The sequence below is a fragment of the Dasypus novemcinctus genome, chromosome 3 (assembly GCF_030445035.2).
Source record: "Dasypus novemcinctus isolate mDasNov1 chromosome 3, mDasNov1.1.hap2, whole genome shotgun sequence".
Lineage (NCBI taxonomy): Eukaryota > Metazoa > Chordata > Mammalia > Cingulata > Dasypodidae > Dasypus > Dasypus novemcinctus.
The window spans coordinates 117,060,831-117,132,919 of NC_080675.1; the positions used below are offsets into that span (position 1 = coordinate 117,060,831).

General features: G+C 40.3%; 1 protein-coding gene across 4 annotated transcripts; it reads right to left on the reverse strand.

The window, feature by feature from the left end:
• Window positions 1–3,124: 3,124 nt before the first annotated feature.
• On the reverse strand, window positions 3,125–47,055 carry SLC30A4 (solute carrier family 30 member 4). 4 transcript variants are annotated; one of them, XM_058294111.2, is made up of 8 exons: window positions 46,793–47,055; window positions 45,781–46,255; window positions 27,544–27,690; window positions 11,897–12,050; window positions 10,615–10,816; window positions 9,380–9,485; window positions 8,430–8,564; window positions 3,125–7,838 (listed from the first exon to the last, which is right to left on the reverse strand). In XM_058294111.2, exons 2-8 carry the CDS (start codon window positions 46,169–46,171, stop codon window positions 7,684–7,686), a joined length of 1,290 nt encoding a protein of 429 aa, XP_058150094.1. In that variant the 5' UTR covers window positions 46,172–46,255; window positions 46,793–47,055; the 3' UTR covers window positions 3,125–7,683. The 4 variants fall into 4 exon arrangements, with proteins under 4 accessions (XP_058150094.1, XP_004480250.1, XP_071070269.1 ...); XM_004480193.4 differs by lacking the exon at window positions 46,793–47,055 and adding an exon at window positions 46,431–46,580; XM_071214168.1 differs by lacking the exon at window positions 11,897–12,050 and having other exon boundaries at window positions 10,615–10,739; window positions 46,793–46,919.
• Window positions 47,056–72,089: the final 25,034 nt, after the last annotated feature.

The following is a 72,089-nucleotide window of genomic DNA, read 5'->3' on the forward strand; positions in this document are numbered from 1 at the left end:
TTATTGGTCTTAGCCATTGCATTCAGAGGATTGTTGCTGTTCCATTAGGGAATGCAACAGAGCTCCCCCGGCCAGGAACTCAGCACTTCCCCAGCCATCATTCCCAACTGTAGCCACTGTGAAAATATCCAAACATTTTTATGCACCTGCACATATGCCCTGGAGAACTCCCTCCCAACCATGTGCCCCCCACCAATAACACAGCACACCAGTATTCCTCCCCCACCACCATTGAGCCCCTCTGTGGTCCAAAACCTCCCTGAAAATGAAGCCCAATATATTACCAGGTTCCATTAATGGTAAAATGGGATATAGTGATGGGTTTAGAGGTTAGATATATAATACGTACAAATTTAGAAAAATTAAAGTAAAAATAAATTGGGGTATCAAAAAATTAAAAAATGAAAAAGCTTCGTTTTTGATGTTTTGCCTTCCATCATTGCAATAAGTGTTGCCCTGTATGCACATTGGCAAGGCAACTTCTTCCATCTCTTCCTCAGGGTTTACATCCTTTCTTTTCTTTTCTTTTCTTTTTTCCTAATTATTAAGATTGTCTTGACAAAAGTTTTAGACCACAGTAATTCATATATACAATATACAGTACTCCCACATATTCAACATCAGACACTTTGTCCCTTGCCCAGCAATAATCTTTTTACATGTTCATACTATATTTACTGCAACTGATGTACAGATATTGAGACAATAGTTTTCAAACAAGGTTATCATTAGGTTTCTGTCCCCTTCCTCCATAGGTCCTTTTCTGTCCTGCCTCAATAAGGCTTCATACTTCCTATTTATACTTAGCCTATTTCACAGCTTATAGCTAATATAATAGCCCAAAGTTGGAATCGGAATATAACCAAAATAATAATATTCTACTACGATAAATAAAGCTGAGTTTAGCAAAAACAGCAGCTCGTAAGGCTACGACCCCAAAGTGAAATTTATCTTACCATTTTGTTGTAGAATTTAAGAGAAGTTCAATTATTTGAGTATAGAGAGGCCAGGACTCAGGAATGATTTTGAGAAGGAAAAATGGTTTATTGACGGCCAGCCGGACTCGGGAGCTTTCTGTTTGAATCCCGAGCCCTGAACAAGATTTTCAAACGTCTTTTATACAGAGAGGAAAGGCCAAATGGTCCCTTTGTTTCAGTTCTCAATAGGCTTCAATTAGCATATATATCTTCCACATCTTAGGTAAGCTTTTAGCATGGACTCCAGATATTCTAGATAAGCTTTTAGCATATTTGGTTTTTGCATTTCCCCTAAATACTTAAAGTTTATAGCCCTTGCATTGTTAAACTGTTTCCTGGGACTGGAGCCATTGCCATTGTCCCTAAGGGCAGGACTGCAGCCTCTTACCGTTCCACACCCACAAGTCAAACAGCTTGGGTTATCTCTGAAGAGACAAAGAGCCCTCCACCCATAGCCCACATCAATTTGACATGGACCAAAGACAGGCTGAGTCAAAATAGAAATACACCTAGGTATATTGTGAATAAACATGTAACATTTCAGTATTTATTTGTATAACTTACCTACAACCATATTTTTTCTCCCTGTGAGTTTCCAAATGGCACAAACTACATAAGGTACTCAACATATAAACATTTTTATTTCTGATACTTCTGGTCATAACTTAAACAAACAAACAAAAAACCTAAAAAAATCAAGTGAGTGATGCAAGTTTTTATGTGGGATAAATGAACCTGGTGATCATGGTGTTGTAAATGCAGAACATCTTTGCTTGTGGCTGTTAGATAGAGCACATCATACATGGATAATATTTGAGAAGTTTCTGCTCTTTTCCTAAGTTTCTGCCCCACACCCAAACAGGAAGAGAAAATGGCAAATGATCAAGGAAGGGGAGAGTCTTGGTGACTCATACAGCCCTCAGATTTAGCAGTCACAGAAATGCCCCAGTGGGCACTGGAAGTTTGCTACACCTATATATGCTGATGTCAGCTTAAAATGGCACACTTGTCTACACTGGGTTGGTAAACTTTTCCTGTAAAGGGTGAGATAGTAGACATTTATAATTGTTGCAACTATTTAACTGCCACTATCACAAAAGCAGCCATAGACAATATGTAAACAATTAGTGTGGCTGGGTTCCAAGATACATGTTATTTGTGGATACTGAAATTTGAATTTTGTATAATTTTTCACGTCATAAATCATTCTTTTTAAATTTTGTTGACCATTTAAAAATGTAAAAACCATTCTTGGCTGTGGGCAATGCAAAACAGGCCCCTGAGGTATAGTTTCTTGGCCCCTGGGCTAGCCTGTTAGTTAATAGATCATCATTCTAATCGTCATTCATCTCAGAATTACAACAGCCCTCACCAAGCTCTTGCCTTTGTAGGGGTTTCTTTCCTTCCTTTCTGCCATTGGTGCTGGGAACATATGGATGTTAGAAGTGACTGTTATAAAAATGTAAAGACTCTTTTAAGTTTTGTTTTTATCCTATATGGAAGTTTTTGTTTTTTTTTTACTTTTATTTCTTAAACATCTGAAAGGACACTAAAACTAGAGATTATGAAACTGGATAGGTTGTATATTCATTTTCTATTGATTATCTTTCAAGAATGTTTTAAGGCTCTGGGTTCTGGGTTTCAGGTTCTTGGCTTATGTCACATAAAAGAATTTAATGACATGCCATAGGGGAGGCAAGGGAGTAAAAAGTTTATTAAGAAGCAAGAAAAGGAAAACAGTACACAATCTGAGACATAGATTGCTGGCGTGCTGCAGGGGGAGACATGCCCGTGGGGCCCCAGGTTAGGCCTTTTAAAACCTTTTCTCCTCCCCCTTCATCACGTTGGGGCCAGGCGCCAGCGGTTTGCTGTTCTGATTGGTTACCCCATGTGTTGGTTCTCAGGGGGCCACTGGGGAGGACTTTTGATGGTATTTGGGGCTTCTCCTTGATCCTGAATGGGGGGACCTTTCCAGAAGCCTTTCCCTCAGAAGGTTTCCAGGCAGGGTCTCACAGCTATGTGGTCTGTGGGCCTTTTTGTCTGCTGGGTCTCAAGCCACCTTCCCCCTTTCACTACACTAACCTGCCTCACTAATACTATTTAGTTGATGAAAAGTTCAGGGATTTAAAGGACCGCACATTTTCACGTTTTAATAAACCACATGACAAAACACTTTATTTAATAAATGTATAGGAAATCACAAATTGAAAATTGCAAATACAGTACATATACATATACTATACTTAGATCCTAAATTACATATTCATACCCCAGCTTCAAAATCTTTCTAAAATCAATCATACACAAAATACTTGGTTTCTAAAGGGGCATATGGAAAAGTATATACAATTTCTTAAATGTGATATGGCTTATTTAATAGCATATATTTATTTAGAGAAGTGTAAGCTTTACAAATATACATTATCTCTCAGGTGCAAAACTGATACACTGGCACATTTCAATTTTGTGTTGCAGTTATTTAATAATATATTTAATTGCACTGTTTAAATTGACACTGTCATAGATTTAACTGGGAAAGTGTTCATAAATGTTTTCCAATCTTACCAAAAATCAGAGAATGCTTATGGGTCCTTATAATACAATTGGAAGAGCAGGTTCAACCCTCTGCAGCAAAAATTCATTGACTGGCTGGCCTGAGTGCACACATACAATTAAATACTGAGGAACTTCCACAACAATTTCTTCTCTCTGATTTGTGTGCTCCTACCAACATTCCAAACAATATCCCTGATTTGCAACCTGAAACAAATCTGAAGCCCTGGCTGGTGGAATTTTCATAAAAGATCTGGAGTTAGGGTTTTCAAGTGCTGTTTTGGTTAGAGAAATATTAAGCTTAATACAATTAGTTAGAGATCGACTTGCATTCCCTCAAAGGAGCATATAGTGAGGTGTCACTATTCAGCTGTGACTAATACCCAAGTGGCTCAAGAGTTAAGCCTGGTTAAAAGACAGCCTTAACCAGGGAGTGCCTGTAGTTCAAGCTGTTCAGCGCCTGTTCCCCACGTGGGAGGTCTTGGGTTCGGTCCCCGGTGCCTCCTAGAAAAAAAACCAAGCAAACAAACGAGAAAAACCAACTTAGGGGAGTCTTTGTGGCTCAGTGGTTGAGCACTGGCTTTCCACATACAAGGTTCTGGTTTCAATTCCTGGCCTCGTAACTCAGGAAAAACAAAACAAAACACAACAACCTTAACTAAATGAACTAATCTTTCCTGTAACTTTAAATTTACTAAACACAAGATAGAGTTAATCTAATCTAATTCCAAAGGGGCTGAAATTCTGTAAAGAACACCTTGTTCATTATGGTGAACCAATGGAAACAAAGAAAATAAATGTATCTAATCCTGCTTGTTTCAGAACCAGATGATTATCTCTTCTAAAGTTGTGAGAGTGGTTGTAGTCAAGTGTAGAAACTCAACCCAGAGTTGTTTTAGCAAAGCAATACTCTATTTGTGGTTGCAGTGTAGGGTCTATTTCCACATTTACTCCATAAAATTCAGTGTGCACAGAAATTTGGATCAGGAATAATCAGTTAAATAAGGTTCTTCCCTACCTGGAAACACATTTCTAAGTGATGCCTTGTCTCTGAAAGATGATTTTTCCTCACATTAAAATGAAAACAAAACAAAAGAAACCACGACAGGGAACCTCATATATCTGCTCTAGCTGGTGTCTATTCTGGGAAAATTCTACTAAAGACAAACACTTTTGGCTGGGATACCTGGGTTCAAGAAATAGAACAGTGATAAGTATAAAAGCAGGAAGCATACTGTTATTAAACAGAACTCCCAGAGTTAGAAAGAGAACAGAAAACTAAGAAACCCAGTGATATGGCAGATAACAATGATGGCAGCTGTGAGTTGTCATCTGTGCTCATATTATAAGGCCCTAAGTAATGAAAAATATATGTAGGAATTATAAGAGCTTCAAGTTCCACATTTCAAAGCCCCATGAAATAGTCCTTATTCAATTACATCCTCCACATTACATTTCTAAGGAAGCATAATGAAACAATAGTTTTTACTTAAAAAGGCAAAATACTGCATCTGGCCAGGGTTGTGTAACACAGGTTTAAGCACACAAATAATTTTGATTCTATTTGCAAATGTTAAAATAATCATAATGAAGAACTGCCATGTTTTTAACATTATGCTCTGTTGTCCCATTGTGATCTGTTTGCCCAGTGCAAAATTGACAATGCTATGAGTTTTTCCAAATCAGCTACACTGCTTTTCATAGGGCAATAGAGAGTTCTTTCTTTGAGCCTTCAGTTCAGAAGTATAAAATGTAGTTGTAGCTTAACAGGTGAAAGATGAGCCAAACACTGTCAGAAGCTTTGTAAGGGTCTTGTCATGTTATAAAAAGTTTAATATATCAACTCTCAAGTCTCACAGACTCAGTAAAGTACAAGTTCAAGTATAAAATTTGTAGTTCTTGCTGGAAAAACAAAGCACAGGAAATTTCACATGTATCTTTTAAGCAGAAACATGCTAATTTGAATTTAAAACAATTTTCAGTGTTTGTGCATTTTACAAAAAGGATCCTTTTTAATCCTCAAATGGATTTGTAGATTGTTTCATCACTTAACTATTTAAGGAACAGGGCTATATGAAAAGCGAGATCTACCTAGATAAGATACAGGAAACCAGCTCAGTAGATAAGGGAAACAATTGCAAGTTTGTTTCCAAATAGAAACTGCAAATAGATATGGAAAAATCCATTAGTATACAATGCATATTCTTTTCTCTTGCTAGATACCCAAAGTCCATAAATGCGCAGATATTCACTGAAATGCCTCATTTATTCTTACTTGGTTTCTATATTTGAGTATTTTGAATTAAAGTTTGTATGCTCCTGAAATTTTTAAAAAATTCAGTCATTATTTTAGATGGATTCACAATAAGAATCCCATAAAGTAAATTTTCAATTAAACTTAAAAATAAGTTTCTGGGTTTTATTAGGTGCCATTAACCCCCATCAATTCTTTTATTAGATACTATTAACCCATGACAATCTTTTATGTAAATTTAGAATTTCTTATCTTAGGTTTACTTATGATGAGGTACTTGGTAGAAAGATGAAATCTGTTTCCTATTCTTCATAATATTATAAGTCATCTGCATGCCTAGCTAAGATTTGAACTCATGACCTGCCTGGTATGTGGTTACTCTGGTATGTGGTTCTTTGAGGAACCCAAGAACTATACCCATTTTTTGGTATAAAAACTGCCCCTCTCAAAAATGGAATCAATGTGCATCAAGGCAATCTCAAAACCATTGTTACAAAATGAAGTAAGAATATTCAAAACCGCCTCTTTAACACAACAGTTACCAATTTAGAACATTTATGCTTAGTGTTCCCATAATACTTTAATGTCCATCCCTATAGCAGTTCTTTAAACACACACACACACACACACACACACGCACACACAAGGTCAAAAAACTTTGAAACCTTTGTTTTCTCAAAGTAATATCTTCTCAGTCATTTCTGCTATGGTGTTATTGAAAAATCTCAAACTTCTACTTTAGGCTTTCTGGAGTCCATGGAGTATCTCTAACTTACACAACATGAAGCAGAAATTCTCTCTGGAGAAATGTGATTAATCTACATGTGAGAAGCAGGTAATTACAAACTGAACCTTAGCCCTCTAGAATTTTATCCTGAAAGGGCAGGCACTGATTAACTGGTATGGAGGCAGGGACCAAGGTACTAAGCAAATGTGAGGTGCAAAATGTAAGGCAGTTCTGTTTGCGTTTTGTAGGCTCCTGCTGTTCTTAAGTAAAGATAATTCTATGCACAATAAAAGCAGTTTCAGGAAGACATAGATCTGAAGCTCCATTCTCCATCCTCATTATTATTTTGTTTTTAATTATAGTAATTTAAGACTAATTTCTGTTCAGAATAATATTAAAAATATTTTCTAAATAATTTAATGACAGTGACCACAATATGTAAGGATTTGGTTCTGAAAAGAATTACCAATAATCAAAAACATTAACATTGAGATTCAAAATCCTGTAACATCTGGAAAAAGTTGTTTAGAAAGTATAACTAAAACAATAACATTAAGACTTACTTGTGAAAGAGAAAGTAACTTTAACATACTTGGGAATACATGCTTATTCCTCTCTAGATACTTACTAGTACTTTCTGAAATATTTGAGAAATAATTTCTGTAAAAAGAAAGCAGCAAATTCCAGAAGCTGGGTGTTAAGATTACATAATAAAAAAGGAAAAAAAAAAAAAAAGAAAAAGAAAGAGGGAGGGAGGGAGGGAGGGAGGAATAAACTAACTCAGTTCTCCAGCACTGGCGTGATATAAAATGGCCTCTAAAAAGTATTTTTAAATGCAAATACTGAATTCTTGATGCTTCCTTGAAGACAGCTACTCTGTCATAATCAACGAAGTATGTTCTTAGATTTGTCTTCTATGAGGTATCTGTAGAATCACATCTCATTCTGTAAACAGTGTTTTGGAAACATCTTCATCTGAAAGTCATGGTGAAGTCTCATTTTACCATTAAAAAGAGACTAGCACTGTCAGGCTGGAGTGACTGTTTTTAGAGTCTGGTGCTTGATATAGTTACAGCTGTCAGGGACTCCATTTCCTCATTTAGGTTGGCAATTATTGCTCTCAAGTCTGTGACTGCAGGGTATATAAGGCAGTGGTCCCCCAACATATGAAATCAGGCAGTGGAACTCTGACAGTTTTCACAAGTTCTCTGCACTTCTTGTCTGTAACTCTGCAGCTGAATAGTACATTTATAAATGCCAAATGTGTTCAATAATAAATGCTTTGCTTTGGACTGTACTTCCTCCCATTTAGATGAACTTCCAGGAACTGCAATATCAAGAAGATATCATTACTATTCATGATACACAGTTAAACATTATACGGGAAGAACACAACCTTAATATACTGTGAACATATTTTTATTAATCCAGTTTTTACCCTCTTTAAAGAATCTGTTAGAAAACTATCAGTTCACAAAGCCAGAATGGCTTACTCTTAGGTAGAGAGAGAATACTAGACATCAATTACAAGTCTTCTCATTAAAATATCTTCTGCACTTCTAAAAACCACATACATGTATTATTTTGAAATAAAAAAATAAAATAGAAAGCATCAGCTTGTGAACTGATTTAAAGAAATAAAAAACATGATCTTGTTTTTTGGGGGAAAAATACATGGTAAATATACTTGATGTCTTTAATCTGAAGATAAACTGTCTTAATGTCTCATATCAAAGAGATAAAAAATTATTGTTCTGTTATCAACAGTGACCTGCAACCTACCTTTAGAAGAGCCTCAACCCTCCCTTAAAACAAATCTTTTCAGTAGAAAAATCTTCCTACTTAATTAGCACAGACGTATAGTTCCGAAAATAGAAGTCCACCAATACCAGCCCCACATTTACTGTCAGCAACATACTTAGCTGTATGTGAACTATGGCAGTAGATTTTCCTGAAGTGAGAGACCAGATATTTAAATCGTCCACTGCATAAACATCTTCTATTTTCATCAATGCTTCTTTGATATAGTCTATATTCAAATGGCTTGGTACACCTATTAGTTCAGAATATATAATTTATAAGTAAAGTTTATTTTGGAAAAAAAAGAAGTTATGCAAAATAGAAGATAGTACTATTTTTAAAGAAATCAGTTGGTTTCGTCAAATTTTAAGTACTTTAAAATGTTAATACTTTAAGATAAATCATACACATATGTATTTTTCACCAAAAATTGAGGGTGTATATATATATATGAGGTTAATAAACAGTTAAAATATTCATTTCAACAAAAAGGAATGCCAATCAAATCAGAATACTTTTTTTAAACATGTTAGATAGGTTAGAAAAAAATTAAAAAAAAAAAAGGAACATCCAAGTGATGATAAACCCACTGAGGAGAACTTATATTTATATACTTAGACTTAATATCAGTTAAGCAAGGATGGAGTAAATATAACAAAATTGCAAGTTAAATGGGAATTAGGTAATTAATAAATAAGTCACTAACCATAATTACATTGGGAATCAAAGAGTTACATTCTTGTCCTAGCTCCACAGTTTATTAGCAGTATGACCTTGACCCGGTTATGTTACCCCCCCGTACCCCCACTTTCTTGCTTATAAATGGTGATAATAATGTCTGCTTTTACTTGCTTAGCTATTATAAAGATCAAATGGTATAATAGATAAGTAAATGCTTGTATTCTTTTATGTTATATAAATATAAGATGGTATTACTACAGTCTAGAAAGTATTAGTAATATAAAAAGAAAGGACATGGCTCCTTCCCTAGAGCCCTCCCCCTCCTACCCCCCAAATCTGGTTTAGGGAAGCAATAAACCCATGCTGGGGGTATCAGTGAGATCTTACCTTCCAGTATTATAACTACCGTATCCCATATGATTCGAAATGTTGTAAAAGCCACCAGTAGAGAAAATACATATGTACAGATGGGATCAGCAATCTTGTATTCTGGCTGAAAGGTAATAGATCAAAATTGTGTGATTAAAAAAAGACACATAAAATAGACTGTAATGCAAAGTAAGGCATGCTCTGTCCTTTGTTCTTTGGGTTTCTTTTTTTTTTAAAGATTTATTTTTTATTTATTTCTCCCCGCCCCCTCCCCAGTTGTCTGCTCTCTGTGTCCACTCGCTGTGTGTTCTTCTGTGACTGCTTCTATCCTTATCAGCGGCACCAGGAATCTGTGTTTCTTTTTGTTGTGTCATCTTGTTGTGTCAGCTCTCCCTGTGTGTGGTGCTGTTCTTGGGCTGGCTGCACTTTCTTTCGCGCTGGGCAGCTCTCCTTACGGGGCGCACTCCTTGCGGGGCGCACTCCTTGTGCATGGGGCTCGGACACCCCTGCGTGGCAGGGCACTCCTTGTGTGCATCAGCACTGTGCATGGGCCAGCTCCACACGGGTCAAGGAGGCCTGAAGTTTGAACCGTGGACCTCCCATGTGGTAGGCGGATGCCCTATCCATTGGGCCAAGTCTGCTTCCCATCTTTGGGTTTCTTTAGCAAGATTAGAGAACACCTTTAAAACTTGGATACAGTAACTGAGAAATAACTTCATTGTTTCCTAGATTGTTTAAATGCCTTTCCTTGTGAGACCAGTTTCCAGAAGCATAATTATTCTAGTGTTTTCTTCCATGCCTTCTCTAAATCTTCCACCCAGAATCAGAGAATACCAAACCTGGAAGGAGTTTTAGCCATAGTCTGGTCTAAGCCCCCCTCAGAGAGGAGGGAACTCAAGTTTAGAGTTGAGGGACTCTATTCTAAAAAAGCATGGCAGAGCTGAGACAAGAACCCAGGTCTTTGGATTTCCAGCTCGGTGCTTGTTCACTACCTAGCAGTTTAGTGACAAGGCTTAGTCACTGAGTTCTCCAGTGAAGGCACTGAAAGCAAACTGTAGAGAATTTTACCCTGTGAGGTAATACTACTGTGTCTACTGCTAACAAAGACCTTTACTGATGACTTAACTGAGCTTGCACCAATGCAAGATGAACAGGGATGGCATTAGTGTCCAGCATACTGATAAAAGACAACCACTTTAGATTTGATGTTGAAATTAAATATATTTTAAAACAAAAATTAGCAATCTGATTACCTTGAATCTTATGATATATGCAGCTATTAGCACACCAACACTCTGTACCAGATCCCCCAACGCATGGACGAATGCAGCCCTCACTGCCAGGCTGCCCTGCCCATGGCTGTGTCCACGTCCAGAACCTGTGGTAGGAGAGTTTGAAGTCGGGGAGCGGGAATGGGAGTGATGGTGCTCAGACTGGCTCAACAGAAACCCCATTCTGTTAAAAATAAAAGAAAACATTATTATTTTTCCTAATGTTATTCATACAAATATTTGTTACTAGTTTAGACACTAATGAGGCAACATGTAACTCATTTATTCATTTGTTAAATATCTGAGCACTTCTTCTGTAACAAGTACTGTTCTAGGTGCTGAGGTCAGGACAGTGAGTAAGACAGATATATTCTTACCACTATGGAGCTTATGGTCTAGTAGGAAAAGCAGAAAAGTAAGTAAATTAATATATAATACATAATGTAATGCTTGGAAGAAAAGTAAAGAATTGCAAAGGGATGGAGAGTGATGGGGATGTGGTCAGAGAAGGTCTCTCTCAGGTTTTATTAGATCTCAGCAGAGACCCAAATGAAGGAAGGGAGCAAGCTGTGGTGGAAGAGTGTTCTAAGCAGAGGGAAGAGCAGAGCAAAGGCTCTGAGACGCAAATGTGCTCACTGTGTTTGAAAAAAGCAAACCCGCTACAGTGACTAGAGTAACGTGAGTGGGGATACTAAAAAGGCTATGGTAAGGACTTTTGATTTTATTTTAAGTGTGAATGGAATTCATTAAGGCAGGGATCTGAAAACTATAGCTTATAGGCCAAATAAGCCCCCCTGTTTTTGTAAATAGAGTTTTATTGGAACACAGACACTTTAATTTGTTTGTATATAGTCTGTGGTTGCTTGCATGCTCTAATTGCTGAATTGAGTAGTTATGACAGAGACTATGTGGCTTTCAAAACCTAAAACACTATTTGGTTCTTTACAGAAAAAGTTTGCTGATCCCTGGCCTAATTAATTAAATAGGTAACTTAAAAAAATTTGATGGTCTTTAGAAAAAAAATCTAGTTAGCATAAAAGTGTTATAAAATAACACTAAAGAAATAAAAAACCTTTTCTGGCCTAAATAAATTCCTAATTATTTGCAGATCAATCTCCATACACCTGAGTAAACTAATGAGGAACTTAAAATAAGTGATTTATTTGAAAAAAAATGTACCATGTAGTTTAAAAATTTATAAAAATACCACTCCAATACATGAATGCATGTACAAAATATTTAATGTGAAAAAAATAGAGCTTACATCACGTTCACGGCAACTCCAACAGCTGCAGTAATGAGCATTATATCTCCATTTATTTCATAGTCCATATGGACAGTTCTTTGCACAGCTTCATGTAAGAGGAATCCCATAAGTATATACACCAATAGCACACTAATCATAGCTGACAAAACCTCTGTGGGAAAGTGTGTAAAACAAATACATTTGTAGCATGGTTATTTTATTCACCCAAATTGAAAGTTGTACAATCTTTTTTTGTTTTTAAATATTTAACAGCTTCATTGGAGTATAATTTGCATATCATTCAATTCACCCATATAAAGTGCACAATTCAGTGGTTTTTAGTATAGTCACAGATATGTGCAACTATCACCAGTCAACTGTAGAACATTTTCATCACCCCGAAAAGAAACTCTATACCCTTTAGCCACCATTCCCTACCCCACTAGCACCTTCCAGCTCTAAGCAATCACTAATCTACTTTGTGTCCTTATAATTCCTGTTAGTGCAATTTTAAAAATTGTGGTAACATATATATAATATAAACCATTTTAACCATCTTAAATGTACAGTTCAGTGGCATTGCTGTAGCTCAAAAGTGAGTCCTTGTCTGATGTGCACCAGGGTCAATTATGACACCAGGATTTTCAGAAAAGAAATAGTTTATTTAGCAAAAGCTAGCATCATGGAGAAAGAAGAGGGTAGTCCTCAAATTTGTCTCCTTGAGTTGGAAGTGCTTAGGGATTTTATGGGATTGAACAATAGGGAGGTGGGGTTGTGGGGAATTTGGGTCAGCATAATTTTGATTAGCTGTTTATGAATCATTTGAGGGGAAGATTACAGTGTGACAGTGGGGAATATGGCAGATGGGCATTATGCAGCTTCATATGCTGCATCAAGGGGGCCATGTGTAAGGGCATCTGACTTCAAGGTTGTAAAACAAGATAAGGGGTGCCCTGGTTTGAGTCTTTTTTAGATCCCAGAAAATTATGTTCTTAAGTTAACCCATTCCTGGGCATGTGAGCCTATCATATGTAGAACCTTTTGGTTAGATTCAGTTAATGGACCTTTTGATTAGATCACTTTGGGTTAGGGCACTTCAGTTAAGGCACTTCATTAGATTGTGGGACCCAGGGTGGGTCCAAACCCTTTCACTGAAGTCTTATATAACTGGAACACAGAGGAAAAGAACTGTAAATGTTTACCCCGCCATGTGAGTGAGGACTCCAGGATCACCTACAGCCACAGAAAGACAGAAAAATAGAAAAACCCTGAGACGCTGAGAGAGAGGCCAAAGCTGAAGAGATGAGGCCTGGAAGAGACAAGCCATATACCTGATCATCTGCAGCCCAGAGACTGAGTGAGAGAGAAGATCCTAAAGGCTGAGAAATGAGCAGGCCGCCACTGTGCCCTGCCATGTACTTGATCACCCACAGCTGAGCTCTGAGAGAAAGCATCTTTATTTTTTATTTATTTATTTTTAAAAATATTTGTTGTTTTTTTAAATTTCTCCCCCCCCCCCCAGTTGTCTGTTCTCTGTGTCTGTTTTGCTGCGTGTTCTTCTTTGTCCACTGCTGTTGTTGTCAGCGGCACGGGAATCTGTGTTTCTTTTTGTTGCGTCATCTTGCTGTGTCAGCTCTCCATGTGTGGCGCCATTCCTGGGCAAGCTGCACTTTCTTTCATGCTGGGCGGCTCTCTTTACGGGGCGCACTCCTTGCGCGTGGGGCTCCCCTATGTGGGGGACACTCTTGCATGGCAGGGCACTCCTTGCGTGCATCAGCACTGTGCATGGGCCAGCTCCACACGGGTCAAGGAGGCCTGGGGTTTGAACCGCGGACCTCCCATGTGGTGGACGGATGCCCTAACCACTGGGCCAAGTCCGCTTCCCAAGAAAGCATCTTTAGATAACACCCCATGTGCCTGATTGCCCACAGCTGCAACTTGGTGAGAGAGCATCTCTTGATGATACCTTGATATGGACATTTGCATAGCCTCAGAACTGTCAATAAATTCCCATTCTAAAAGCCAGCCCATTTCTGGTGTTTATGCATTGGCAGTCTTTAGCAAACTAAAACAAGGGATACAAGTGGGGCCAGTTACCATTTGTCTTGTTACTGACCAGTTACAGGGTAAATATTATGCACTTGCAAAACATAACATCAGCATCAAAGAAACAAGACATCTGGGTGACCCTTCAGTGAATTACAATAGTCACGGATAATTGCTTCTGACTACATCACAATATATCAGAAAATTAGAAAGCATTTAGATAATGATTCAGTAACTATTTTGTTAGCTCTCAGTTACAATATTAATCACTTTTACAATACTGTTTCTAACAGCACTACCTTCTATTACTAAAACTTTTTCATCACCCAAAACAGAAATTCTTACCGATTAAGCAGTAACTCCCCATTCCTTCCTTCCCCTAGCACCTGGTAACTTCTAATTTACTTGCTTTCCCTATTAATTTGCTTATTTTGGATATTTCATAAAATTGGAATCATATAATATTTGTCCTTTTGTGTTTGGCTTATTTCACTTAGAATGTTTTCAACATGCTGTTTTAAAAAAAGATTTATTTCTCTCCCCTTCCCCCTCGTTGTCTGCTCTCTGCGTCCATTCTCTGTGTGTTCTTCTGTGTACACTTGCATTATCAGGCAGCCCTGGGAAACTGTCTCTTTTTTGTTGCGTCATCTTGCTGCGTCAGCTCTCCATGTGTGTGGCGCCACTCCTGGGTGGGCTGTGCTTTTTTCGCACGGGGTGGCTCTCTTTGCAGGATGCACACCTTGTGCATGGGGCACCCCTATGCGGGGGCACCCTGTGTGGCACAGCACTCCTTGTGTGCAGCAGTACTACGCATGGGCCAGCTCACCACACAGGTCAGGAGGCCCCGGGGATTGAAACCTGGATCCTCCGTGTGGTAGACGGATGCTCTATCATTTGAGCCATATCCGTTTCCCTCAATGTTTTAACATGTCAAATATTGTACTACCTTTTATTTGTATTTTCTTTCCTCTGAGGAGATAAAATCACTACCGTTTTTTTTCCTCATGTCATTTTTCTTATTTAAAAAGTGTTTAGTAGCTTAACTGATCTAGATCCTCCACTAATTCACACCCACAACTGTCCACCTTCCTCTGATATCTCTTTAGAGCTAAACTATGTATAGTTAGAGACCAAAGGTAAAACACCACAAACGGAGAACAAATATTTGTAACATATACAACCAAAGATCGATTTCTTTAATAAAGAGTACACTTAAAAATCAATAACAACAAAAAAATCAACAACAAAGCGAACAACCTGTGGGTAAAGGTCAAGAATAGTAATGCACGGAAATAAACAGAAATGGCCAAATTCTCAAAATTAATCATAATAAAAGAAACTAAGAATAAGGTTCCTTTCTTCCCCCTACTAAATTGGCAAAGATTAAAAGGTTTGATAATACCCAGAGCTGGCAAGGATATATTAGTGGAAGTGTCAAAAGGTACTACCCTTTTCCAGAGCAGAATTAATCAAAACTTTAAATGCATTTCTACTTCTGGGAGTCATCCAATAGAAACACTTCCATATACGTATGTAAAGCTTTATATGAGGTTTTTCACTGCAGCATTGTCTGTAGTACAAAAAGACCCCAAAAATCTGGAGACATCTTAAATGCCCACCACTGAGGAACTGAATGAATAAATTATATACATATAATCATGATACTACACAGCCATTTATCTTTAAAAAAGGAAAAACAAAAAACAAAAACTTGGGCAAATTGATAATGATAAGAAGGATAGACAAGACAGTGCTATACATGGGAAGTGGGACTTGGGGGATTTATTGTTCATTTTATTATTTTTGGTACTGTTTGAAATGTAACTTTTTACCACAAACATGTATTAAGTTTAGACTAAAAATTTTTTAGGGCATGCAAGTATTCATAAATATCTTTTGACCCAGGAATTCCTCTTCTAGGAATGATATACATACTCATGCCAACTGAGTTGCACATGTGCAAAATGAGGTATGATATCTACAAGCATCATATGTAATAGTAAATGATTGAAAACAACCAACAAAGTGATTAACAGGAGCCCTTTAACATGGAATTCTTAACTAATATTACCACAGAAAACAAGTGTTGAGACTCAAAACAATAAAAACTGGAAAATACATTTAAAGAGAATGTTTCCTTTAGAGAAACTGGACACTAACCCTTAAGTGTTAAAAGGTATAACAATTGGCGGCAAACTTGGCCCAGTGGTTAGGGCATCTGTCTACCACATAGGAGGTCCGCGGTTCAAACCCCGGGCTTCCTTGACCCATGTGGAGCTGGCCAATGCGCAGTGCTGATGCGCGCAAAGAGTGCCCTGCCACGCAGGGGTGTCCCCCGCGTAGGGGAACCCCACGCGAAAGGAGTGCGCCCCGTAAGGAGAGCCGCCCAGCGCGAAAGTGCAGCCTGCCCAGGAATGGTGCTGCACTCATGGAGAGCTGACACAACAAGATAAAGCAACTAAAAGAAACACAGATTCCCGTGCTGCTGACAACAACAGAAGGGGACAAAGAAGACGCAGCAAATAGACACAGCAGACAACCGGGGTGGGGGAGGGGGAAAGGGAGAGAAATAAATAAATAAATCTTAAAAAAATAAATAAATAAAAGGTATAACAATCTGGAAAAGTTATCTGGGACAACTCATTGCTTGAAGGTTCCAGGTAGTCCAAGTATATATCATTCCATCATATCAAGTACAACAAAGAAAAATTATCTAGCAGTTATAGACTGTTTTCTGAAGACACCTAATTAATACAGCCAAAGCCCCAATAAAGTCCTGTGCACCAACAGGACAGGTGCTGGAAGAGACAGAAAACATACAGTACCAATTCAAATACATGTTACCCTACTCCTGACTTCATTTTACCTTGAAAGAGACAAGGGTTGAAGAAGATAGAGAAAAGACCAACCAAAACATACAAAATTACGGAGAGTACATATGAAATCTAGACTGCAAGCTCCTTGAGGATCTGGACCAAGTCTTGTTCCACGTCACATCTACTGTAGTGTTTAGCAGAGTGGCTTGCACACAGCAGGTACTCAAATAATTTTAAGATGCACAGGCAGAATCATCAAGTTATTCAAAGGTTGAACAAGGGAAGTTGATGAAAGGCTGTATAATTAAGGTTAAGCTAGATATGAATAGGTTATTTACAAAATCCTCCAAAATCAAGAAATAAGTTAAAGGGGAAGGCTTAAGCCAAATAAAAGACAGAAAGCACATGGACTATCTTGTCTTAATTTACAACTGATGATGGTAAAGTATACTTAAATAATGGAAAGAAAGAAGAAATAATTAAAAATTTCAGCGAAAAGTTTCTTGTAGTAGCAGTAGGCTCCTTGTTTTACTCACAAAGAAAGAAAATTTTACGCACATGTCAAGGCTGAAGCCCGCAACTAGGCCATCATTATTATTTTTGTTCATCATTATTTTTAAGGTGATGTTCACAAAAAATTCAATATAGAAATTATAAAGCAATGCACTTTACATCTTTATTTATAAAGATTCATCACTATATAAATTAGAGATATCACTGGTTATGAAAATTTAAAAACCAATAATTAAACATTTTCTCAATATTCCCATTAGGATGATTTTTATTTTATTTATTTTTTAAAATATTTATTTAATTACCCCCCCCCCCATCCAGTTGTTTGCTCTCTGTGTCCATTCACTGTGTGTTCTTTTGTGACAGCTTCTATCCTTATCAGCAGCACCGGGAAACTGTGTTTCTTTTTGTTGCGTCATCTTGCTGCGTCAACTCTCCGTGTGTGTGGCGCCATTCCTGGGCAGGCTGCACTTTCTTTTGCGCTCGGTGGCTCTCCTTACGGGGTGCACTCCTTGCGCATGAGATTCCCCTAAGCAGGAGACACCCCTGTGTGGCACAGCACTCCTTGCGTGCATCAGCACTGCGCATGGGCCAGCTCCACACGGGTCAAGGAGGCCTGGGGTTTGAACTGCGGACCTCCCATGTGGTAGATGGATGCCCTATCCACTGGGCCAAGTCTGCTTCCTAGTGTTATGCTATGCTATTTATTTATTTATTTAAATTTCTCTCCCCTTCCCCTGCCCCAGTTGTCTGTTCTCTGTGTTCATTCGCTGTGTGTTCTTTTTGTCTACCTCTGTTGTTGTCAGCGTCACTGGGAATCTGTGTCTCTTTCTGTTGCATCATCTTGTGTGTCACCTCTCCGTGTGTGCGGTGCCATTCCTGGGCAGGCTGAACTTTCTTTCGCGCTGGGTGGCTCTCCTTATGGGGCACGCTCCTTGCACGTGGGGCTCCCCTGCATGAGGGACACCCCTGCGTGGCAGGGCCCTCCTTGCGTGCACCAGCACTGCACATGGCCCAGCTCACTCGGGTCAGCGAGGCCCAGGGTTTGAACCGCGGACCTCACATGTGGTAGACGAACGCCCTATCCACTGGGCCAAGTCTGCTTCCTAGTGCTATGCTATTTAAATGTGTCCAGTATAAACATACTTCCCCCCATAACATGTCAAGAGATTACTTATGAAACAAGGGTATTTGTGGAACACAAGGAGACCAACTGCTTTGGTGTTTAATTTTATTCCCCAAATTGTATATACCTTTGTGGTCTTCTAAATTCTCTTCTACACCATTATTTCGAAGAGCAAAATAAGGGAAATTAGGTCTGTATAAGTCTGCCAAAGGGGTGCTGATGCAAAGTACCAGAAATCTGTTGGTTTTTATAAAGGGTATTTATTTGGGGCAAAAGCTTAGAATTACAAGGCCCTAAAAAGTCCAACTCAAGGTTGCTTTCTCACCAAAGTCAGTTGCCACATGTTGAAGCAAGATGGTCACTGATCTCTGCCTGGTTAGGGTTCACGTCTTTCCAGGCTTTCTATATCACCTGCAAACTATCAGGAGAATGGCTCATCTCTCCCCAGGGCCACAGGATCAAAAAGAACAAAGTTCTCTCTTCTTCCCATGTGTCTTCTTCAGTGAGTGTCCATTTATATAGACCCACGAAAGGGATAAGGACTCAACCTGAGTTATGCCTTACTGACATGGTAGAATCAAAAGCCCTAAATTGGTGGTGGAAGTAAGTCAAGTGGTTGAGCACCTGCCTTCCACATGGGAGGTCCCAGGTTTGGTTCCCAGTGCCTCCTGAAAAAACACAAAGAAGTAACAAGCAAAACAAATAAGAAAACCAACTCAGGAAAGCAGATGTGTCTCAGTGGTTGAGCGTCAGCTTTCCAAGTACGAGGTCCTAATCCCCAGCCCCCATTACCTCAAAAAAGCCCTAACTTCATTTTATCAAGTTAACTTAAATCCTTTAAATTTAAGACAATCAAAGGGTATCACACCCAGAGGAACAAACAATCCTTCTCGTTTGGGGATTCATAAATAATCAAAAACTGTCACACTCCACACTCTGAATCCCAAAAAGATATTACAATATTCCCAAAATAACTTAAATCCTTTCAGTAGCAATGCTAAGTAAAGTACAAAATCACATCATAATCAGTTATAGGAATACAATTCGTCTTGGGGCAAAGTCCCCTCTGGATGTAGAACTGTGAAACTTACAAAACAAGTTATCTGCTTCCAATATGCAGAGGGACAGACATGGGATGAACATTTGGATTAGCACAAGGAGAATTTGGGAGGGAAACATGAGTCACTGGTCCCCAACAGTTCTGATAACCTGCAGGGCATACTCCATTAGATTTCAAAGTCTGAGAGTCATTCTTAAGATGATGGTTTCTTCTTCTCCCTGGGGCCTCATGGGGACCCAACCTTTACACAGGCTTGCCTAAAGGCCATTTTCTCAGTTCCACCCTCATCAAGCATCTGGGTGGTGACCAAGCTCCAGACCTCACCCTCTAAGAACACTGGGGTGATGGCCACACTTTCCCCAATCTCTGGAGTACAGTTTCAATCCCCTTAGTACAGTGAGGTGGAGGCAACATTCTCCCCAATCTCTGGCATACAGGCCCAGCCTCCTCAGAACAGTGAGGTGGCAACCTGGCTTTCCCTAATCTATGGGGACTAGTTCCACCCCTCTCAGAGCAGTGGGGTGGCGAACTTACACTCTCCAACTCTTGGGGAATGTGCTCCACCCTTTCTGTACCCTGGGGCAACAAAACTTTCCCTGAACAGTGAGCTGGAACATCCACCCTCTTCAAATGCTAGGGTAAACTGGCCCTCTCTTTATACATGGGTGGGGTCCCTCTTTTAGCCCAAGGAGATGTCTTAATTCCAGACCTCAGCTTCCATGGGTTTCCCCTTAAAGCCATTTTTCCTTCCATCTCCTCCCTCCATGTCTCTTTTAGTCCAGGCAGACAGTGGCTTTGTTCATACAGATCTTGCAAAAACTTGTTGGTTTAGTATGTAGGAAGTCTTTCCTGGATAATTGCATTTTTCAGTCCTGACTTTCAAGTTCCAGGTTTGGTTAATTCCTCAAATGGGGCACTATTGTCTGGGGACTTGATTTCCAGAGGCTTGGAATTTCCAGAATCAGTTTCTGGTTTCTTTGTGCCCAACAATTCAGTACTCAGTTTATCTCTTTTCTCTTATATTTTGCTATGAGCTGCAAGGAGAAGCCAGGCTGCATTCTCCAAGTTTACTTTGGAAAGCTCTTCAGCTAAATGTCCAGGCTTGTCAATTTCAAATTCTTCCTTCCATTTAACATCAGGAGTCAATCTTGCTAAGTTCTCTGCAACTTTAAAACATGGATCACCTTTCCTCCAGTTTCCAATAATAGTTTCATCATTTCCTCTAAGCTCTTATCAGAAATAACTTTAGGCTCTATATTCCTACCAACAGTCTCTTCAAAGTAATCTAGGCCTTTACCATCAAGCATCTCACAATTACTCCCCATTTATAAGCAATGTGCATTTTTGGTAATTGCAAAAGCATGACCCCACTGCTGGTACCAAATTCTGTATTAGTCTGCCAAAGGGGGTGCTGAAGCAAAGTACCAGAAGTCTGTTGGCTTTTATAAAGGGTATTAATTTGGGGTAAAAGCTTACAGTTACAGGGCCCTAAAAAGTCCAACTCAAGGTTGCTTTCTCACCAAAGTCAGTTGTCATGTATTGAAACAAGATGGCTGCTGATCTCTGCCTGGTTAGGGTTCATGTCTTTCCAGGCTCTCTATATTAGCAGTGAACTATTAGGCAAATGGCTCATCTCTCCCCAGGGCAACAGGATCAAAAGTAACAAAGTTGTCTCCTCTTCCTGTGTGTCTTCTTGAGTAAGTATTGATTTATATAGGCCCACCAAGGAGGTGGGGATTCAACCTCAGTCACACCTTACTGACATGGTCGAATAAAAAGCCCTAAATTGATTTTAGCAAGTAAACTTAAGTAGTTTGAATTTAATAAAATCAAAGGTATCACAAAAAGAGACAAAACAAATAAATAAAGAAAAAATAAAAAAACAAAGGGTGTCACACCCAGAGGAAGTGATTAATTTACAAACATAATCTCTCTTTTTGGAATTCATAAATAATCTCAAACTGTCACATGGTTCTACATATAAATACAACTTCATAAGATATTGGAGTACAAAAAAGAAAAAGATCATCACAAAAGGCCCTTTGAATGTGAAGGCCTGATTCCCTCTTTTGCTCTGGAAAATACTCATCTCCATATACCTTTCACACTTCTGACCCTTTTAACTTTTTTTACTTGACTTTTTTTTTTTTGGATAAAATTCATATAAATTATTCATCATTTTAGCCATTTTAAAGTATAAAATTCAGCAGTTTCTAGTATATGTACAGGTTATAAAATCATCACCACTATCTGATTGTAGAACACTTTCATCATCCTAAAAAGAAACACCATACCCATTAAGCAGTCACTACCTCTTTATCTATCTATCTATCTATCTATCTATCTATCTATCTATCTATCTATCTATCTATCTTACTTTTATTTTACACTAGGTGGTGGGCACAAAGCAATCTCCTTAATAAAGTTGACCATTAGCTTCACTCAGAACATTTTTAATAGTGCTTATTTTTTAAAAAGTATTCTTTTTTTTTTTTTTAAAGATTTATTTATTTATTTAATTTCCCCCCCTCCCCTGGTTGTCTGTTCTTGGTGTCCATTTGTTGCGTCTTGTTTCTTTGTCTGCTTTTGTTTCTTTGTCCGCTTCTGTTGTCGTCAGCAGCACGGGAAGTGTGGGCGGCGCCATTCCTGGGCAGGCTGCACTTTCTTTTCACGCTGGGTGGCTTTCCTCACCGGCGCACTCCTTGCGCGTGGGGCTCCCCCACGCGGGGGACACCCCTGCGTGGCAGGGCACTCCTTGCGCGCATCAGCACTGCGCATGGCCAGCTCCACACGGGTCGAGGAGGCCCGGGGTTTGAACTGCGGACCTCCCATATGGTAGACGGACGCCCTAACCACTGGGCCAAAGTCCGTTTCCCTAAAAAGTATTCTTTTACAAACTGTTATGCAATCCAAATATACAGCACCTTGGAAAATAATGTTTAGAAAACAAAAGCCAATATATAAAGACAGATTAAAACAGCTAGAACAGTGCAGGTTTTATAGGGCTCTGATTTTCTTACTGCATTATTAATGTCAGAAATCTGTTCCTTTAGCTGGCTCCATGCTTGGGGTTTAAGAAATATTATACCTTTTCTTCCTGGTTTCATCTCACCTTCCACATCCATGCAATATTCCTTAACATCAATTAAGACTTTCCCTTTAAAGTCCTAAACACTGACATACCTGATTTTTCCAGTCTGAAACATTACCACTCTGCTGCTGCTGCCCTGCTTTGAGGATGCCAGGGCTCTTGAGGTTTCACCAGTACATTGCTTCTTTACAGGTTTTTCTGGAGTAACTTGCTTTTCCCCCTTTCAACTTTTTGACTTCACTATCAGAATCACTGCCAGATTCAGATCACTGTTAGTTTGAAAAACTAGCACCTCTGGGAAGCGGACTTGGCCCAGTGGTTAGGGCATCCGTCTACCACATGGGAGGTCCGCGGTTCAAACCCTGGGCCTCCTTGACCTGTGTGGAGCTGGCCCATGCCCAGTGCTGATGCGCACAAGGAGTGCCCTGCCACGCAGGGGTGTCCCCCGCATAGGGGAGCCCCACGCGCAAGGAGTGCATCCCGTAAGGAGAGCCGCCCAGCGCGAAAGAAAGTGCAGCCTGCCCAGGAATGGCGCCGCCCACACGGAGAGCTGGCACAACAAGATGTCTCAACAGAAAGAGACACAGATTCCCATGCCACTGACAACAACAGAAGCGGACAAAGAAGAAGGCGCAGCAAATAGACACAGAAACAGACAACTGGGGCATGGGGTAGGGGGGAAGGGGAGAGAAAAATAAATCAATAAATCTTAAAAAAAAAAGAAGAAAGAAAAACTAGCACCTTTGATTTAGGCATTGCTCTGAACAGCCTCCTGCTTACTTGCGACTGATGACTACCTTTTATTTTTTAAATTTTCTTTTTATGGTGTTCTTAACAGTGGGATTTTGGACCTCCTAGATTGTTCTTTCACTGTTTTTCACTTTTCCCTCCTGTTTCTATCCCAACCTTTTGTTTTATATTCTGGGAGATTCTCTTGACTATACTTTTTTTTTTTAAAGATTTATTTCTTTCTCTCCCCTCCCCCCCCCCATTGTCTGCTCTCTGTGTCCATTTGCTGTGTGTTCTTCTGTGACCATTTCTATCCTTATCAGCGGCACCGGGAATCTGTGTTTCTTTTTGTTCCATCATCTTGTGTCAGCTCTCTGTGCGGCGCCATTCTTGGGCAGGCTGCACATTCTTTCGCGCTGGGCGGCTCTCCTTACAGGGCGCACTCCTTGTGCTTGGGGCTCCCCTACGCGGGGGACACCCCTGCGTGGCACGGCACTCCTTGCGTGCATCAGCACTGCACGTGGGCCAGCTCCACACGGGTCAAGGAGGCCCGGGGTTTGAACTGCAGACCTCCCATGTGGTAGGCGGACACCCTATCCATTGGGCCAAGTCCGCTTCCCTTGACTATACTTTTTACTCCTTCTATTGAAATATTTTTTTGTTTCAGCAATATTTTTAATTTCAAGGAGGTTTTTCTCATATGTTTCTTTTTAAAAACATTTTTGCTGTTTTATTATTTTGAGTATATTAATAAGATAATTGTTAAAATTTTCTTCTGTTCCTTAAGTCACCTTTTTCCCCTAGGATTAATTTTTCTGTTAATTTTGATCTTTTTTTTTTCCATTTTTCTGGTTTTTCTTCTATGCTGGAAGATCCTTGGTTTTCTGTTCACATTTTCTGTTCAAATTTATTTCTAAAATAACTATTTGATTTTTTACATTTGGGAAATGCAGGCTGCCTGAGTGGAAGTGGCAGTGGCAAGTGTGGAAAGACAAACTCTTACCAATAGCAGATCAATAACTCAAAAAAATTTTGTTATTCTAACAGACAGAAAATCAAATTTTAATTGTGCACGAATATACTGTTTAATATAAAAACTCTCAAAAATCTTATAAATAAAGCTGCTAAATGTAACCCAGCTTTGACTGTAAGGAATGAAATTCCTTTTATAAAGACTTCCCTTTTTTTTCTTAACAGAAACAAAGTCATGTATACCATGCATACATGACCAAGAATAAGCCTATCACATACAGTACTGATGTGTGCAAGGAGTGCATGCCAGGAGGGGTGTCCCCTGCGTAGGGGAGTCCCATGTGCAAGGAGTGCACCCTGCAAGGAGAGCCGCCCTGTGTGAAAATACTGCAGCCTGCCCAGGAGTGGTGCCACATACACGGAGAGCTGACACAGCAAGATGATGCAACAAAAAGAAACACCAATTCCTGGTGCTGCTGACAAGAATACAAGGAGAATACACAATGAATGGACACAGAGAGCAGACAACTGGGTGGGGGGGAGGGAAGGGTAGAGAAATAAAAACAAATAAATAAAATAAATCTTAAAAAAAAAAAAAAAATAAGCCTAAGGTTATAAGTTATCAAAAGACCTTGAAATCTATCTCCAAGGTGACATCCTTCAAAACAAATGTGCTGTTGAAATAACCTTTGGTTTTATTTATTTAAATTTATTTAAATTTATTTTTTATCATCTCAAATACCTTAAATATTTTTTATCATCTTAATGCTAGCTTATTTGACCAGTAAATCTGCATAAATTTACGAAGAATATCTCCAAATAAAATACAATGCACGTTTATACTATATTTAACACTGATAACCCAGAAGACATCACTGATTTTACTAAAATATGACACAGAAAGTATTGCAAGTTCAACTTCCTTAATTTCTGGAATTTTAGGAATATTTCATTTATATAAGCTCTTATTTATCTTTAAGCCAATTTGAACATAGTTCCTGTAAGAAGTTTTATAAGTTAATTTGGTAATACCATCTGGAGGTAAGAAACATACAGACACAAATAGAAAATTTTTATCTTAAAATTTTCAGCCACGAGTCAGACAAATTGACTCAGAAACACAGAAAAACAAAACTCCCTAGTTTATATTAAAAAACTGGCTTTTGTCCTTGCCCCACTGGAAGATGGGGTAAATTAAGGTTATTTGCTGAATATGAGGGCTAAAGCTGTCCCATCTATATTTGTGGAGGAGACTTTCAAGATTTTTTTACCCTTATGCGTAATCCTATAGGAGCTTTGCCATATTTGGAGGAACTTTTATGACCCTCAGATTTACTGTGGAAAGAGGAATCCAGTAACTCCCTTTCTGGGTCAGTTCAATCAGCTTTTGCCTGTCAGGATTTAGCATGTAAGACTCTGACCAACAAGTGTACAAGCTGATACAGGTCAGGGAACCATAGATCATATGTATCCTAAAGAATTCTGCTCTAGCAGCCATGCCAGTTCAGTAGAAGGTTTTCATCTTTCAAGGAGCCTGAATGAGATCATTTTCTCTCAGGGGTTTGGGAGGAATGTGTTAGGACAGTTATGGGGGAAGGGCTAGATAAAGGGAAGCTGTGGGAGCAATAGGTTTGGTTTGGGGTTTATTCCCCCTTTTTTTTCTTTTTCTAATGAACCTTTAAGTGAAGCTATTGTTGGAAACAGATTGTCCTCTAGCAGCCTCCAAGTACCAATCATGTTCCCTCACTCCCCTTTTTAGGTGCCTCTCAAGTGTACAATTTTGTTCCTATCATAAGTTTCTCAAAGTGACCAATACAAAGACAAATCATCCTTCCTTAGATCCACCCATGGACAGAAAGTCACAGGTAGCAGGTCCACAGGGCAAATATATATATATAAGAAGCAGGAGTTTTAGCAGGCAGAGGGGAGGGAGATTTAGAGCAAGAAGAGCCCATTACAATGTGGTCAGAGGAAAGGTCTCTCCAGGCCCCAGGCCTTTTGGCTGAAGGACTCTGATAGGGCTCTGACCTTAGAGCAATTCTCCAGTGAGTGGAAGTTTCACAGTTTATTGGTGACTCAACCATGCTGATACCTAGTCCACCATCTTGTACTCAGCATTTTTAAGGAAAGGGGAAAATTAAACTTTCTATAGAAAATTGCAGAGATACAACAGAATCAAACAGCTCTATTTTCCATCATCTTTACATACTGCTTTTTTCTGAGGTACTGGGGCTATAGAATGAACCCAGGACCTTGTATGTGGTAAACCAGCGCTCAACCACTGAGCTAAATCAGCTTTTCTGAGTTGGTTTTTTTGTCTGTTTGCTTGTTTGTTTTTTTTTGTTTTCAGGAGGCAGCAGAACCGAACCTGGGACCTTCCATGTGGGAAGCAGGAGCTCAACTGCTTGAGTCACATCTGCTACTACATAGTGCTTTTTATATATGAAGAAACAAAGCTCCTATAACAAACATTTAGTAGTTCTTTATATTTAATAGGATTTTCATGATTATGGGTTCTTATATTATATTCAGAACTTTCAATGTTTTATTAGTTGTATGTTTCTAGGGAGAGTTCCACTGTTTCTATTAAAACCTAAAAGAAGTTAAGACTCACTGGATTAAATGAGATACAGACTTTGCTGAAGCAACTTAAATGTCAAATGTTGGGTCCTATGTAAATGACATCTCATCTAATATGAGAAAATTATTTTATATATATTTAAAAATAAGTGAAAAAATTAAAAAAATACAGTAACAATAAGAAGCAGAACTGTGTGAATAGCAATGTGTGGTTTTAACACCTTTTAATTAAATATTAATATAGTTCAAAATAGGAAAATGAAAATATGATATGTATTTATAGCCTTTTACTGATACACTGGCCACAATGAGGGCCAGGCACACAGTATATGTGGTACATATTATAATAAATACTTAAAATCTGGGCTACCATAGCTTTGATTGGAATATCTGATGGGAAGGAGAGAAAAGCAAATATTAAAGAGTTAATCCCATGTGGTTTTACTTGGTTCAATAAACTGAAAGTAAATTTTTTTCTAATGCCATCAGCAGGACATAGGGAACATCATTAGAAGATTAATGAACGTCATATAATATCATATGTGTGAACCGTTTGGCTGACTGAGCTGAATGTACCCTGGAAGATATGTTTCTGATTAAATCTAATTCCTCTATTTTCATTTGCTTTGCTTAAATGAATATCAATGGAAAGATTTCAGTTAATCAAGAGTTATAGTTCAACTGGTTTTACTGTAAAATATTATAACCCAAAACAAACCCCAAATTACCTACCTAAGCGATGAAATCCAAAGGTGAATCTTTTGGTTGGTGATTTTGAAGACAGCCACAAAGCCAACAGGGTCAGTATGATGGCACTTAGGTCAGTTAACATATGAAGAGCATCTGTCATGATTGCTAGGCTATTTGCAATGTATCCACCTTAATGTAAGGGTGGGAAGGGAAGAAGCAACAGTTAATTACGATAATAAACAATCAAACCATAAATACGTAACACCCGACAAAACATGAAATTCTAAGTCTTTGTCTGATTGTAATTAATCAAGGTAGCTTCACGTTTATGTGAAGCAGTAGATATGTGTATATTTTCCTGGAAAATGTCCATTTCTATTAACAGAGTCTTCAAAAGATCAATGGCCTTAAAAAATTAAGAACCACTAAACTGGAGGCAAACACATAGAGAGAAATCTTGTGTTTTAACAGTGCAGTTTTTGTTCAACTTATTAATTCTACTATTAGACAGGAAATATTAACAATCGTAATGTCCAAATATTACAATAAAACTGAAGAAATGATAGATGTTCACTAGTTTGGGAGGGCTTGAATATAAAACTGAACAAAGAAACCCACAAAATATTAGTTCAACACAAAGATAAAAATTAACTGATTCACTTGGATATGGATGCCAGTGTTTCCTGATGGAATGACAAAAGGTGGTATTTAGAATACAAATATTTTTGGAATAAATTTTCCAGGCATTTTTCTATATATTCCTAATATGAACTCCTTGATATAAATAAAGCATATTCCAGTTTGTGACTTGTCCTTTTTTTAAAAAGTTTCTTAAGATGAAGAGGAGTGCCTATTATTAAGGTAGTTAGCTAAATGTACCAATCTTTTTTCCCCCTTTATGATTAGAGTTATCTCAAGAAATCCTTCCTTACCCTGAGATCATAAACATAGTCTATATTTTCTTCTAAAAGTTTTAAACAATTGCATTTCACATTTAGTCTTTATCCACTTGGAACTGATTTTTGAGTATGGTATGAAGTAGGTATCCAATTTTTTTTTTTAAAGATTTATTATTTATTTATTTCCCCCCTTGCAGCTTGCTTGCTGTCTGCTCTCTGTGTCCATTCACTACATGTTCTTCTGTGTCTGCTTATCTCCCTTTGCTGGGTCATCCTGCTGTGCCAGCTCTCCACGGGTGTGGGCCGTCAGCTCTCCATGGGCACGGGCCAGCTTGCCTTCACGAGGAGGCCCTGGGACCTGAACCTAGGGCCTCCTATATGGTAGATGAGAGCCCAATCGATTGAGCCACAGCTGCTTTTGGTATCCAATTTCATTGTTTTCCTTTATGGATGTTCAGTTCTCCTAGCATCATTTATTAAATAAGCTTTTAATACTATAATACAGTAGTACTCAAACTTCTGAGTGCATTAGAATCACCTGGAGGGTTTGTTAAAACACGGAATGTGGGGCCCCATTTCCAGAATTTATGATTCAATAAGTCTGGGGTAAAGTCTGAGAATTTACATTCCTAACATGTAATAATGCTGCTGCTTGTCTGCAAATCACACTTTGAGAATCCTGTTGTAATATATAGCACGACTTCATGATCAGGGTTCTGTGACACCTAAGTGTGTTGAGCTATCCATTCCCCTCACTCACAGGCAGCAGGAAACCTGGGGCTGGTGATCTTGTGGACATATCCATTTGTCCCTGTGTGCTGCATACAAAAATTTTCTATGTATGCCTTAACATGAAAAAGTTGGAAAGCACCAAGAGAAAATTAAGTTGGTTGGTTAGTAACATATGGCTCTGGAATCTCAGAGACTCTAAGCAAATTAATCAAAATCTTATTGAGCCTCAATTTACTCATCCATAAAATGAGGATAACAGATTAAAGCAGCACTCTCCAACAGAACTTTTTGAGATGATGGAAATGTTCTATATCTGCATTATTTGGTAGGTATAAGGTTTGAAGCTGTATGGACCCCAGAACATAAAGTTCTTAAAGTTAACCCATTCCTGTGTAAACCTATTATAAGGCCTTTTGATTAAATTACTTCAGTTAAGGCATGGCCCAGGGAGGGTCTCAATCCTCTTACTGGAGTCCTTAATAAACAGGATGAATACAAGGGGGAGGGGGGGATGGAGAGAGAGAACCAGTCATGGAAACAAGAAGCTGAAAACAAGGAAACCTGGAAGAGAAGTGAGAAACCAGCAGATATTGCCATGTGCCTTGCTAAGTAACAGAGGAGTCCAGGATCATGGGCAGCCCGTCTTCAGGAAGAAGGTATTGTCTTGATGATGTGTTGATTTGGACATTTTTATGGCCTCAGAACTGTAAGCCTGCAAGCTAATAAATCCCCATTGTAAACACCAACCCATTTCTAGTATACTGCATTCTGTCAGCCTTCCAGACAAGAACAGAATGGGTTTCAATTTCCTTCAAAGCCTCATTTCCAGAGAACTGTTGTTATCTGACCTGTCCAGTGGTTCCCTAAAAGTCCCCATACTTAAGGATGTTTTTTACTTGATCTGACTCTGAGTTCGCCCCAGGCAAACAACCTTTTCCCTGGGGGCATTTGTCAGAGGCAATTGTTTAATATTGCAGCTGTCTGAAGTAGTAGATAACATTTGGGCAACAATGAGCTAACCACACACTATAAAAGGAAAAGGAATTAGATATCTATAGAGGCTTTGAATCTAGAAGCCCACACATATGTGCTATGTGGATTCCATGGAACTGAGAAGACCCTAGGCTTTCACCTTTGGTCAACCCTGAGATTCTGTGCAAGCAGAGTGGAATGTCAACTGCCTGGCTGAGCACTGAAGGTGTGCCCCAATGCACACATGGAGTCCTTGGCAAAACCTGGGAGACTACTGTTCCCAGGCATTTAAGAAAATTTCAGTCCAACCATTTACTGGCAAGTAAAATAACTAGGCAGAGATTTCAGTGGCCACATGTGACAAAAAATAGACTTTACAGAATTAGTACAGAAAGTTACTAATCAAACAAACTACAATAACAATAAACCTTGGGGAGGGAGGAGAATTTCACAAGTTGCCCCATGACATATTTAAAATGTATAATTTTCAATAAAAAATAATGAGAGATGCAAAGAAACTAGAATATATGGCCCATATAAGAAAAAGAACAATCAATAAATACTGTCCTTGAGGAAGCCCAGATGTTGGATTTATTTGACAAAGACTTTAAGTCAGTTCTTTTTAAAATGTTCAAAAAAAGAAAAGGAAACTATGTCTAAAGAACTAAAGGGAAGTATGAGAATAATGTTTCATCAAATAGAGGCTACCAATAAAGACAGATAAATTATAAAAAGAACCAAATGGAAAGTTGAGAAGCACAATAAATGAAAAATTCACTAGAGGCTCAACAAGAGATTTGGGCAGGCAAAGAAAGAATCAGCAAATATGATTATAGGTCAACTGATATTATACAGTCTGAGGCTTAGAAAGATAAAAAGAATGAAGAAAAACAAGCAGGCCCTTAGATATCCATGCAATATCATCAAGTGTACCAATAGACACATAATGGGAGACCCAGAAGGAAGAGATAAAGGGACAGAAAGAATATTTGATGAATAATGACTGAAAACATCCCAAATTTAATGAAAAACATTAGTCTATACATTTAAGAAGCTCAATGAACTCCAAGTAGGATAAATTCATAAACACACATCATAACCAAACAGTTGAAAGACAAAAGGAGAATCTTGAAAGCAGCAAGAGAGACACACTCATCATGTACAAGGAATCCTCAGTAAGATTAACAGCTGATTTTCTCATCAGAAACCATTGAGACCAGAGGCAATGGAATGATATATTTAAAGTGCTGGAAGAAAAAAACTATCAATGAGGAATTCTATAGCTGGCAAAATTATTCCACAAAAATGAAGGAGAAATTAAGACATACTGAGAGACAAAAACAAAAACAAAAACAAAAACAAAACGAACAGCATTCATCTAAAGCAGACCTTCCTTCCAAAACATACTAAAGTGAAAGGGCACTAAATAGAAATTTGAATCCACATGAAGAAATAAGATCACTGGTAAGGGTAATTGCATAGATAAATATATATTTAAAAAAACATAAATGTAGTTTTTGTTTATACCTCTTTTTTTTCTTCCTATGTGATTTAAAAGCTACCAGCATAGGGAAACGGATGTGGCTCAAGCAGTTGGGCTTCTATCTAACATATAGGAGGTCCAGGGTTTGATGCCCAGGACCTCCTGGTGAAGGCAAGCTGGCTGTGCAGCAAGCTGGCCCACGTGATAACACCGGCCCATATGAGAGTGCCACCCCACACATGAGTGCCAGCCGATGTAGACAGCTGGTGCAGCAAGATGATGCAAGAAAAAGACACAGAGGACAGACAAGAAGAGATGTAGCAGAAAAGGGAGCTGAGGTGGCACAAGAGAATAATCGCCTTTCTCCCACTCTGGAAGGCCCCAGGATTGGTTCCCGGAGCCATCTAATGAGAATACAAGCAGACACAGAAGAACATACAGTGAATGGACACAGAGAGCAGACAATGGGGTGGAGGGGGAATAAATAAATAAATCTTTTTTTTTTTTAAAGTTAACTGCACAAATAATTATAAAATCTGTGTTGATGGGCACAAAATTTATAAAGATATAGTTTGTATGAAAAAATGGCACAAAGGAGGGGTGAGGTAAGAAAGCTATACAGTGGCAAAGTTTTTGCATACAATTAAAAATCTGAACTATACTGTTATAAATTAAGATGTTAATTGTAAGTTCCATGGCAACCACAAAGAAAATAACTAAAAAAATATAAATATAAGAGAAGGGAATTGGTTGTGGTTCAAGCAATTGAGCTCCTACCTACCACATGGGAGGTTCTGGGTTCGGTTCCCAGTGCCTCCTGGAGAAGATGAGCAAGACAGTGAGCTGATGTGACAGGCTGGTGCAGCGAGCTGACACAACAAGATGATGCAACAAGGACACCCAAAGAGGAAACATAATGAAAGACACAACAAAGCAGGGAGCTGAGGTGGCTCAAGTGATTGAGTGCCTCTCTCTCACATGGGACATCCTAGGTTCAGTTCCCAGTGTCTCCTAAATAGAAGATGAGCAGACACAGAGAGAACAGTGAATGGACACAGAGAGCAGACAGTGAGTGCCTACAATGGGGGGTGGGGGTAGGGGGTGGGGATAAAAAATACAATAAAACTTAAAAAGAAAAGAAATGACAAGGGAATTAAACTGGTACATTAGAAATACCTACTTAACACGAAAGAAGGCAATAATGAAGGAATGAAGAAAAAAGACAGAAAACATAAAGAAAACAAATAGCAAAATGGCAGACCTAAGTCCTATCTTACCAGCAACTACATAAAAAAATAAATGGATTAAACACTTCAATTAAAAAGCAGAGATTGGCAGAATAGTTAAAACAAAACAAAACAAAACATGATCTGTATGCTGTCTACAAGATACTCACTTTAGATTCAAAGATATAAATGGGTTGTAAGTAAAATGATAGAAAAATATATATGCAAACAGTAACCAGCAGAGAACTGATGTGACTATACTAATCAGACAAAATAGTCTTTAAGACAAAATATTTACTAAAGACAAAGAATGATATTTTATAATGGTAAAAGGGGCAAACTATCAGGAAGAGAAAAAAAAAAATTATAAACACATATTCCTCTAACAACAGAATCCCAAAATACGTGAAGCAAACATTGACAGAATTGAAGGGTGAAAACACAATTTCTACAATAACAGTTAGAGATTTCAATACCCCATTTTCAATTAATAGAACATCTAGGGAGACGACCAGTAAGGAAATAGAGGATTTGAGGAATACTATAATCCAACTAGATCTAACAGACATATATAGAACACTTTATCCAATGAAAGCAGAATACACATTCTATTCAAGTACACTTGGATCATATCCAGGATAGACCATATGTCTGGGCATAAGACAAGCCTCAGTAAATCTTAAATTATTGAAGCCACAAAAAGTAACTTCTCTGACCACAATGGAATAAAGCTAGACATCAGTAACAAAAGGAAAACTGGAAATTGTATAAACAAGTGGAAATTAAACACTATACTTCTAGGGAAGTGGATGTGGCTCAGGCAATTGGGCTCCTGCCTACCACACGCGAGTCCCTGTTTTGGTTCCTGGTGCCTCCTAAAGACACAGCAAGTGCAAACAATGAGGCAGTGGGGAGAAATAAAGTAAATCTTTAAAAAACAACAACAACCCACCATACTCCTAAATATTCAATGGGTCAAAGAAGAAATCACAAGGGAAATTAGAAAACACTTTGAGATGAGTGAAAATAAAAACACAATATAACAAAACTTATAGGGTACAAACTGGAGCAGTGCTTACAGGGAACGTCATAGCTGTAAATTCCTATATTAAAAAAGAAGAAATATTGCAAATCAATAACATTCCATAAGAATCTAGAAAAAAAGAAGAGGAAACTGTAGCCCAAAGCAAGTGGTAGAAGGAAGCAATATAGATTAGATCAGAAATTAATGAAATATAGAATAGAAAAATAGAGATAATCACCAAAACCAAATGTCAGTTTTTAAAAAAGATCAACAAAATGGATAAACCTTTACCTGGAATAACTAAGAAAAGAAGAAGACTCAAATTACTAAAATAAGGAATGAAAGAGGGGACAAACATTTCTATTGCTGTCATAGAATTTAAAAGGATTATAAGGGAATATTATGAATTTATGAATTGTATGCCAATAAATGAGATAAGCTATGAAACAAGCAAATTCCTAGAAAGGAAAAACCTGCTGAAACTTCAAGTATATCCCTTCAAGTACTTAGATAATAATAATAATCATTTACTGAACATTTTCTATGTATTAGGTACTGTTCTAAGCTCTATACAATTTACCTCAGTTCATTCTAGCAACACTTGTGGTAGATATTATTATACTCACTTTACAGGTGAAGGAATTGAACATTATTTTCTTTGATTTATTTCTGTTGTAGGTTGAGTAAACATAATTTAGTGTGTCACCTCAACTCCTGTTCACTATTTCCATTTCACATGGTAATAAAAAGTGCTGCTGCCATAGACTTCTACAACCATGCCTGGTTTGAAACTAGTTCCCAACATACATTACAACAATTTGAAATTATCCAAAAGGCTTCTGTGTATAATATTTTTTCTTTTCCTCCTTCTGCTGGCAGTTTGCATTAGGCTTCTCACTCAATACTTTCAAATGCAGCTTAAGAGAAAGGGTTAGTAAATTCTATTACTACTTTTAATAATATGTCTGAAGGGGAAAATAGATTTAAACTATAGCTTTAGATATTTTACTATTAGCATCAGATTTTATTTTTTATTAGGGGATTTATAGGTTTATAGAAAAATCATACAGAAAATACAAAGTCACCAGATACCTCTTCCCCCAGCAATTAAACACACCTTGCATTAGTGTGGTTCATTTGTTTCAATTGATGACTATTATAACTGTATTAGTAACTGTAGTCCATCACTTACATTAGGGCTTCCTGGTTCCGTCTTTCCTGCTTTCATGGGATAGACGGGCACTGATGTATGGGCACCCAGGATGCCAGCAGGGTCAGGGACCCCGACAGGAGCACGGGCTGGCTCCACAAGGCACCAGGAGGGAGTGGGAAGGGGGCCAGCAAGGGAACCGTGAGCTCCACCTACTGGCTTCCAGGCTGCTTTTTCTTGATCCAGAACTTGCCCAGTTACTTCAACCTTTTAACTGTTTTCTGCAGTTGTGAGGAAGATGGCTCTGCCCGATTTCACTAGTTGTTCAAAGACTCTGTGAGGGGAATAGCACCCTGGAGCATCTTATGCTACAATCTTGGTCAACTGGATTTTGAATAATTTCTCAGTATCATCAAGGCCTATCCTCTAATATATTCCAACTTGAATTGGACATAGAATGATTATATCAAAGTTCCAATATACTAAGCTAATATTTGAAGACCGCAGTTCTCAAATTCTAATGTACAGAAGTTATCTATGGGGATTGTTATAATGGAGATTTCTAAGTCCCACTACTCCAAAGATTCCAGTTGAGTAGGCCTGGAGTAGAACACAGAAGTCCACATTTAAAATAAACACTCTGGAAAGTGGATGTGGCTCAAGCAGTTAGGCACCCACCTACCACAAGGGAAAGCCTAGGTTTGTTTCCCGGTATCACCTAAAGAAGATGAGCAAGACAGTGAGCTGATGGAACAAGATGATGCAATGAGATGACACAACAAGGAAGTCACAACAAGCAGGGAGTAGATACGGTTCAAGCGATTGGGCACCTCCCTCCCACTTGGGAGGTCCTGGGTTCTGTTCCTGATGCCTCCTAAAATGAAGATGAGCAGACACAGAGAGAGCACACAATGAACAGACACAGAGAGTAAACAGTGAGCACAAAAACAAGGGAGGGGGGAGAAATGAATAAATAAAATAAAACCTAAAAACAAACAAAAACAAACAAAAAAATACCCCAGGTAATTATGTAGCAAGGTTTCCACTCTGGGAAACTCTTATAGTATTAATACATGTTTCTAAAATCACAGGGCCTTCCTCCTGCTCCTGCTGGGGGAGCGGGAGACAGTGTTGAGTTGAGAAGGTGGGAAACTGTAAGGAAGGGAAGAAAGGAATTAACACTGAGTCCCTGCCTTATCTACTTTAATCCTCACACGGAAATGGAGACCTACAGTTTTTCATTCTCTGAGATAACTGTTAATGATTTTTCTTCTTTTTCTTCAAACCCTCCCTGCATGCACCTGTTCCATTTTAGCTGATTTAACTCTCATCACCTCATATTCTTCACTATGGAAACAGGAGTCATCAGATGGGAAGCCTCATTTTTATGCCACCAAATCTACAAACTTGGTATCTGGTCCTGGCTCTTCTGTCTTCTGCTGTAACAAAAGAGCTAAGTGTCTTTCCTATCAAAGGCTCCACATGTGCCCTAGGAGCTCTTCTCTCTCATCTTCTTAAGGATCCTCTCCTCCCCCCATTATTCCCTTTTCCATGCACATTTACCTCACCTTCTCTCTTGGATCAATCCTATCAGCATTCAAAGGTGCTCTAGCTTGTTTGTTTAAAAAAGGGGGGGAAAAATTCTCCCTTGATCCTACATTCCTCTTCCAATAATTGCCTACTGCCTGCAATTCTCAACAAATTTTTAATATTTATATAAACTATCTCCTCTTCTTTATCTCTTCTTTTTTAAAAGTTTTAACTTTTTATCAAAGTTATACATAACACACAGTTGAGAAAAGTTCATCTACAAGGTTAAAAAAATAAAACAAAACACAAGTTCCTAGCTCCACTCTTCTCATTTCTGTATCCATAGAGGCATCCTCATTCAAATGTTCTGATTCTTTTGGTATTAATCTCCACATATAAAAATATGCCACATATAATAATAAAATTCTTGATTTTTCAGTTTTTAGACATTATCTTCCAACTTTTGAGGATTCAGACTTTTTCCCAACAAGTACCCCCACACACATTTCTTTTTCCTCCACTTTCCTAATTATAATGCAATTTTGGTTAAATCAATATTAGATGTTTTTGTGTTATTATTACATACACTGTGCCACATAGTAAAACTTGTACTTTATAGTAAAATATGATTATTTCTTCTTACCTTAAATTCCCCACTAATAGCTAAATCTTTTCAAGACATCAAATTACATCATGGATTCTATCATTTTCATCTTCTTGTAAAAGTTTCTTCTGGAAACTTATGATCTTCTTCAATTTGGAATGCTTGCACTTTAAGTTGAGTTCATATCTGTCATCTTGGGATCTCCCTTCATTATCATCGTGGGGATATTTTCACCTCTTATTGTCTTTTTCTTTCTGGGTTACACCTTTTTTTATTACAGAGTTTCCCCTTCTCCTTACGGAAGTATAATTTACATACAATAAAATACACCCATTAAGTGCACAGTGTATGAGTTTTTAACAAATGTGTATATCAGTGTAACCCCCACCCCAATCAAGATATAGAACATTTCTGTTGCCCTAAAAAGTTTCCTTGTGGCCCTAAGTAATCTCTTCCCTGCCATCCCATCACAACCACTGATCTGATTTCTTTCACTACAGGTTAATTTTGTCTGTTCTATAAATTTAATCACAGAATATGAAGTCTTGTGTCTGACTCAACATAATGCTATTGAGATTCAACTTCATTTTTATTGCTGGAAAGTATTTCGTTGCATGAACGTACCACGACTTTTTATTCATTCACCTACTAATGGACATTTGGGTTGTTTTAAGTTTAAGACTATTATGAATAAAGCTAATATGAACATTTGCTTTAAAGTCTTTTTAAGGACATGTTTTTATTTCTCTTATGTAAATTCATAAGAGTGGAACTGCTGGGTCTTAGGGTAGGTATATGGTTAACTTGATAAACTGCCAAACTATTCTCCAAAGCAGTCATACCATTTTACAGCCCCCTTAGCAATACATGGTATTCCATTGGCTCAACATCTTCACAATGCTTTGTATTGTTAGTCTTTTTAATTTTAGGTATTCTAGTGAGTAGGGAGTTTTGCCCCATAAAATATTCCTTCCAGAAACTTCCTAAAAAGGGTATATGGAAAATACAATTTTTGAATCCTTACATGTTATTACAAATTTTGAATCCTTACATGTTATTCTATCTCACTTGATTGTTGGCTTGGAATTCAAGGTTGGAAATAATTTTCCTTCCAAATTTAAGGTATTGCCTCATGGACTTCTAGCTTTCAGTGTTGCTGTTGAGAAGTCCAAAACCATTCTCATCTCTCTGATCCTTTGTCTAGGACCTATTCTTTCTCTCTGGAAGTTTACAAAATCATCTTTGTTGCCTGTGTTCTTAAATTTCAGAGTTACCTACCTTGGGGTGAGTCTATTTTCACCCATGTTGAAGGACTTTTGTGGATACTTTGAATCTGGAAATGCTTGCCCTACAGTTCTGGGGGCATTTCTTAAACTATGTTGCTGATGACTTCCTTCTTTCTGCTTTCTCTATTTCTCAAACTCCTATTATTTGGTTACTTGACCTACCAGACTGATATTCTAATTTTCTTGCCTTTTCTCCCCTATTATCTATCTCAGATTTTTTGCTCCACTCTGTGAGAGAGAACCGTAATTCATCTTCCTACTCCTCTATGAAGGTTTGTTAAAATTATTTCCTGCTTTCATGTCTTTATTGTTCAAAAGCTCTTTCCTAACCCTGAATTTCTTTTTTTAAAGCAGCCTGTTCTTATTTCATGGATACATTATCTTCTCTTATCTCTGAGTATATTTAGTTTTATGAATGCTTTCCCCTTTATATTATTCCAAGTTGCCTTTTATTTTTCTGTGTATTTTAGTTTCTATCTTTCATGTTAGAGGCTTTCTTCAGATGTTTGGTGATACTTAGTTTTCTATTCATATTTAAGAAGGGTACCTAAAAGGCTACCTGAAAGAAAGGAGCATATGGGGAAGGGATTATTAACTCTAAGTTTTTACCATAAGGTGATATGGCTAGACTGCTGGGGTACCCAATGTCAGTATCTTTAGGTCTTTCTTCTTGGGCTGAGCAATCTGGAGAATGAAGACCTGGTTATTGGCATATACCGGGAGATCTTAGTATTCAATAAATCTATGAATATACCTATGTTCACATAATCCTTACACCCTTAATTAGGCCTGGTATTAGTCTATGGAGTAGATACAAGTAGTCCTTGCTTTGCACAGTTCCAATATGAATGAATTTCAGTTACCACAGTTTAAATAACCCCAGTCCCCCAACAACACAATTCAAATTTCAGTTAATTACATAAAGTACAAATTTTGCTGCTAGCCCTTCAGGCCACAAATCACTATGTAAATAATACATGTAGCCCCATGGATCAGTGACCAATCATGCCACTTCTTTCAAAGTCTGCTAGTGATGCCAGCCCTGTGCATCTGTTACTTACTTCACACACAGACAGCTAAGTATATAGGTATGCTGCCTCCCTGACTCCCAGGTGATAAACCCAAGTGACACTTCACAAAAAAGGAAAATTAAGGAGAGCATTGGTCAACAAAAGTGAATGGGCAGCAAAGAAATGAAGTGATAACACTGGAAGTAAAAATGGATTATGATTAGAAGATATGAAAGCTGATACTAAAGCAAAGATACCATCATGGGAGGAAGTAATATGCATGCAATATGGCAGACATTTTTACTGTCCTGTTAAAGTAACTTTGCAGGATTTGAATTGAATGTAAATGGAATTATAGAAGAAATAGTTGACTGTGGGAATGTTGACACTGCTGCCATTCAAGAGATTCTAGATATGCAGCCAGTAGAACCTAATGAAGTAGAACTTATGGATATAAAAGAGGAAAGTGATTGTGACAAAATGTATGAAGATGTCCCAGAGGAAAAACACTTCACATTTATGGAATGCTGAGAGATACTTCAGTACATTGATGGTGCAAAGTATAAATTGTTGGAAGCTGATTCAAACTTAGAAGAAAGTACAATTCACCAAAGCATAGAAAGGATGCTCAGACTGTAAGTTATACAATGAGTAGAATGTAAGCACTGTTCAAACTACTCTTAATAAGTATTTTACAAAGAAAACACTTTAATTCTAAACAGCAATGTTTCATATTATAGTGTACTAAATAAATGTTTTCCCTTTTTTTTCATTTATAATCAACAGGGGGCTTTTAATGTCTTGACACAAATTTTTAAAGATCATGGAACAATTCCAATTTTCTCGCTGATTAAGGTCACTTTGCATGGTTTCAGCTTGCAGTAGTATGGTAACATACTACTGTGCAAAGTGAGTACTGTCTCTATCTAATTGGATTTTTTAAAAAGTATTTATTTCTCTCCCCTTCCCCCCTTGCCCCAGTTGTCTGTTTTCTGTGTCTATTTGCTGCGTGTTCTTCTTTGTCCGCTTCTGTTGCTGTCAGCGGCACGGGAATCTGTTTTTCTTTTTGTTGCGTCATCTTGTTGTGTCAGCTCTCCGTGTGTGCGGAGCCATCCCTGGGCAGGCTGCACTTTCTTTCATGATGAGTGGCTCCCCTTACGGGGCGCACTCCTTGCGCGTGGGGCTCCCCTACAGCGGGGGACACCCCTGCATGGCATGGCACTCCTTGTGCGCATCAGCACTGTGTATGGGCCAGCTCCACACGGGTCAAGGAGGGCCGGGGTTTGAACCGTGGACCTCCCATGTGGTAGACAGATGCCCTAACCACTGGGCCAAGTCCGCTTCCCTATCTAACTGGATTTTAAGCAACTTTCCTTATTTTAGCCTTCCTTTTCATTCACACTCCCAGAAGTAAGTGTAATTAGTGTAAACAATTTTGTGCTACTAAAGATTCTCTGGTGGTTTTCAAATGTGGTTGCATATCAACATTATCAGTATCACCTGGGAATGTGTTAGAAATGCAAATTCTCAGGCCCCATCCCAAATCTACTGATTAGAGATTGAGGGTAGGGAGGGGAAGACCAGATACAAAGACAGACACCCAGCGATCTGTATTTAGCAAGCTTTCTAGTTTATTCTGATGCAAAGTAAAACTTGAGAACCACTGTTCTAGTACAAACTTGGTTGATTCTTGGCTTTCCCCATTGCTGGTTTAAATTTGGCTTTATCTCTCTTTTTTAAGTACTGGGGCCGGGGATTGAATCTGGGATGTTGTACGTGAGAAGCATGTGCTCAACCACTGAGCCACACTGGCTCCCCTGAGTTGGTTTTCTTGTTTGTTGTTTGTTTTTTTGCTTTTAAAAGGCACTGGGAACCAAACCTGGGACCTCCCACATGGGAAGCAGGTGCTCAACTGCTTGAACCACACCTGCTCCCAGATTTGGCTTTCTTAATTAAGTCAATTATCTGTCATTTCCTTTCCATTTTCCAAATTTTTGTTGCTCTTGTCTCCATTCCAGTCTCCCCCTTCCGTGTGGATTTATATCTTTAAAAAAATCCCTTTATTGTTGTTTAAGAAAGGTTTCAGGAAAGGAGCATATTAGATGCATGATTCAATTTGCCATTCTTACCTAGAAGCTTCTTTGCATTCACTCCTCAAGTTTTTTCATCCCCAGTAAAAATGCATTTGTTAAAGTATCCAATAACTCTTTCCAAATCCAAAGGATATATTTTTTTTAAGATTTTATTTATTTATTTATTTATTTAAAAAGATTTATTTATTTATTTAATTTCCCCCCCTCCCCTGGTTGTCTGTTCTTGGTGTCTATTTGCTGCGTCTTGTTTTTTTGTCCACTTCTGTTGTCGTCAGCGGCACGGGAAGTGTGGGCGGCGCCATTCCTGGGCAGGCTGCTCTTTCTTTTCACGCTGGGCGGCTTTCCTCACGGGCGCACTCCTTGCGCGTGGGGCTCCCCCACGCGGGGGACACCCTTGCGTAGCATGGCACTCCTTGCGCGCATCAGCACTGCGCATGGCCAGCTCCACACGGGTCAAGGAGGCCCGGGGTTTGAACCGCGGACCTCCCATATGGTAGACGGACGCCCTAACCACTGGGCCAAAGTCTGTTTCCCAAGATTTTTTTTTTTTTTTTTTTTTTCATTTCTTTCTCTCTCCTGCCCCTCTCTCCCAGTTGTCTGCTCTCTGTATGTTCTTCTGTGACCGCTTCTATCCTTATCAGTGGCACCGGGAATCTGTGTTTCTTTTTGTTGCGTCATCTTGCTGTGTCAGCTCTCCATGTGTGTGGTGCCATCCTTGGGCAGACTGCACTTTCTGTCGCGCTGGGCCGCTCTCCTTACAGGGCACACTCCTTGCGCGTGGGGCTCCCCTATGTGGGGGACACCCCTGTGTGGCACGGCACTCCTTGTGCGCATCAGCACTGAGTGTGGGCCAGCTCCACACGGGTCAAGGAGGCCCGGGGTTTGAACAGTGGACCTCCCATGTGGTAGGCGGACACCCTATCCATTGAGCCAAGTCCGCTTCCCGGGATATTTTAGATCTCATCTCATTTCATTAGATCTTTCAGCACCTTCAACCTACTTATTTCCATTTTGAAGTACTCTTTTCTTTTCTTGGATTCTAGGATACCTGTTTGCATTGTTTGACTTCTAAAGCTGGAATCCTCAAGACTTGGGTTTTAAGGTAATTTTATCCATTCTTCTGGCATTATGTACCATATCTCTCTTTATTTTGACCTGAGCCCATGCGATATTTCCATTTGGCTAATTCAGACAAGTCAATATTAACATATCTAAAACAACCCTTGGGCCTATGGCCAGATCCTGTTTTATATTCCCTCCCCCTTCCATAAATGTCCTACATTTCCAAACACTCAGCTGCACAGGTGAGAAATTTCAGAATCATTTCTGAGACTGCTCTCCCCTCATCCTCATCAGCAAATTTTCTCAATGTTTCCTCCACAATGTTTCTCAATTAGTACATTTTTCTCCAACCACTTGAGTTCAAACCATAATCAATTCTTAGCTGGACCTCTGTAATAACTACTTGTTTTCATTCCTGCCCCCTCCAATCCATTCTCGGCATAACAGTCAGTGATCTTTTAAAAAGGTAAATCCAGTTATGCCACTCTTCTGCTTTAAAACCCTTTATCTTTTTCACATTGCATTTAGAATAAAATCTATACCCACTTAACATGCTTATTATTAGGACCTGCCTGATTTGGTGTCCCTGCCTACCTTTCCAGACTCATTTCATGTCTTGCTCACTACACTGCTGCAGCCACTCTGTTCTGGCCTTCTTTTTTAGTTCTTTTATAGAATTGGAAGGCTCTAGGATCTTTGTACATGCTATTCTCTTCATCTGAAAAACTCCTCCCATGTTTCCTTTGTTTGGATAACTATTCTTTCTTCAAGGGTCAATTTAAATGTACCTGGCTCACAACATAAACTATGTCCCACTGGTTACTATTTCTTATAGCACCTGTTCTCTTTCTTAACGGCAAGGAAGACCATTAGAATTTTAAATGTATGTGTTTGCTTAACATCCGTCTCCATGAGATAAAATGCCTCAGACAGTAGGGATCATAATAGTTTTGTTTTTCATTGTATAGCCAGAACACGTGTAACACAGTTCCAGGCATATAGTAAGTACTCAAAAAACACATGTTAAATGGAAGAAAGAAAAGAATGGACCTTGTCCAAGGTCTCAGGCGCAAGCTTGTGGCAAAGCCAAGACTGAAAATCAAGTCTCTCTTTATTACTTCATTTTTTTATTAACCCATACTTCCTACATAAGATGCTTTATTTCTAACCGCTTTTTACACTTTAATAAAATGCTCTACAATATACATTTCTGTATACCATTGTGATTAATATTCTTAATGCCTATGCTAAGTACTAGCATATCTATATTGTTAAACAAAAGATTTTCATGCTTGAAAATAAGCCAATATTTGGAAGGAAATACTTTCACAAAACAATCTTTACCAAATAAGAGATTTCAAAAATGCTAACTTAGGAAAATTATATCCTAATAAAAATTAATAATTTTTGCTTAAGTGAAATAAACTCTAATTTTAAGAGGGGAAATTATGAAGTTACTCAAACTTCAAATACTAAATATTAAATTTAAAAATCACTAAGTCTGAATGATTCAGCATTCCAGTTGTGTGAATTTGGGTAAGTCATTGAATGTTAAGTCTGCTGAGACCATTCCTTATCTGGCCACAGCTTCACTCCTGACTTTTAATTTCTTAACAGCTTAAGAATTTACAATTCTCTAACATAATTAATTTAACAACAAATATAACTTTTGAGTGTCTACTCTGCCAGTCACTGTTGCAGGTGCTAGGGATTCAGCTTTTCTTTCAGTAGGCAAGTGTACTATTAAGCAAGTAAATAAACAAGATAATTTCAGGTGCTGAGTGTTTTCAAAGATGGGGAGGGACTGGGGGAAAAGAATTACTTTAGTCAGTCAGAAAAGAAGTGTTTTATGAGATGGAACACAATAAGAAACCATTCAAGAGACGATTTGGGAAAGGGCAGCTCACGTAAAGCACTGTTTTTCGAACTGCAGGCACTCACCTGTTAGTGAACCCCAAAACTAATTTAGTGGGCTGGGACCACTATTGAAAACATATCAACATACAGTATATGAAATATATTTTCACTTCAGTTATACCTCTGATTACACATATATGCATGTATGCTACATGGGTCACTATGTTAAGTTTATTTCTTGCTATGGCAAGGTAAAACAAAGCTTGAAAGCCACTGAGGTAAAGGGGCCCATCAGTTTGAAGGCCTTACAGCAGAAGAAGCTTTGTGAATCTCAGGAAGAGAAAGGTGGCTAGCATGGCTGAAGGGAGCATGGGGGAAGAGTGGTGTGACATGAGGTAGGAAAATGCTCAGACATTTCCGACACAAAACCTCCAATCGAGCATCCTAAAGCTGAACTGCCACCTCTGCTCTTGCCATAGCTCGACATTAAGAGATGTGGGAGAAACATCTCCTGCTTTAATGTCTTTTTGTAAACTGTCATGAAGAGGAGGGTGCAATTGCCCTGAAGTGTCTGTGAAAATTTCTAAAATAAGAATGTATTTTACAGTAAGAATTTACTACTTGCATAATTAAAAAATGAAAAATAAAATGAAGCTCATAAAACCCTGGATGAGCCCTCTGGTTCTTTTCAGATGCTCCTTATAATGAAAAATCTTCACGTTATTTAGTATTATTTAACGGTGCAAATCTCTTACATATAAATACAAAATAAAACACTATAAAGAGATCATTTAAATGGAAATAGAAAATAAATCACGTTATTTTCTCTGGGAATGTAGGTGTGGCTCTTCCATTAACCACCCAAGGAGGCCTCACAACTTACTGGACCCCTCGGGGCCTCAGATACCTCCTGTGTAAAACAAGCAGGGGGAGCTTGCTTGTTTTACACAGGTCCCTTGCACTCTAAGATTCTATGACACTAAGCGACTTTAGAATCATTTACTATTCTAAACGTTGCAAAAATTAACCGGGGGTTTCACTAGAGTTTAAAAAGAGAGAGAGAAAAGAAGAGGACGTTACATGATGTACAATGAAGACAACGTCCTTAACTTCACTGTAGATGACTCAGAGTTTGGAGAACTAGGACAAGGACAAAAGTTGTTCCTGGAAGTTTAGGTCTTTCTTAGGTTGATCTGCACCTTGGAACCCTGCGGCCTTTTCACATCATGAGATTAGGACCTTGTATAACAAATTTCCTGAAAACAAAGTTTAAACCACAAATCAAACCTAACTAAAGCCTGGCGAAGACTCCTCGGGCAAGGTAGATGGAAAGTGAGTTGAAACAACTCACCTACAAGTTCTCCAATCATGAAAAGCAAGTAAAGAACGGCAGCAATGGTCAACCTGGTTTTCACCTTTCTCTGCTTCAGTACTTCTCTCTGTTTGCTGCAGTTGTCGCAGGGGTCCACCTTCAAACTCAGCTGGCTGTTGGTCATAGGTAAGTCGTGGTCCAATAAGGAATCGTCGTCAGCCTGGAGGGCCGGGTGCGCCCCGTTTGCAGGCCTTTCCGGGGTTTCAGAACCATCATCCGCCACCACAACTCGAAGTTTGTTAAACCTAGGAAGCCCCTCGTCTCCCACCTCATCCGAGAAGTCAAAGGCGCTGGTGTCATTTAAAAACAGCGGCGCATCGCCCTTCCTCAGGAGCGACCTGAGGCGCCTCCACGCGCCGGATCCGGCCATGGCCGCGGCGGGGCGGCCGCGCGGCGGCGCCTACTTCACCCGAGCGCCAGTGCCCGAGCGCAGTGCCACGCGTCCCTCGCCATCCTGTGGGAAACGACACGCATTAAAAATTAAAGTCGCCCCAACAATCCCCGCAAGTTCCGACGTCCCGGGCGCCGGGGGCGCGGGGCCAGCCCGGAGGCGACGCGTCCCCTCGGCCGCCGCCGCTGCAGGCGTCCGAGGCGCCGGCCGGGGCTCCGCGAAGGGGCGGCGCATCTACCTGAGGCGCCGCCAGGGGCCGGCGGCTCATCTCTCCGCCCCGGCTTGGCCCGGGCGGGCTCCTGCGGCTCGGCCCAGGGCGGCGGGGGCGCGCGGACGCCCTCGCCTCAGCGCCTGCCGGCTGCTCGGGGCCGGCTCTCCGGTCTGACAGGTCCCGGCGGCCGCCGCCCCTCCCCGCCCCGCGCGAGGCCGCGCGCCTGCGCCGGAGCCGAGCGGGTGAGGGAGGGGGGAGCTCTCCCGGCCGCCGCGCAGGCCTCGGGGCGCGGCGAGGGGCGGAGTGGAGGGCGCCGGGGTCCTCCCGCCCCTCGTCCGGGCCCGAGCGCCCGGGACCCGCGAGGAAGGCTCCGCCTCGGGCACACTCACCCTAGTGCTCCAGCGCTGCGTCCTCGCCCGCTGCAGGCGAGGCCCTGCCTGCCGCGCGGCCTCTCCACCTTCCCACGCTGGGAGGGATGTGCGGACGCAGGCGGGATCCCTGGGCCAAGTGGGTGGTTTCGAACCGTCCCGCCCGGGGCTGGGCGTTGCCGCGGGGAGTTCCAGACACCCGAGTGGGTCTGGGGAATCTCGAGTGTGGTCTGGGTTGCAGGTACTCCGCAAAACAACCAAACGCGAGCACCTTCTTGCTAAGTGAGAGCCCAAGCAATTATTCACTCCTTCAGTTGTTGCCTCTCTGGCAAGTTGGCAGAATTTCCTCCAGTCAGGTCAACTTGGAGAGGGCAAGGCTCATTTATGGTTAGCAGCAATTTGTGTCCTGCTTTATGTTACCATTGTTATTCAGCAAATAAACTTGGCCTCCTTGGGCTCTCAGTTTTTTTGTTTTTTTTTTGTCTCTTAGATATTTATGGTATGATCTAAACTCAATCACAGAAAACCTAATAGAAATATCTATTTTGGCCTTTGGTTCAGTGGAACAAAAAATATTTATATTAAAAAGGATCAAGTTCTGAGTAGTGGTTTCTGATTTAAGTCTAAATTTTAATGGCAAAGTGTAATGACAATACATTTTCCCCCTCATGAAAGAAAGTCTTGGAGATTCCTAATTTAGATTTTTAGGATGTTCAGGAGGCCTTACGTTTATGTGCAAAATCTTGTGGTTATGTGTATTTTGAGGGGGAATTTCCTGAGCTTTAATCATGTTCTCAAATGTGGTTAAGGCTCAAACAATATTTTTTTTAAAAAGCACCGAAAAACACCAGAACTCATAGGTCAAGCCTCTAGCTTCTATTTGGAGTTGAATTTAGTGCAAACTGCTATTTATCCAATATTTTTGAATGTTGTATTTTGGCAAGTCTACTTGGAATCCCAAACTTCAAGTAAGAAAAATACAATGAAAAGACACATGAAACATTTTCCTTTGAAGATTCAGGTGGCACTTTAGAATCTTGCCTGCCTCAGGTGTAAAAGAATCAATTGCTTTTGGATTCCAGGACTGTCCCTCACTTTTGAATGCCCACCATGTTTCTACAGAACTGCAGCCAGGGCAGTCACTTCAGGAAACCTGGTTCCAAAAATGAGGAAGGGAAGATTCTGGTCCAGAATAGTCAATAACCAGAGCTCTCCAGTCACTTGACAGTAGGTTGCTTTCCTAACCCCAAACATCTTAATCCACCTAGTCTGGGAGTATGTTGTTTTCATTGTTATTTTAAATTTCACTCTGGAATACTACCTGAAATCCTACTGAGCCTTACAAATGAATAAAGAAAACATTTTAGGAATGTGATCATTCTCTCTTTAGTATTATTCTGCAAATAAGATTCCATTTAAGGTGGAGCAGATGTAGCTCAAGTGGTTGAGTGCCTGCTTCCCGTGTACACAGTCCTGGGTTTGATCTCCAGTACCTCCTAAAAACCAAACAAAGTGAAAAAACCAGCTTTCATTGGGGAGCAGATGCAGTTCAGTGGTTGAGCACCTACTTCCCATGTACCAAGTCCTGGGTTCAATCCCTGGAATCTCCTTAAAAAAAAAAAAGATTTTATTTAGGGAAAGTGGACAGATGTTTTTCAAGAAAAGTTGAGGCCAGAGCATGGATTGTTTTGTGTATTTACAGAGAGGTTTGTTGGGGGGAGGGCTGCTGTTCTGTATCTCTTTATTTTTACTATTTTGTGTCACTGGGTACCTGCAGCGAGTGATAGAGGCCAGTAAAAACTTTATGTGGTAATTTTAAGACATGTCTACAAATTCTGTGATAGTCTTCCCTTCAAGAGGTGAGATTTAACTCCACCTCTCAATGAGTATGGGCTGCATGTAGTGAATATTATATAGCCTATAAAGAGTAGAACATAGCATACATGATGGTGTGTGATTTACAAGACCAGGTCATAAAAGGCATTGCAGCTGTCTCCTGTTCTCACTTAGATCACATGCTCTCGGAGGAGCCAGCTACCATGTTGTGAGTACACTCACGCAGGCTGTGGAATGGCTCATGGGATGAGGAACTGAAGCCTTCTGCTAACAACCATGTGAGTGAGTGGATCCTCCTGCCCCAGTCTAGTCTGGGTCAATGCTGTCTGGAACCTCAAGAGAGATCCAGAGAGTAATGGTTTAAGGGACTTCTGGGAAGATGGAGGATTAGAGAAGCAAAGGGATCATGTCTCTCCCAGAAAAAATAGCTAGAGGATAGGTAGAGATTGTCTGGAGGGCTGTTCTGGGGCTTAGGACACCAGGGGAAGGTGAGATACCAACCAGAAGAGAGAGGGGCAGAGGAAAGGAGTCTCAGCTGAAAAATCCCGTGAGTAAAGTGGCGGCAGCAGCTGCTGATGTCCATCCCCCCACCCTCAGAGCAAACAACAGGGAGTCCTCCAGCCCCTGGCAGGTGGCTGCAGACTGATGGGATTACAAGGGTCCTCTTCTCCAAGAGATGGGAGAGGGAGGGACACAGCCTACAGCAAATTCATATTTTGGCCAGCAAACTTGATTTGCTGCTTTGGATGGGTCACATACTTCCAGGCCAGGTGGGGCCACAACATCATTTGCCCTGAGAGCTAGTAGGGAGTTAAAGATAATTTGCCTTCTCAAATACTCTCTCTACTGTCCTGGGCTAGTTGCTGTGGAAACAGAGGGAGGGAGAACGAAACCTGTCAAGGGAGAAGAACAGCTTCTGAGAAAGTTTGCTTGCCAGGCTTGGCTCGCCATAAGGACATTGCTTCTGCACTTCCCACCAGGGCAAGGTTACCTGATTCTATTCCCCCCAGCATCTGGGGTCTAAACTGAGAAGGCTGCTGAAGAGCGCCATCTGCTGGCAGACCTAAACAAATGGAAAGACATTCTGAGAAGATGTCGATTCTGTCCAAGCTAATTTATAGATTCAATGCAATACCAATCAAAATTCCAACAGCCTACTTTACAGAAATAGAAAAGCCAATAACCAAATTTATTTTGAATGGAAAAGTGTCCTGAATAGCCAAAAACATCCTAAATACTAAGAGTGAAGTTGGAGGATTCACACTTCCTGACTTTAAAGTATATTATAAAGCTACAGTAGTCAAAACAGTGTGGTATTGGCATAAAGATAGACACAATGATCAATGGAATCAAATTGAGACTTCAGAAATGGACCCTCACAAACTATGGCCAACTGATTTTTTTTATAAGCCTACCAAGACAACCTTTCTGGGACAGAGCAATCTCTTTAATAAAAAGTGCTGGGAGACCTGGATATCCATGACCAAAAGAATGAAAGAGGACCTGTATTTCACTCACTATATTGAAATCAACTCAAAATGAATCAAAGGCCTAAACATAAAATCCAGGACCATAAAATTCCTAGAAGACAATGTAGGGAAACATCTACAAGACCCTGTAGTAGGCAGGGGTCTCTTAAACCTTATGCCCAAAGCATGAATAGCAAAAGAAAAAATGGATAAATGGGACCTCCTCAAATTTAAACACTTCTGCACCTCAAAGAATTTTGTGAAGAGGGTAAAAAGGCAGTCTACTCAATGGGAGAAAATATTTGGAAATCACACATCTGACAAGGGTCTAATATTCATGATATATGAAGAGATCCTACAACTCAACAATAAAAAGACAAATGACCCAATTTTAAAATGGGCAAGAGACCTGAATAGACATTTTTTCTAAAGAAAGAATACAAATCATGAAAAAACACATGAAAAAAACGTTCATCATCACTGACTATTAGGGAAATGCAAGTCAAAACTACAATGAGATATCATTTCACACCTACTAGATTGGTCACTATTAAAATAGAAAACCACAAGTATTGGAAAGGATGTGGACAGATAGGAACACTTATTCACTGTTGGTGGGAATGTAAAATGGTACAGCTACTGTGGAAGTCTTCACACCAATGTTCATAGCAGCATTATTCACAGCTGACAAAAGATGGAAACAACCCAGGTGCCCATCAATTGATGAATGGATAAACTAACTGTGGTATATACACACAATGGAATATTATGCAGCTGTAAGAAGAAATGAAGTTGTGAAGCATATGACAACATGGATGAATCTGGAGGACATGATGTTGAGTGAAGCAAGCCAGCAACAAAAGGACAAATATTGTATGATTTCACTATTATGAACTAAATATAATGAACAAACTCATGGAATTAATAGCTAGAATATAAGTCACCAGAAAATAGAATGTGTTAGAGAATGGAAAGCTACGGTTTAATCTGTGCAGAACTGGTTAAAAGTTGTTTTTTCAAATGTTTAGAAATGAATAGAAATTGTGAAAGCACATCGTAGGATTTGTAATTAGTTGTGCTAACATATGAAAGTATGATAGTAGTTTGTTTTTTGTTGTGTGTTTTTTCTTTTTTTGGAATAATGAAAATGCTTTAATATTGACTGAAGTGGTGAATGCACAACTCTATGATTATATCAAATGCCATTGACCATACACTTTAGATAAATTGTATGGTTTATGAACAACAATACCAAAAATAATGGGTGGATTAGGGGGAAAATACACATAAATTAGTAGTAATACTTTGACAATGCTCTTTCATATTTTGTTGCAAATGTGTCACAACAATGCAAGGTATTGGTGGTGGGGTGAGTTATGGGAGCTCTGTGTGATGTTATGCATGTTTGTTTTGTAATTTCACAACATTTACTATATACTTATTGCTTATGTATGTTTATATATGAATGATATACTTCAGTACATATTTTTAAATGATATAAGAGAGAGATCCTGAGCCGGAACCACCCAGATAATCTACTCCCTGATGATCCACAGAGACTGTGTGAGATTATACATGTTTACCATTTTAAACTGGTAAATTTGGGGGTACTTTGTTATAATGTAATAGATAACAAATGCACTCTGTGTCAATTTTCTTAGTACCATGAAAGACACTTATTCTTTTATCACATGGGATCTTGTTGCTAGGCCTGCCTTTGGGCTAGTGGCAAGATTTCTATCATTGAACTTTTAAATAGGCTAAATAAATAGACTTTTGTGAATAGACTGGGAATGTAACCACCACTTGTAACCTTATTTCTAGGTATTCAGAGTTTATAACAATAGACAAGTGAACTTTTGAAACATGACCCATTTATAATCTGAATACTGCCTGTAGTTCTGCCAGCTCTTGCCTAGCATGCCACTCTTTTACAAGAAACTTCATACTTCTTTCCAGTCTGAACTTTTTTGCATAGTCAAAGGGAAAAAGTTCCCATCTCTTAACCATGCAGCCCATAATGCACATATTGTTCAGATAATAGCAGAAGCTTGTCAGTCTAATTACAAGACATATACCGTGGGACAGTTAATTGGGATAGACACAAAACAATCTATGTACAAACCTGTCTGGCCCAGCTATCTCTTAGAACAAAAGGCAAATATTACAAATAATACCACAACTAATGTTTACTTACACTTATTAATCCTTACAACTCACTATGAAGAAAGTAGCAATTACAAGCTTGGACCTTGGAGTCACAGTGCTTGTATTTAAGTCCTGGCTTCACCATTTCCTTGTCATGTGATCTTTGGCAAATTATCTAAATTCTCTGTGTTTAAGTTTTCTTATCTATAAAATAGGGATGACAATAGTCACTGCCTCAAAGGGCTGTGTTAAGGATTAAATGAGATAATGCATGTAGAGCATGTAAAACTTGGCAAACACAGTTCCGGTCACATAGTAAGTGCTCCATCAATGCCAGCTATTATTATTTTTAAAGTAGATGAAGACGTGGAGACTTGGCCAGCAAATATAAGAGCAGGAACTCATTTCTAGATCTGTTTGCTTTCAGAACTCAAGCTTAAGCATTATGCTGCACTGTCTGTCTCCATTTTTCTGCACACAAATAGAACAAGCTGCAGAAAAGCATCTAGACTCCTTGAGACATGCTCTAAGAGACCCCTGTTTTATACATCAAAGGCCAGCCAGGATCTTTTTTTAAAGTATATTGCCGGCATGTACTTTATTATTTTTTAATTTTAATTTTTTAAAAGATACTTAGATTACATAAATGTTACATAAAAAATATAGGGGATTTCCACATGCCCCACTCCCCACATCTCCCACATTAACAACATCCCTTAATAGTGTGGTACAGGGGAAACGGACTTTGGCCCAGTGGTTAGGGCGTGGGGTTCAAACCCCGGGCTCCTTGACCCGTGTGGAGCTGGCCCATGCGCAGCGCTGATGCGCGCAAGGAGTGCCGCACCACACAGGGGTGTCCCCCACGTAGGGGAGCCCCACGCGCAAGGAGTGCGCCCCCTAAGGAGAGCCGCCCAGCATGAAAGAAAGAGCAGCCTGCCCAGGAATGGCGCCACCCACACTTCCTGTGCCGCTGACGACAACAGAAGCGGACAAAGAAACGACGCAGCAAAAAGACACAGAAAACAGACAACCAGGGGAGGGGGGGAATTAAATAAATAAGAATAAATCTTTAAAAAAAAAAAAAGTGTGGTACATTCATTGCAATTGATGAACACATTTTGGAGCATTGCCACTAGCATGGATTACAGTTTACATTGTAGTTTATACTCTCTTCCATCCAATTCTTTAGGTTATGGCAAGATATATAATGGCCTGTATCCTGTATCTGTCATTGCAATGTCATTCAGGACAATTCCAAGTCCCAAAAATGCCCCTGTATTTCACCTTATTTCTCTCTCCCTGTCCTCAGAACCTCTAGTGGCCACTGCCTTCACATCAAGGATATCATTTCTTCCATTGCTAGAATATCACAAGTCTCTAGTAGAAAACCAGTAAGTCTACTTTAGTCCATAGTTCATTCCTCGATCCTGAGGATTCTGGGATGGTGATGTCCACTCCACCTCCAATTGAGAGGGGCTTCCAGCCCACAGGGCTGATAGATGGGACTCTCTTGCTTGCTGTCAGCCAGCATCTTGAGACCTCAGCACCATCCTGTGAAATTCCTCTTGGCTGAAGATAAATGAGAGGGGAAAAAAAGTGCAAAAGCTTTTTTAAATTTAAAAATATGGGATAGACGCTACTTAGTTGACAAGTTCAAATGCTACACATTCCCCTTCCTGAAAACTCCTTTTCCATTGGTGTATGTGGCTATAGGAGGTTCCCATAGAAGGTTTATAGAATGTGTCCCTTATCTTTTCCAGGAGTGGCTGGAAATAGCTATTGAATGGGTGTGAACAAGGGTTAGTGATGTGATATGATGTGATGTGATGTGATACACACCTATGGTGAGTGTGATAGCTTCTTCCATCTATGGATTACTGGGTTACTCTTTTCATGGAAGGTCCAGGGTTTCAGTCTAACCTCTGGTAAAGAGAATTGCCCAAGGACAGGAAAGGCAGCTCTGTGGATAGGGAGGAAATAAAGGAGAGGATCCCTGGCCAGAAACCTCCATTGACCCTGCCAGGCACACCAGCCTGTGAGTCAAAACTTGCGTTCATTCAAGTGCATCATTTTTAATCAACCCTTTGTTTTTGTGTTTCCCTTAGCTTTTATTTTTTATTTTTTTTCAAGATTTATTTTTATTTATTTATTTCTCTCCCCTTCCTCCCCCACCCCGGTTGTCTGTTCTCTGTGTCTGTTTGCTGCATCTTCTTTGTCCACTTCTGTTGTTGTCAGTGGCAAGGGAAGCTGTGTTTCTTTTTGTTGTGTCATCTTGTTGTGCCAGGTCTCCATGTGTGCAGCACCACTCCTGGGCAGGCTGTGCTTTCTTTCACGCTGGGTGGCACTCCTTATGGGGTGCACTCCTTGTGCGTGGGGCTCCCCCACGCGGGGGGGGGGCAGCGTGGCAGGGCACTCTTTGTGCATATCAGCACTGTGTGTGGGCCAGCTCCACACGGGTCAAGGAGGCCCAGGGTTTGAACCAAGGACCTCCCATGTGGTAGACGGACACCCTAACCACTGGGCCAAGTCCGCCACCCCTTTAGTTTTTAAAGCAACATTCCTAATGATCTTCTCCAACCATGTCTGACTGAAATGAGAAGAAACAGGAGGTCAAGATGGGACAGGGCTTTTGAGGGTAAGCATACCATCCTGGGGGTTGGAGGAGGTAGCAGGGCTGGGGGAGTGTGCAGGTAAGCGTATAAGGCAGACTTTGGAAGCTAAGTCCACTTTTTGCTTCTGTCCTTCATCATAGACAGGAGTCCCTCATGAGAACCTGGAGAGCCTGGCTCAACATCTAATTTTAGCATCCATTTGCTGTGACCCCTAGAGGAAGCAGTGTAATATTGCTGAACCCGTTCTCTCAGGCTCTAAAATATAAGAAATAATATTTGTCCTACTTATTTCTTATGGACACTGTAAAGGTCAAATGAGGCTTTGTGTGTGAAAGCATTTCCTCACCTAATTTACTAGAGAGAGTTATGAAACACCATTCTATCTGAACCATCCTACAAAGCAAGGGTGTGGGCAACTACTGGTGGTCAAGAATTATCCACTTAGATCTTCTTTTCTTAGGATTGCTAAATCAGCCCTTGGTTTATTAATGATGCATTCTGACTCATTTAGAACTCTTAAATTGCCACCCCAGCATTACTGTTGCAATTACTTCATTTCTTTCTTATATGATTTTTGTATTCCTAGCACCTAATACCATGCCTATGGCATGAACTCTGTAATTACTCATGGATTTAGTATGGTAAAGTCCTTTAATCACAGAGTTCTTCTGTAACTTTAATTTCCCCTCTAACATAAATATGTATATTTCTTTAGCTTGGTGTGTCAGATTATTTCTTAGAAATTCTTGGTGGTGAGATGAATGTCTCACAATGATTAATGACTGTTAATATACTAATAGTTTCTATTTTATATTAGACCTATTTCAAAGTTCATTACAACGTTTATGAATTAAGCCAGGACAGAGAAGCAGCTGCAGACAAAGTGACTCTTTTGTGGCCTCTTAACAGCTGGGGGCTTTAAACAATGAAGGCCCTGTGTAAGAACTCCCTTCCAGGGTTATTGTGAGGATTAATTAGATTAAAATCTGCAAAGTGCTTTGAACTTTTCCCAGAATTCCTTTATAAATAAAGATGGTATTAAGAAGAATGAAAAAAATTATCTTTATGTTGGTCCTCCCAGAATCAAATGTAACAAGTTCACCTGCTGTTTAACTCCCTGTAGTCCCTGAAACAAAAAAACCCAAAACTAAAGCAACCCTAAATTACCTTTAATGGTTTAAACTGACTGCAGGAGTGCACATGACTGAGCAGAATTTAGTACCCTAATCACAAAGATCTTGGTGCATGATTCACCTGACACAATAATGGTCTGTTTTATAATCACTATGTTCCATGGTAATTAGATATAAATTACTGTAATTATCACAGCTGTTTTAGACTGACCAACAAAGTTTTACTGTCCTCTTTGCCATTTACATTTTAGTAATTCACCTTCTTAGGTTTAAGGCAGCCTTCCCTTTAAGAGTTCTTCCTTATCTCTGAACAATGTTTTTCCTGATCCCAAGTACTGTTTAGTCCTTACTGTGTGCACAGAAACGCATACAGACCCTAATGGAAAGATAGCTGTCTCAGCTCCAGCTCTCCAACAGCTGGGGTTCCTTGGAACGCCTCACCTCCTGGTCTTCTGCAATCCTGATCCTGTCCCCAGTGACCTCCCAGCCCGTGCTGACCCCTTCTGTCACCAGAAGGAGCTGTTCCGGGTATTCTGAGTGGTGGGCTTAAGGCAGCAGAAACTGTGGGGCAGGCCCAGACGAGGCCGGGGAGTAGCAGGATCAGGGGACCCCTGTAAATGGGGAACCCATCCCGGAGCCCAGCTGGTAGGGTGACCAACCATCCCAGTTTGCTTGAGACTGAGAGAGTTCCCAGGATGAGGGACTTCCAGTTTGTCAAGGCCAGTTTTCTGAAACTCTATTGGCTTAGCCTTTGGTGGGCGGGGAGAGAATTTGGGAACCTGGGAAAAAACACTTTGTTCCTCTTGGGCCCTGCGGCAAACCAGGCTGCTGTTCTCAGGGAACTCGTTGGGCATGGTGCCTGTGACCTTGAAACAAAAGAGGTCAGATGTCCTAGAGCTGGGGTTCTTAATCTTTTTTCCTCCAAGGACCCCTTCACCAGTCAGGTGAAAACCACAGACCCTTATTAAGTCCCTACTATACTGTGTATTATTTAATAGCTATATCTCACCCACAAGAATAGTGTGTTTTTGAATTTCAAGTCAAGCTCACAGACCCCTTGTTAAGAACCCCTGTCCTAGAGGGAAGCCAGCCACACCTAGGCAGGGCCCCCATGGCACCCTTGCCTTGTTAGAGCCACTAAGTCCCAGGTCACTTCTGTAGCTTTGCAGGTGTGGAAACTGCACCCAAGGATCCGAGAGGATCAGACTGGGGAAATCAATGTGTGCTAAACAAAGGTCCAGAGAGATGGGGCAGATTACTGTGTGGTTGATACCTGAACTATCCTGTTGCCCTGGATTCTTCCTTCGCAGGACCGGTGCTGTGAGAAATCCAAGTTATGTTGGAGGTAGAGCTAGACCAGGAATTTTTAATGACATTATATCCAGGCTTGATGGTCTCTCCTGCCCTTTTGTGTACTTGTCTCCTTGCCAGGGGCCCTTCCTCCTCCTCTGGCTCTGGCTAGCTCCTGCTTAGCCTTCAAAGTGTTCACCTCTGAGACTTCTGCCCAATCTCCCTTATTCCCTCCTCCTTTCCTTCCTCCCTCATCTGCTTGCTTGCTTCCTTCCAACAAATATTAATTGAATGCTGTCATATGCCCGTGGTTAAACTAGACACTGGAACAATAGAGCTGAATAGGACAAAGTCTGGATGATAGTCCTTCCCCCAATACTCCTGCATACATATCACAAATTCAAAATCTTTATTACCAATTTTCCCCTAGATTTCATGCAGAGTGTTGATGTCTGTATCTACATATAATTAACTTTTTAAAAGAGAGAGTACAAAATAATATAGCTTTTCCTCTTAGTTAGATATTAGCCTGGTCTTCCTGGGATTATTTCCTAGGCTGTAGCAGGTGAAGTCTGAAGATAACCAAACCCCATCCATTGGGAACTGATTTTTATAGTCTAGGACAGAAAGTCCACTTTGTCCTATTCTAGCTGCCTTTAGTCTTCCCACAGCCCTTTCCTTGGTTGTGACCTCACAGCTCAGAGCCCTGCCTTCATTTTAAATAATTTGGATGTTTTTATCCCTTAGTACATTACTTTGTACTTGTTCCCACTAAAGCTTATTTATCAGTTATCTGACCATGTGGTCAGATCTATAGGCTCTTCCGATTATCTATCCCAGAGATCAGCTAAACTTCCTGTCAGGAGCAAGATAATACATATTTTCTGATTTGCAGGTAATACCCCTATATCTATCACAATTACTCTGCTTTTTAGCATGAAAGGAGACAGACAACAGTAAATGAATGAAAGTGTGTTTATGGACATGGAATTTGAATTTCATGTAATTTTCACATGTCACGAAATATTAGTCTTCTTTTGATTTTTTCCCCCAACAAAGGTAAATACATTCTCAGCTCACTGTCTGTACAAAGATGGGCAGCAGACTGTATACAAAACTTGGCAGCAGGCTGGATCTGGCTCCCTGGCTGTGGTTTGTGACCCCTGACCTAGACCCATTGCTATCTAGAAGTGTCATAGATTTTACTGGATACTCGTTCCTCAGATCATTTATACATGTGCTAGCAGGAACCTTCCTAGCACAGATGCTTGAGGAGTCAAGCTCTTCCCTGAGTTCTCTTAACACCTGCTCTCCAATTTACTTTTAAGGCTGGAGTTTAGCTGGAGTTTAGCGGGCCTCCAGAACCTACCAGAAGGTTCTGCTTGTGACTGCCCCAAGCCTCCTGTTTACTTGTTAAAATGTCTTGGTCTTTTCAAAATGGAAATCCTGTCATATCTCCTCTGTCTCCCCACCCCTCCAGCTTCAGCTCAGCCACCCTGCCTCTTGCCCCCTGAGGGGCTGCCACACTGAACTTGCACTGCTGTGGGCTCTGACCACAGGCCTTTGCGTGTGCAGTTTCCTCATTTGGAGTGCTCTTCCTCACCACTCCTCTATCTAATTAATTCCAAAGAAGCACAACAGGCTTCCCCATGGTGCCCATTCTATGCCAGGTCTAAAGGTGTCTATGTGTTAATTAAGGCAGCTACCTAACTTAGTGATTTTACCTTCGTTATTGGCATTATTTGACTGATGGCTGCCTCTGACTCCCTTGTTGGACTCCGTTTCCAGGAGAGTGGGGGACTGTGCCTACTTTTGCTCACCATTGTATCTCCTGCACTTGGTACTGTGCCTGGCATATAGTAGGTGCTCAGCAAGTGTGTACTGAAAGAGTGAATGCTACCCCTGGTCACTTGCCCTCTCTGGAACCAGAACCACAAACTGACTTCAGCCTACTGGCCAGAGCATTACTACCTATGACTGCCCTCTCTTCTTTCCCAGCAGAGGGAACTTAGACGAAGGGTGAGATCTCTCCAAGCCTCAGTTTCTTTATCTGTAAAATGGTTATGACTCCTATCATTAGGTTGTGGTAACCTTAATGAAATAATGTACTTGGCAATGTGCCCAGTCCCTGCTATGTTAATGTCATTTCCCTTTCCCCCTTCTTCTCATTGATGTCAACTGCATAGTTGTCTGACCCTGAGGTACCAGTTGCTCCAGATTCCCCAAGAGCATAGTTCTCCACCTTTTCAATGTGGCAGTGAGAACTGCACTGCTACCTCTGGAAATCCAGCATTAGAAATGTGACTACCATGCCTTTCAAATATCTGCTGCCTTCCCAGGTGATATCACCTGGGTCCTCTAGGTCCTGCCACCTCCTATAATCAACCCCACCTGTCAGTTTTGCTTCTGAGATAGTTCCTTATTGCCTCATGAAACATTCCAATCTCATGCAACTTTCATTTTTAGCCTCTCCTTTGGAAACCTGTCAAAGATTTTCATAAGGTCTCTGGGTAAATAAAATTAAGCAGTTCCCCTTTATCTACATTGCTATTTACTTTCTCAAAAATCCAATACATTAGCTTGTTGAACTTTCTCCTTAAAGATAGCATCTTCACATTGAACAGCTAAAAATAAATAGAATAAGATAACAGTGGTGATAATGGTCATCCTTGTCTTGTTCCTGATCTTAAGGGGAGACCTAAGTCTTGCACCATTGAGTAGGATGTTTGCTATGGGTTTTTCATAAATTCCCTTTATCATGTTGAGAAAGTTCTCATCTGCTCCTAGTTTTCTGAGTGTTTTTATCATAAAGAATATGGGATTTTTTGGTTAGGGTGCCAACAAAAGGATATGAGGGAAGTGGACTTGGCCCTGTGGATAGGGCGTCTGTCTACCACATGGGAGGTCCGCGGTTCAAACCCTGGGCCTCCTTGACCCGTGTGGAGCTGGCCCATGTGCAGTGCTGATGTGGGCAAGGAGTGCCCTGCCACTCAGGGGTGTCCCTGCATAGGGGAGCCCCAAGCGCAACGAGTGCGCCCCGTAAGGAGAGCCGCCCAGCGCGAAGGAAGGTGCAGCCTGCCCAGGAATGGCACCGCACACACAGAGAGCTGACACACAAGATGACGCAACAAAAAGAAACACAGATTCCCATGCCACTGACAACAACAGAAGCAGACAAAGAAGAACACGCAGCAAATGGACACAGAACAGACAAACGGGGGGCGGGGGTTGGGTGGGGTAGGAGAGAGAAATTAAAAAAAAGGATATGAAACACAAATGTCTTGTCTGTGTCAATTGAGATGGTCATGTATTTTCCCTCTCCATTCTATTAATGTGGTATAGTAACACTGATTGATTTTCTTATCTGTCTAATAATTGTCCACTTAAAGTGGTTACATGATTTTTATGTTATATTTACTCCAATTAAAAATAATTTTTTAAAAAAGATACTAGCTTGCCACCTGGTTTAGTTTGCTAGACTGCCAAAATGCGGGTACCATAAAATGGATCAGCTTTTAACAATGAGAATTTACTAGTGTATGAGCTTACAGTTCCAAGGCTGAGAAAAAAGTTCAAATCATGGCATCATCAGGTGATACTTTCTTAAAAGACCAGCTGCCAGTGATCCTGGACTTCTCTGTCACATGGTAAGGCACTTAATAGCATCTGCTGGTCTTTTACTTCTCTTCTGGATTTCCTTGCTTTCAGCTTTTTTGCTTCTGTGGCTTTTGCCATTTCTGTCTCTTCATATCCATGTCATTTATAAAGGACTCTGGTAAGAGGATTGAGACTCACTCTGGGTCATGCCTTAACTGAAGTACTCTAATTAAATACAATAAGAATTGGTTTAGTTTAAGAACATAATTTTCTGGGATCCATACCTTCAAACCATCACACTACCCTTCTCCAAAGTTAATTTTATTTAAGTATTTAGACTGCCTATTTCTCAAGTAAACTATAATTTCTGAATTTCTCTCTAAAAATTTCTTCATGATAATAAAAATTATTATATAATAATAATTGTAATATTTTGAGCCCCGTCTGTGTCAGATGCTATTCTAGGAAGTTTGCATATATTGTTTAATTTAATTTTTATAAAACCCTGCAAAGTTTTATATTTTTTATATTTATATTTAAATATGTATTTATATTTATATATATTTTATATTTATATATTTTATATTTATAGTTTTTCCCATTTTGCTGGTGGGATAAATGAAATTTTATAAATAATTTATTCAAAGTCACACAATTAGGAAGTGGTGGAATCAAGATTTGTACTCAGGTGTGTCTGGTTCCACAGCCCATCATCTTTCCACCCTGACATATTTCTCCCTTCTTATGTTAGGAGGTTGGTGATGGTGGTTGGGAGGGCATGTGTGGCAATTTGATATTATTTATGAGTTCTAAAAAGAGATATTGACTATGTTTGTAAACTGGTCTGTTCCTCTGGGTGTGATATCACTTTGATTGCATTAAATTCAAACGTTTCATTTTACTTTATTAAATCAAGATTAGGGCTTTGATTTGACCATGTCATTAGGGAGTGCAGGGTTGAGTCCCCACCCCCTTGGAGGGCTCAATCAAGAACATGGAAGTAGATACACAGAGAGAAGATACACGGGGAAAGAGAGAAAGCTGCATAGACATGGAAGAGGATCCTGTGGCCCTGGGAAGAGAGCTGAGCCGTTTGCCTGATAGTTTACAGCTGACCTTGTGAAGAGATCAGAGCAGCTGAGCCCAGAAAGAAATGAGCCCCAGGAAGAGAGATGAGCCTTATGCCAGCCTACAGCTAAGATTGGAAGAAGCTGGATCCACAGAGGCTTAAGAGGGAAGAGGAAGGCTGAACCCTTGCAGGTGTTGCCCACCATCTTGCGTCAACACATGGCAACAAACTTTGAGTGAGAAAGTACCTCTTATGGTACCTTAAATTGGACTCTTTAGGGCCTTGTAATTGTAAGCTTTTACCCCAAATAAATAACCTTTAGAAAAGCCAACAGATTTCTGGTACTTTGCATCAGCAGCCCTTTGACTGACTAGTACAGCTTGTGTGTCACATTCTCACTTTTTTAGTCCCCTGGGTGAGCAGCCAACTTTCTGACTGGTTGCCCATTTTGGCTAACAGTTTTTCAATTTATGTTGGCATTTCATCAGAACTCATGTAAGGCTTGTGCTGTTAACCTTTCATTTAAAGCACTCATCATCCATTCATCCATCAATCAATATTTCTTAAGAGGCTAATGTATATCAAATGCTGTACTAAATGCTGAACATCTCTTTGGCCAAAGAAGTGGGTCCCTAGTTATTGAAATTAAGACATTGGGGAATTAGTGGGAGAGGCATTTGGGGTGGGGTTTGGATAACATAAGGAAAAAGGAAGGGAAAGGGAAGGACTTTCTTTGACATCACCATCCTGGACATATGAGTCACTCTGGGTATGATAGGGAAGTTAGGAAAGATCAGTGAGATTCTTAGAGATGGAAGATAGGAGTAGTGAGGTGGAATCAGAATTTTGCCCTGCCATGAAATTTGCCCTGGTGTGAGATAGTACCTTTATTGGTGGTACCTTATGATTTTTGGTTCCCTTCCTTACAAGCTAGTACTTTCCTAGGTCTCTGTCATTCTCATTTAGTCATTTCCAAGCCATTGGATTCATATTTTTAGAAATGGCCAGCAATATATGTTACATTTGCATTTTGTGTTCTCTATAGAGAACATCCCCATGTACCTGTGATAGCTTACCAGAATTGCTACCGTGGATTCAGGTCAAGCAGTTTTTTTACTTAAAGTCTATTTTATTTGATATTAGTATAGCCACTTAGCTCTCTTTTGTTTACCATTTGTAGGGTATATATTCTTCCATCCTTTCACTTTCAACCTACCTGTATCTTTGAATTAAAGGTGGATCTCAAATGAAGATTAAAAAGAAAAAAGAAAAAAAAAAGGTGGATCTCTCATAAATAATATGAACTTGGGTCATGGTTTTATTTATTTATTTATTTTTAAAGATTTCTTTTATTTATTTCTCCCCCCCCCAGTTGTCTGTTCTCTGTGTCCATTTGCTGCATGTTCTTCTTTGTCTGCTTCTGTTGTTGTCAGTGGCTTGGGAATCTGTGTCTCTTTTTGTTGTGTCATCTTGCTGCGTCAGCTCTCCGTGTGTGCGGCGCCATTCCTGGGCATGCTGCACTTTCTTTCGTGCTGGGCAGCTCTCCTTATGGGGTGCACTCCTTACGCATGGGGCTCCCCTATGCAGGGGACACCCCTGCGTGGCAGGGTACTCCTTGCATGCATCAGCATTGTGCATGGGTCAGCTCCACATGGGTCAAGGAGGCCCGGGGTTTGAACCACGGACCTCCCATGTGGTAGATGGACACCCTATCCATTGGGCCAAGTCTGTTTCCCCATGCTTTTATTTTTTAATCCATTCTGCAAATCTCTATCTTTTGACTGGGGAGTTCAATCTATTTACATTTAAAGTAAGTACTGATAATGGAGACTTCTTTCCCCTGCCATTTTATTGTTTGGTCTTTGTAAGTCTTATATCTTTTCTGTCCCTCAATTCTTCTGTGAATGCCTACTTTTATATTTACTTTATTTTTTGTACTATACTATTTTGAAGCCCTTTTTATTTCTTTTTTTTTTTTTCATTTTTTTTTTTTTTAAAGATTTATTTATTTATTTAATTTCCCCCCCTCCCCTGGTTGTCTGTTCTTGGTGTCTATTTGCTGCGTCTTGTTTCTTTGTCCGCTTCTGTTGTCGTCAGCGGCACGGGAAGTGTGGGCGGCGCCATTCCTGGGCAGGCTGCACTTTCTTTTCATGCTGGGCGGCTTTCCTCACGGGCGCACTCCTTGCGCGTGGGGCTCCCGCACGCGGGGGACACCCTTGCGTGGCACGGCACTCCTTGCGCGCATCAGCACTGCGCATGGCCAGCTCCACATGGGTCAAGGAGGCCCAGGGTTTGAACCGCGGACCTCCCATATGGTAGACGGACGCCCTAACCACTGGGCCAAAGTCCGTTTCCCTTTATTTCTTTATATATATGTTTTTTTAAGATAATTTCTTTGTAGTTTCCATGGAGCTTCAATTTAACATCCTAAATCAATATAATCTTCCTTAATACCAACTTAACTTCAATAATATGTCCAAAACCATAACTTTTTATGTCTTTGCATTTTAGAACCTTTAGAAAGTAAAAAGCAGAGTTGCATATCAAAGAATACAATGCATTTGTACTGACATTTATAATTACACATATGGTTACCTTTACCAGAGGTCTTTATTTCTTTAAGCCACTTTAAGCCACTCTCCAGTGTCCTTTTCCTTCAGTCTCAAGAACTCCACTTAACATTACTTGTAGGTCTAGTGGTGACAAACACCCCTGTATTATTCAGGGTTCTCTAGGGAAACTGAACCGATAGGAGATATCTGTAAATAGTATGAGATTTTATAAAATTTTCTCATGTGACCATGGGAATGCATAAGTCCAAATTCCTCAGGCTCCTGTAAACCAGGAGCTCCAATGAAGATCCCTGATGAGTTCTCCAGACACTGGCTCTCTGAGTTAGAGATGGGAATTCTCTTCCTGATTGCTGATATCACTTCCCCTTTTTAAGGCCTTTAACTGATTGGATGAGACATCACTCATTGCTGATGGAATCTCCTTAGTTGATTATAGATATAATCAACCATCTATGTAACTTGACAAGACAATTGGGCATGATTACTTGGTTGAGTTGACATATTAGCCTAACCATCACAACCCTAAACTTTTGTTTCTGTGGGAATGTCTCCCTCGTTTTTGAAAGAAAGTATTGCCAGAAATAAAATTCTTGTTTGGAAATTGTTTTCTTTCAGCACTTTAAATATTTCATCCCATGTCCTTCTTGCCTCCTGGTGCCTGATGAGAAACTGGCATTTAATCTTATTGGGACTCACATTTACATGACAGGTTGCTTTTCTCTTGAGATTTTCAGAAGTCCCTCCTTGTCCCTGGCATCCGACAGTTTGTTTACTATGTGTGTGGGTATGGTTCTCTTTGAATTGATTTGTTGGGCTTCCTGAATATATATGTCCATGTCTTTTTGTTAAATTTGGAATGTTTTCTGTCAATATATCTTTGAATATTCCTTCTGCCTCTTTTTTTCTTTCTTCTCCTTCTGAGACTCCCATAGTGTACATCCTGGTATGCTTGGTGCTGTCCCATAGATCTTAGGCTCTGTTCACTTCCCACCCCCATTCTTTTGTCTTTTTGCTCTCAATCTGCATCATGTTAATATCTTGTGTCACTGATTTTTTCTTCTATCCCTTCTAATTTCTCTTGAGGCCCTCTAGGGAATTTTTCATTTCAGTTATTACAGTCTTCAACTCCAATATTTCTCTTCGGTTCCTTTTAAAAATTTTGATGTCTTTATTGAGATTCTATACTGTTCATTTATTGTTTTTCCATTATCCATTAGTTCTTTTTTTCAGATTTTAAAATTTGTTTACCTCCCCCCCCCATTGTTAGCATTTGCTGTCTGCTCTCTGTGTCTGCTCATCTCTTTAGGAGGCACTGGGAACCAAACCTGGGACCTCCCATGAGGTAGGGAGTTGCTCAATTGTTTGAACCACCTCAGCTACCTGGTTTGTTGTGTCCCTCATTGTCTTTCCTCTTTGTGTCTCTTTTATTGCATCAGCTTCTTGTGTCAGCTCACTGTGCCTGCCTGTCATGCCAGCTCACCTTCTCCAGGAGGCACCAGAAACTGAACCCGAGACCTCCCATGTGGTAGGCAGAAGCCCAATCACTTAAGCCACATCTGTTTCTCCATAAGTTCTTTCCATGTGTGTTCTTTATCTCCCTGAGCAAATTGAGGATCATTTCTTTAATGTCTTTGTCACTTAAAAAGAATGGTCTTCATTGATGGTTTCTGGATTTTTATCTTGTTCCTTTGGATGGGCCATCATTTCCTGTTGCTTTGTTTGTCTAATAACTTTTTGTTGCACATTTTAATATTTTAAAGTGTTAACTCTGGAATTTAGTTCCTATACTGTCTGTTCCTTAAGTTAGTATCCAGGTAGTGATATGACAGAGATTTCTATGAGAGCCAGGAATGTACAAAAACAAGCAATCCAATGCAAAAAAACACCTTTCACAGTCTTTACAAATTGACTATGTGTTGGTTGGAACTCTCCTTCAGAGTTTAACCCTCCTATCAAGAAGATCAGCCTGGCGTGAAAGTAAACTACAGTGTTCTATCCACCTTTTCTAAGCTTGGGTCTTGTCCTGGACTTGTGCCTGCTCCTGACCTTAGCCACTGTTTACAGGAATTCAAATGCTCCTTCTGCTCACTATGAAATAGATTTTTTCCTGCTCCTTGTGTGCTCTTAAAGCAGGTAACCCTTTGCCCCAGGTCACTTTAACTTAATTGTTTTTTATACTGCTTTAGCTGTGTCTCCTGGTTCAATCTTCCTTGCTGCCACCTGATTTTCATGGACATACAAGCACCATGGTATATGCATAGGGATTGCTCTGCTCCCTCCAGAATAGGGCCAGGGAACCACACTGAGAGCACAGGCTGGCTCCACACTGCACCTGGGAGATGTTGGGGGAGGGGTCACCAAGGGCACCATGAGTTTCTCCTACTTTTTTTTTTTTTAGGTACTGGGGCCAGGAATTGAACCCAAGATCTCTTATGTGGGAAGCTGGCACTTAACCACTGAGCCACATCGGCTCCCCTGAGTTGATTTTTTTCATTTGTTTGATTGTTATTTTTTTTTTAGGAGGCCCAGGACTGAACCTGGAACCTCCCATGTAGGAAGCAGGAGCTCAACTGCTTGAACCACATCTGCCTCCTCTCCTACCATTTTTTAAAAAGATTTATTTTATTTATTTATTCCCCCCCTTGCTGCTTGCTTGCTGTCTGCTCTCTGTGTCCATTTGCTGCATTTTCTTCTGTGTCTGTTTGTCTCCCTTTATTGCGTCATCTTGCTGAACCAGCTCTCTGTGGGCCATTAGCTCTTTGTGGGCGTGGGCCAGCTTGCATTCACAAGGAGGCCCTGGGAGGTGAACCCAGGGCATCCCATATGGTAGATGGGAGCCCAATCAGTTGAGCCACATCTGCTTCTCTCTCCTACAATTTTTTAAAGCTGCATGTACTTGATTTTGCACTTTCCCATTTAGTGCAACTCTTTAACTGTATTCTGTTTCTGAGAAAGATGGCTCTGCCAGTATTTGCTAGTTGTTCAAAATGCTTTGAGGGACAGCACCCTGGAACATCTGATGCCTCCATCTTGGTTGATTGGAAGCGAGTGCCTCAAACTCTTTTTTTTTTTTTAAAGATTTATTTTTTACTTATTTCTCTCCTGTTCCACCCCCTCCCCCCCCCCACCCCGGTGTCTGCTTTCTGTGTCCATTCGCTGTGTGTTCTTCTGTGTCCGCTTGCATTCTTGTCAGCGATGCTGGGAATCTGCATCTCTTTTTGTTGCGCCATCTCACTGCCTCAGCTCCCTGTGTGTGTGGCTCCACTCCTGCGTGGGCTGCATTTTTTTAGCATGGGGCGGCTCCCCTTATGGGGTGCACTCCTTGTGCGTGGGACTCCTCTATGCAGGGACACCCCTGTGTGGCACAGCACAGCAATCCTTGTGTGCATCAGCACTGTGCATGGGCCAGCTCACCACACGGGTTAGGACACCCTACATTTGAATCCTGGACCTCTTATATAGTAGGTGGATGCTCTATCAGTTGAGCCTAATCCACTTTCCCCTCAAACTCTTTGATTCCTGATTTTATGTTTTTTTTTCAAGATTTTAATTAATTAATTTATTTCTCTCCCCTTCCCCCGCTCCACCTGGTTGTCTGTTCTCTGTGTCTATTTGTTGTGTCTATTTGTTGCATCTTCTTTGTCCGCCTCTGTTGTCAGCTTCTGTTGTCAGTGGCATGGGAATCTGTGTTTCTCTTTGTTGTCATCTTGTTGTGTCAGCTCTCCGTGTGTGCGGCACCATTCCTGGGCAGGCTGCACTTTCTTTTCGCGCTGGGCGGCTCTCCTTACGGGGCGCACTCCTTGCACGTGGGGCTCCTTTACGCGGGGGACACCCCTGCATGGCAGCACTGCGCATGGGCCAGCTCTACACGGGTCAAGGAGGCCCGGGGTTTGAACCGCGGACCTCCTATGTGGTAGACGACGCCCTAACCACTGGGACAAGTCCGCCACCTGATTCCTGATTTTAAAGTTCCCTGGTTTACTCCAACAGGAGATCGATTCTCTCCTTTGCATGCAACTTTTGCTAGAATAACTCCTTAGAGGATGGCTTATTCTCTTATCTTCAAAATTTGAGGGGCACCTCATAGTTGTTTCTGCCCTATACCAGTCATGCCTTAGAGATATTCATTATCCAATACTTAGTGCCTTTATAACCTAATTAGCCAAAGACCAGGAACAAGACTGTAGTCTGGCAAAATTAGTCTAATTGACTTACTGAGTGGGAATGTACTTCAGAACTGTGAAATGCTGCCCTCAACAAGAGAGCTCTATTTAGACAATAATCTGTCTAGAAACACAGATTATTCAGAGAACACATTTTCCCATGTGTCTATGAAAGAGCTAGTATGAGAGAGATCATTTTCTTCTTCTTTCTTTTAAATGTTACATTAAAAAAATATGAGTATGAGGTCCCCATATAACACCCACCCCACCCATGCCACACCTCCCACATCAACAAACTCTTCCATCACTGTGGCACATCCACTGCACCTGGCGAATACATTCTGGAGAACTGCTACAGCACATGGACAGTGGTCCACATTGTAGTCCACACTCTCCCCCAGTCCACCTAGTGGGCCACGACAGGACACACAAAGTCCATCATCCATCCCTGCAGCACCACCTAGGACAACTCCAAATCCTGAAAATGCCCCCACACCATATCTCTTCTTCCCTCTCCAGACCATCAGCAGCCACTGTGGCCACCCTCTCCACATCACTACTACAATTACTTCCCTTATTAATCACAATAGTTCCCCAGCAGAACACTAGTAAGTCCACTCTAATCCATACTCTATTCATCTTGTGGACCTGGGATGGCTATGTCCAGTCCCCCTTTACATCAAGAGGGGGCTTAGATTCCACATGGATGATGAATGCAGTTCTCCTGCTTGCAACTGTAGGCACTCTTAGCTCCCTGGTGTGGTGGTTGACCCTCTTCACCTCCTTGTCAGCTGGCCAGGGTAAGTCCAAGAAACCAGAGGGTAGGAGCTGCAAGTCTGCTGAGGCCCAGGGCCTGGCTGTCACATGGACAGTTCAGAAATTCAGGTCTCCTGAGTACACACCAACTCAAATGCCAACCACAGGTCTGGTAAAAGTAACAGAAGAGGCATGTGTAGAAAGGTCATATCTGAGTCCAACTCCATCACATTCAGGAACACAAACTCCAAAGTAGGACGAACTGACATGGCCCTGAACTCCAGAGCCATCTGCCTTGACCATAGAACGTGTGGGTCGCTGCAGCCCTCAGGTGAACCAGCACCTGGGTTTCCATCTATCTTGGCTGTCTCTGGTACCCTGCTGAGGCATGCATAAGCATCACCCCCTGATGACCTCCCATCTCTTTTTTGGAGACTCTTAGCCATATAAACTTATCCTTTCCATTTCCCCTTTTTTTATCCAAAGTCAAAAAGCAGTTTTTAATACCTGGTATTACATGTAGGCTGAGATATTCTGCCGGTCTGAGTTGACCTCTTTGTTCATGGCCTTTTTGTAGTTACATCATCAGCTGGTGCTTGGTAGAATCCCTTGATGCCAGGGAGGCTCATCCCTGGGAGTCATGTCCCACGCTGGGGAGAAGGCAATGCTGACATGCTGAGTTTGGCTTATAGAGTGGGCACATTTGAGCAACATGGAGTCTCTCAGAAGGTAACTCTTAGGCACTCCACAGCTATAGGCCTAGTTCATATTTCAGGCACACAGGCTCATAATTGGAGCCATCAGTATCAAGGGCTCATCATTGGACCATCCATCTTTATTGGTCTTTGCCATTGCACTTGGGGGATTGTTGTTGTTCCATTGGGGAATGTGATAGAGCTCCTCTGGTCAGAAATTCAGCACTCTCTCATCTGTCATTTCCAACTGAAACCACTATGAAAATATCCAAACCTTTCTATGTTCCCTGTATACATGCCCTGGAGAACTCCCTCCCAACCATGTGTAGTCCACCAATGACACGCCATACAAGTGATCCTCTCCCACCATAGTTGAACCTCTCTGTAGTCTAAAACTTCTTCAAAAAGGAAGCCCAATATATTGCCAGGTTCCCTTAATAGAAAAATGGAATATAGTGATGGGTTTAAAGGTTAGATATAGAATACATAGAAATTTAGAAAAATTAAATAAAGGAAAAATAAATTGGGGTATCAGAGAAATGAAAAAATGAAAAAGCTTTGTTTTTGACATTTTGCCTTTCATCACTGCTACAGATGTTGCCCTGTATGTACAGTGGCAAGGCAATTTCTTCCATTTTTTCCTCAGTGTCTACCTCCTTTCTTTTTTTTTTTTTCCTGATTATTAAGTTTCTTTTGACACAAGTTTTAGGTCACAGTAATTCACATATACAATATATGGTACTCCCACATATCCAACATCAAACCCTTTGTCCCTTTCTCAACAGTGATCTTTTTACATGTTCATATTACATTTGCTGCAGCTAATGTACAGATATTGAAACGATAGCTTTCAAACATGGTTCCATTTGGGTTTACAGTATGGTTTATATTTTAGACTATACAATTTTCTAAATTTTTAATTATCTTATGTTTTACAATATGCTTTACATTTTAGCCTATAGACTTTTATACATTTTTGGTGTAATTTAACATGCCCTATATCCATCATGGCATGATCTTGTGGCACACTTCCACTGCCCCACAGTTACCCTGATACCATGTACTCAACACTACTTTCCCCCTCCCCTCAAGGCCCACCATGACAATCAATCTTCATTACTTGAGGGACCATATTCAGAGATTCTTGCAAAAATGTTGAGGGCTTCACATACTTGACTGCCCTAACCCATTGGGAGCCACCAATTCTCTCAAGAGATACAATTCCCTCTGAGAACATCAGTCCTCCCCAGGATGTGAGTATACCTTCACTCTCATTGTATGGGTCTCCACTCAATGATATAATCCACTATGACAAAATGAGCACTCACAAACTCCCCGGAAGCTTGCCCTGTGTCAGATTCTGCCCCTCCTTAAGCATCCCAAACAGTCAACCTTCCATATTACATTCTCTAAAGAGTTTTCTCTGCATCACAATTTCAACCACATACCTGACAATCTCCCACGATCAAATGTTCCCCTCACCCTCCGCCCAATTTCTTGGGCAATCTGACCCATCCTCCCATCCCTAGTGCCCCTAAAGCCCATGCAGCCCCACCCAAAGTTATCCCTATGCCCCCATGTTATCCCTTCCCTGTACTAATACTTACCTCCAGCTTATCATAGATTTCACCCAAGTAGCTGTCAGCTCACAGCCTTCCTCTACCCTCCAACTACCTTAAAGTTTATCATCCAGTCTCTAGCTCTCTGAGGAAACTTGGTTTACTTATTTCATATCAGAGAGGTCATGTAGTATTTGTCCTTCAATGTGTGGGTTGCTTCACTCAACATAAAGTTCTCAAGATTCATCCATGTTATCACATGTCTTTGTACTGTATTTGTTCTTCTAGCTGAGTAGTGTTCCATTGTATGTATACATCACATTTTATTTATCCATTCATCTGTTGATGGGCATTTGGGCTGATTCCAACTTTTGGCAATAGTGAATAGTGCTGCTATGAACATTGGTGTGCATATATC

Bases quoted from the DNA above. Each gene is read 5' to 3' on its own strand.
- SLC30A4 (XM_058294111.2), bottom strand. From the start codon at position 46,171: ATGGCCGGATCCGGCGCGTGGAGGCGCCTCAGGTCGCTCCTGAGGAAG. The intron at 27,691-45,780 runs GTGAGTTGTTTC...CCTTACATTAAG, and splicing joins CATGATTGGAGAACTTGTAG to GTGGATACATTGCAAATAGC. The intron at 10,817-11,896 runs GTAAGCTCTATT...TATTTTTAACAG, and splicing joins GGAGTTGCCGTGAACGTGAT to AATGGGGTTTCTGTTGAGCC.